This window comes from Alligator mississippiensis, chromosome 6, assembly GCF_030867095.1.
Source record: "Alligator mississippiensis isolate rAllMis1 chromosome 6, rAllMis1, whole genome shotgun sequence".
Lineage (NCBI taxonomy): Eukaryota > Metazoa > Chordata > Crocodylia > Alligatoridae > Alligator > Alligator mississippiensis.
In genome coordinates this window covers 24469982-24530929 of record NC_081829.1, presented here as the reverse complement: position 1 = coordinate 24530929, position 60948 = coordinate 24469982, and the positions used below count along the sequence as shown (strand labels likewise).

Sequence of the window (60948 nt, the reverse complement as noted above, 5' to 3'; positions counted from 1 at the left end):
ACTCTCCCAGCCCCCTTCTAGCTGCCCTACCTGACCCAGCTCTAAAAAACAAAAAAACCCCAACTCACCTCCCTCCCCCCCCGGGTAGGAGTCAGTGAGTGTGGTTTTTTCTTCAAAGAGCCAGGAGCTGGGAGAGCGGGCAGGGCGGCCACTGAGAACCAGCAGAGGATGGGGCTGATTCAGCTGCGGCCAAATCTCTGAATTGGATTCTGCCAAAATCAATTCGGGACAGTGACTTGAATCTCCAAATTGAATCACTGCCCCCGAATTGGTCAAATCTGAAATGCATACTAACCGGTTTGCACAGGCGTAGCAGGCAGGGGTGTTGGGAGCAGACCCTCAACTCGAGTCCTGTGCTGTCACAAGATTCAGGCCCTGGCCCCACCCACAGCCCCATCCCATCCACCCAACTGAGCATGCCCTACCTGTGGAAACCACCAGGTGGTGACAATGCATGACCTACAGCATGACTTTATAAACTTGATGAATGTCTTGCATTCAAAACCTTGTCTAGCTTTATTCAAACCATCCAGTTGGTTCAATAAAGATAAAATAACCCCCCCAAAAACTCTTGCCTCTAAAAATCAGCTTTTTTTGGCTGATGTCACTGATAAATGCCGCATGCATGTGTGCAGCTGCAGCATGCATATAGTCCATCAGTTTTGAGAGCAGTGCCCTATTGGTAAGTCTGGGGGAGGGAAAGGGTGTAGGGGCAGACTGAGGCCCCCACGGTGTGGAAGTAGGGCAGGGGTGTGCCCTCTCCCCCAGATTTGTGCGTGGGGTGAGGGCGGGTTACTCACTGCGGACTCAGAGCTAGGGGCTGTCCCAGCTTCTTCCCAGCTCGGGGGAAGGGAGGGGATGGGTAATTGGGGTGGGTTCAGCTGTGTAGGGGAGGTGGTGGTGGCAGCACTGAAAGGGGTGGCACCTACAAGGAATTTTGGGGTGGCCATAGCCCCCTTAAGCCTCTTCCTAACACTGCCCCTGCTCAAGGCACCAGGGCTGCCAAGGGAAAGGCAGCAGAGCAGAATGCCCTGAGCAGGGGTGATGGCTTGTGAGGCTATGGCCACCCCAAAATTCCCGATAGCCCCCTGTAGCTACCCTTCCCAGTGCCACCTCCTGACTTGTGCAACTGAGCCATGCCAAACCTAGGCCTCCCGCCAGGAGGTTGGTACAGACTGCCCTTGCCCTGCACACAAATCTGGAGGGTGGGGAATATGCCTCCCCTGGGGGTGTGCACAGCAGCAGGGAGCCCCCCACCTGTGCTCCCTGGACGAGCCATTCACAACTCCGTCCCACCCCCTTGGCTGGGCAGCACTTGCACCTGCCCTTGTCCCAACAACCCTTCCCTCCCATAGACTTACCAGCAGGATGCTGCTCTCCAAGCTGCCAGGATGCATTCCTGTAAATCAGCTATTGGATGGGTATCAGCTATTGGTGTCAACCAAGAAAAATCTTTATCCATGCTCCATTAATACGATTAGTCCAAAATATAAATTATATTAATGATTATTTGCCCTAAGTTTCTAGAGTGGGGGTAGTTTAAGGCAGGAAGGCTGTTCAGCCAGGAGAAGAGAAGCCTCAGAGGGGGCCTGGAAGCAGCCTATAAGTATATGAAGGACGTACACATCAGGGCCTGGGGGAGCATCTGTTCACCAAGGCCCCCCAAGGGGAGGACAAGAAATAATGGGCACTAGCTGATTGAGGATCATTTCAGGCTAGACAAGGAAAAACTTCTTTATAAGTCAAGTCCCGAGGGTTTGGAACAGGCTCCTCCCACAGGTGGTACAGTCATCCAACCTGGTGATCTCCAAAAACTGGTCTTGATAACCATCTTGCTGGGGTCATCTAATCCCAGTAGTCTTTCCTGCTATGAAACTACCAAAACATTTTTTTTCCCCTTAAAACAGAACAAAAACACACCACTCAGGAGGACAAAGGGACAATTTTATCAAAAAGATTTATTGAAGTTACACAACTGGTTGTAAACAAATGCACTAAAAATTCTTCCCCTCCCAAATAAAAACCACTGATACTTTGTCTTGTAGAGAACAAAAGGCTTAGCAAGACTTCCACAGGAAGATTTGTACAAATTTGGCAGTGTTTGCCACTGGATCATAAAAAATTGACAGGCTGTAATGTGTTTATTTTGTGAACTGTTCATGTTAGATTAACAAAATTACAAGTATGAGACTACTAGATATGTTACAAATCACATAAAAGCATAACATTTTAAACCAGCTTTAAAAATCAGTGTAATGAATGATGGCCTTGCACGGTCTGACTTCAGCTGCATGTAGCTTAGGAGGCCAGTCACACTTCAAAAAACACATTCTACGCTGGAGTTTTCTGAATCTTCTAAGACTTTGAAGACACCCACTTTTTCTTTTTTAACTGTTTGGGACCTTTTCATTTGGTCTAAGAGAAAAAGATTGACAAAGTTGTCAGTAGTCTCAGATCAGAAGTAAAATGATGTAAAGCAAGAGGCTTAGTCGCATTTTTTTCCTTAAAATAAAAAACTAGGGCTGTCAAATTAAAAAAAATAAACCTGATTGTGATTAGTTGCATGATTAAAAAAATTAGTCACAATTAGTTGTGATTTTAATCGCACAGCTAAAAAACACAAATATGCCAGAAAAACACAAAATTATGCAGGTACTTTGGCTAGTGTGTGTGTGGTTTGGAGACTGGGGAGGGGGGTCCTGGCACACACTGGCAGGATGTGAGGTACTGTAGTTCAGAAGTGAGAGGCAGCAGCAGGGCAGGGGTGGTAGTGAGGGACAGAGGCAGGGCATATCACTGCCCCCCGTCCCCCAATCATATTGCCCCCCGCCCCCCAGGTGTCCTCTTTTTTGAAACTGGAAATATGGTAACCCTATAGGACCCGGCAGCATGTAGAATAGCACCCAACAGTAAGTCTATGGAGGGGAAGTGGGGGGCAGATTTAGGGCCTCCAGGGTGAGGGAGGGAAGAGGGCAGAGGCAAGGGCTGGGGTGAATGGGGCCCTGGGGCTGGGAGTGGGACAGAGCTGTAGGCGGCTTGTCTGAGGCGTGGGGGGAGCATGGCCCTCCACCACTGTGGTGCATCCTGGGGGAAGGGGCATATTTGTGCACAGGGCAGAGGCGGGCTGAGGCTCTGTGCCCTGCTGTCTTTGCCTTGGGAGCCATGCGCTGGCTGTACTGCATGTCCCCTGCCTGCCTGGTGGAGGGAGGCACAACATGGCATTGTGCAGCAACCAGCCTGCCTCTGCCCCACACAAATTTGGGGGGCACATGCCCTGCATGCCTCCCCTGGGGGTGCACGCAGTGGTGGAAAGCCACGTCTCCCTGTGGCTCTGTCCCATGACCTGCCCCAGCCCCATTCACCTCAGTCCCTGCGCCACTCCCTCCTTCACTGGGGGCCTCGATCTATGCCTCCCCCCACCCCGACTTACCTGCTGGGCACTGGTCTACATGACACCGGGTTGCATGCCTAGTCACATGTCCGTTGCGGCTGCTTGACTGTGTCCCCCACCCCCTCCTGCTGCAGCAGCCTGGAGCCCATGCTTAGACTGCAAGGCAGCCTTTTTCACTGCCACTGCTGCTTTGCTAGGCAGCCTGGAGTCTGGGTGCAGGCTCCAAAACCATATGCATAATTAATGCATTCAAAAAATTAATGCAAGAACCTGTTAATGGGTTAATCATGCATGTTAACAGTGTTTAAACAGCATCAAATTTATTGGGATCCAGACAATTTCCGATTTGAACTTCTGGTTTGGTTGTAAGATTCTTTCTATGTTTTAAAGGTCACTGAAAGGTCATAAGTAGAGGTGTACATCGGTCTGATATCAGATTGGTACTGATATGAAGAAAATTGTCTATACCGGAGCAAAACCAGCAGTGTGGATAGCTAACTCCAGCTGGTAAGTTGGAAGGTAAGGGAAGGCAGATCAACGCCCCCTTGTGGGGAGGGAATGGGCAGGGGCAGGTGCTGCCCAGGTGGCGAGGAGGGGCATGGGATGGAGCTGCGACTTGGGCAGGGTTGTGGAGTGTGCCCCCAGATCTATGTGGCGCAAGGCAGGCAGCAGCTGCAGGGTGGAGCTGCAGCCAGTGTTGTGCGGGGCTTTTCTTGCTGGTGGCTGGGCTTAGAGAGGGCTCTAGTGGCGCAGGGTAGAGGCTGCAGCCACCTTAAATTTTGCAGCCGCTCCAATCCTAGCCCTGTGCCACTGCTTGTCGCAGCCCCAGCTGAATGCCCCTCCTCCACCCAAGTGAAGGGAAAAGCCAGGACTGAGCTAGGTGGCAGTGCAGGGCTGGGAGCAGAGGTAAAATCTGTGGTGGCTGCAGCCTCCTCAGCGCTGCTGAAGCTCACTCCAAGCCCAGCCCCCAGGAAAAATAACCCTGGCTCCACCCCACAGCTGCTGCCTGCCCCGCACCACACATATCTAGGGGCACATGCCTCCCTCATGCCCTACTGGGGTGCAAGCAGAGTCAGGAGCCGCCCCCACTCCATAAGCTGCAGCTCCACCTCCACCCCCTCCGGCTGGGCAGTACCTGCCCCTGCCATCACAGGGGGTGCTGATCTGCCCCCCACTTGCACCACATCGGACTTACCAGCTGATGGCAGCTGTATCGGATTGGTAGCGGCCGATATGCCTCCTTAAATATCGGCTATCTGTATCGGCCTCCAAAATCTCTATTGGTCCACCCCAGTCATAAGAATACCAAGACAAAAAACCCCAAAACAAAAACAAAAAAACCCCATCAAAACCTAAACTACCCGAGTGTGCAAGTTAGATGCACGCTGTAATGAAACAATAATGAACCCCCCACAACAGAAGAACCCACCGAACACAATGCATCAGCTAGATCTCAATGAATTACCAGTTGTTTTTAGTCTGAATGAATTAGTTTCCTCCTTTTATATTATTTTTTTTTTAAAGGAAAGGAAATGCAACCTTTAACACCACAGTAAGGCTGAATGAAGAAGCAAGTCCTAACAGAGTTCTCCACCTAAATAAAAAGTTTTAAATCTTTACATATAATTTTCCTCCTAGACACTTGCAGTTAAATTGCAGACTCGTTAGTAAAATCTAGCTCCAACGGCAACGTGCTGTACACCCAGACAAATTCTTCTGGTAATATAACAAAATGTTCTTTTGTGACTTACTCATAGCAAAACATGCAACATCTTAGCCAATCCTATCAGTTTCAGGGCTGCTAATACCAAGGCAAAGCTATGAACTTAATGAGAATTAATGGTTTACATTAAGTTTGGATAAATACATACACTAAATAAGCATATAGCCCATTTTGAGTCCCAAAGCTATACGAGATGAAGTACACTGTACTAGAATCAGGCAAACGTTTTTTTGGACACAGGCTTTGACTTGCATTTGTAAATCCTGTGGCGATTTATCTTTGTCTTAAGTATGGTAAATGGTACCCACGAATATAATGATGCTGAATGAAACGCACAACAGGTCAAAATATTACTAATGAACAAAGCTGGACAGGAAGCATTTTACCCATCACGGGGAAGTTGTTAAAATGCCTACTGAAGTTTAAAAAAAAGTCTCAAAATATTTGCAATTTGAAAAAAAAAAAAATGGTGTGGGTCCACTGAAATGTGTCATCAGTATATGCATTTCACATTTAAAACTAAGTAGTTTATGTAATTTATATTTCAAAATATGGAAGGTAGCTAAAAATGCTGAAATGGAATACAGTAAAAGCTCTGTTATCCGGCATCCCCTGGGAATGGAAGATGCTGGATAACAAAATATGCCGGTTAACTGAGCAGCCCGAACAGGTGTCCTTACCTGTTTGGGCCGCTGCTTCTCCTGCTGCGTCTGGGGCGTCACCACCCCTCCCGCAGCATTGCTAACCCTCCCGTGGGCCCTGCAGGACAGAGAGGCGGGCCCCATGCAGCCTGTTATTCCCTCAGGCCGTGGGGGCTTGGCAGTGCAGGCTGCTTTGCCCCAGGCTATGGGGGCTTGGAGAAACCGGAAGTGCCGTGGTGGGCACTTCCCGTTTCACTTTACCTTACAAGCCAGCATGCTGGTTAGTAGAGCGTGCCGGCTTGTAAGGTGCCGGATAACATGGCTTTTACTGTATTTTGGAAAAATTCTGAAATGGGAAATTTGCTAAAAGAAACCCGTTGTCAAGAGCAGTTTGTTCTGATGAACTGGCATTCTACTCCCCACTGCTCCTCAAAAATGTTCTTAACTAGCTTAAGTTGTCAGTGTAAGAGGCAAGCGTACACATTAGCACCCTCTGTATTTATGCCGAATACTCATTATGGGGATTTAATATGATATTTGTTGAGGGGTGCCCCACAGTTTCTGGCAGTATAGGAACTGAAATATCTACCCATGTCAGATTTTGGATAGATGACAGACCCCAGACAGACTCCAGATGACAGACACAGACATATAGATATATTTTACTGTCAAACAGGAAAGACAGACCAAATAAGCTTTACTTACCGATAAGATCACTTCTGTCTAACAGTAACTCTAAATCTTTGTCACTGATTACTTTCTCTCTGGATCCTTTAACCTCTCTACAGAAATAAGAGAAAATAATACAATGTAAAACCAAGTTACAGTTGGACTAATTCAGCAGTTCAAACTTTTCTATACTGTAACAGGATATAGACCATGGAACAGAGCTACAGAACTTGGTCTCTTTAAGATAAGGACCGTTCAAGGCAAAAAGAGTGAAAATATGCAGCTGGGGACAACATGCATACCCACCCCTCCTTGAGACTGCAGGTTGCGAACAAGAACTTCCTATGTTGGTGTAAGGCAGGGTGGGGTGGTCAGGTGACCAGAAAGGAGGATAGGCCTGGCTGTACAAAAGCTAGTCCCTGCCAGGGGGAGAGAGGAAAGGCCTAGTAGCAGAAGCAGGACTGACTTGCCCTTGAGGGGGAGAGGGGAGACACCCCAGAAGCTGGCTAGCAGAGCCCTGGGGCACACGGGGCATGGACCTGAAGACATGTGGATCTCACCGGCGGTAAACCGTGTAGATTTTTTTTCTGTTGAGCCCAAGAAGTTAACAAGGGGGCCATTATGTCTGCAACTTTGTTGGTAGCTCAAAACGGCAGGACAGTCTATTAAAAATCTCTGTTGATAACAACTGGTGGAACAGACATGGCCGTAAGGGGTGATATAGAGGCCATGTAGCAAAGCACTGTATGGAGACAAGAGACTCTGCAGAAATTGACCCTCAGCAGGTTGTGAATGCTTGCCTTGAGACTGGGACTTATCAGGGCAGCAAAGGCTGAGAACTAAGGGACCTGGCCCAGAGGTTGATTCATTGGCCAATGGAACCAAGGGTTCTAGGTTTGAGACACAGACGGGACAGAATTAGGACTGTTGGCCAGGGCAAGGTGGGAACTTGAAAGGAAGAAGAAAGGTTGAGGCCCTGGAAGAGGGTCTGGACCCAACCATTGTCAGTAATGATACATATAAGGATGAGGTAGTGCCACCTGACTTTAAATCACCACCCTCTCTGGGGTGAGGCAACTTACTGCAATTATTTAACACCAAGGCATGGCAGGTGAGTGAAAGGGGAGTGCGGAGCCAGCTGTGAACAGAAATCCAGGGTAACCCCGCCAATGACACCCTGTAACAATATCAGAGTTCCCCAAGGACCTCCCTTCCTTTCTTCTGGCACAGACCTGAACGCCATTTAACATCATGAAAAGGGCAGAGCCACTGTGGTGATCTGACACTTACTTACATTCCACAGATTGAGAGCTGATGGGTGGGGGTGGGGAATAAAACAAAATGTGGAAACATACCTTTCGTAATCTCTTGATTTCAGTAATTCCATTAATTCCTGAGGATCCAAGCAGCTCTTTGATTGGCTTAACCCAGATTTACCACCTTTAAACTGATCTATGCAGAGAGAAAACCCCCCATATAAGAAAATCTATAAAAGGCAGCCACTAGATTTGTAAATTGACACATCTAACATGTCCTGAAAAAACTGATAATCAACTATTTTGGACATACTGCACATCGATACAACAGCACATAGTGAATATTGTGCTTCACTGTTTTATCCAAATACATACAACATGCCTAAATTATTACTAAGCTGAAGAGTCAAAAAAAAAAAAAAAAAATAATAATCCAGCATTGCACAGAACTCTTACATGCATACCTGTCACTAATTTTGGCATGCAAAGAAATGGTTTGGAAACAGCAGTGACATGCACACGATAGAAAAGGTATTAGTTCTACTTACAGTAAAAACATTGCAATTAAAATTAGATGAAGAAGGTTGAAGTTTGCTCCCATTATAACATTAGCTGATTGAAAAAGTGAGGAAGGTTACAACTACAGAACAGAGAAGCAGTGAAAGATTCTTATGATTTATTAGAGACTAATTTCTCTCAATATACTTAGTAAATAAGATGCAACTGTTCAGACTAACATTTCTTAATATCCAATACATTTGAGTTTAAATAGAAGGGAAGTTTCTAAGCAACTCGTTACTAGACATCTAAGTACTGATGTTATAAAAACAAGAGGTCCAGACTCATCTGAAATACTAGGATACTCGTGGGTAAGAACTGACAGACTCAAAAAAACCAGCCGTCATTTGGATCGGTTATCAAGGTCTGTCAAAAACGTAAGATTACTTCCAACTGGCCAAAGTTAACTGGGGACAAAGACAAGAAAAGCAGACAAATGAAGGGGGACTAACATTGTAGCTTCCTGTTATCACTAGACTTGCCCAACCCTGCCACTTACAGATGCAGCTGCTCAATCTCACCTCCTCCCTTACCCACTTCCTCTGCCCTTGCTCAGGTCTGGTTTGCAAATATCCACTAACACAGCTTTTGCTATTTCTCTGGGTAACATACATACAATATTTAAATGATTCTACTACTTAACTACACACTTCTCACATGAAGTAATGTATTCATATTTAATATGTTACTGTTGTATGAGAAGCAAGGATTTTTTAGGTTTCTTTTTACTGAACTAACTGTATAATTGGAAGAAATGCCTGAAAGCTTATTTCAGCAGCAAGTGCCCTTCCTCTGATCCAAGAGACAGATGCAAACTGAGCTAAATAGCAGAGAAAAGACTCCATATGTAAATGCAAAGGGGCTGTGAATTAGGAGTGAAGAGGTATTATGAAGATAAAATGCAGTAGTATAAGGCAACCTAGGGAGGTGTAGAGAGAGATTATTCAGGAAGGGAGAGAGTAGTTATCACCTGTGAAGTATGAAGAGATTAGTAGCAGTATGGTGTTAGACTGAATGCATCTAGGATGGTAGAAATATGTGAAATGCTGAGAAAATTCTTATAAAGACACCGTCATAATATGTGTTGGTGTGCAGAGAAGTTTGCATATATAATTTAACTCTACTCTGACATTTCCTTACTTCAAGCCTGATCCATGCAACTGTAAAATATCTTAGGGCTTTTTTAATGAAGATTCTTAAGTATCCTCCTTTTAGATAAAGAACAAATAAAATGAAAAGGATCTTGACACTAAGATTTCGCAGCTCTGCTGGTTTGTAACAAATCTGAACTCAAGTTATTTTGGTTTCAGAAGGCTGTGTGGCTAGATACCATTAAAACATGTCTAAAGCATCTTTGCAGGGTCAGAAGAGGATGGAATTAACTTTACGTGATTTTTATATTTATGGCAAGAAGGTACCATCAGATTACTTAGTTAGGTGATCACAGCAGTCCTCCCTAAACCTTTACTAGGGTCCCCAGGCATTGAGGCAAGGGTTCCTAGAGGAAACCACTGAAACCTGTCCTGTGTTATTGCTCTCCCCTTTCATATTTAACTCTGTACTGGATGGTTTCACCATTTCATGGGTTGATTCCTTGATGCATTCAAATAACTCTTCCTGTTTTGGCTCTATGTGCAAACTAGACCAAAAGTTGAATTTCTGGCAAAGACATTCCTGAAAGATGCTTTTCTCATATTTTAACTGACCATGAAATCTTAGTAGCTCACTGGCAGACAGAAGCACCATGATAACAAGTGGAGTATAAAAAGAGACTGGGGTAATAATAAAAAGATACCTAGTTCAACATCTCACTCAAAACTAGCACTAGTTTATTATTATCTAGACCTGGGGTGGGCAAGCTGCAACACAGGTGCCATAGGCAGCCTCTCTGTAGGACACACATTAGATTGGGGAGGGCAGAATATAGGGCAGGGAGAAGAAAAGAGGGATAAAAAGGGGAAAGGGACTGGAATGGAGCTCGGGGAGAACGTGGGACTTAATCTGTGGCACATGTACCAAAAAATTTGATTCCCACTGGTCTAGAGCAGGGGTTTTCAACCATTTTTGGTTGGTGTAACCCCAGCAGCCAGTCCTGAAGCAGGGAGTCCCCAGGCTGGGTGATAAGCCGGGGGGTGGGTGGGAGGCAGCTGACTGACCAGAAGTGCTAGCAGCTAGACTGGAAGTGCTGGGTTTTAATGGAGTAATACAAAAAAAGTGGAGTAAATTTACTAACTTTTGTGGATAATCAGCTTCTCTAGCTTCCTCTTGGCAGCAGCTCTCTCCACAATCTTCTGATCAATAGTATTTGCTGTTACAAGGCGATACACAACAACTGGTTTAGTTTGGCCGATTCTGTGGCACCTGTCCTGGGCCTGAAGGTCAGACTGGGGATTCTAAAGGGATTAAAAAAAAAAAAAAAATCAAATCACTTTGTTGATAAAGATGCACAATGGGCTTTACTTTTATTCACTTGACTCTACAGGCTTTCAAGCTGAAAATGTATCATTTTTCATGCTGCAGAAAGAAGAAGAGATCATTTCAATTTCTGGGGAGAGTGTGCACAATTAATTGCATTAATAAAACTGAAAAAACAAGTTAGTTTTACAGTTGAAATGGATGATGGAACCAACTATTTAGTTATCATGGAAACCAGCCTTTTACTAAAGTACTTTGAGACATGGTATAAATTTGTTTATCTATCTTTTACAAGTGAGTTGGCTCAAAGCTATCATAGTTATGACATTAGGTAGTGAAGAGCATGAAAGCCTGCTGAACTATTATTGCATGCTAAATATAAGCTGTAGTCCAAGTTTACTTCAGGAGGTGGGCAATTATTTCAGGCGGAGGGCCACTTACCAAGTTTTGGCAAGCCATCGAGGGCTGCATGACAGGCAGCCAGGGGCAGAAAACTATTAATTTTCTAAATTTTTTAGGGGCCTCGTGGGCTGGATATAATGGTCTGGAGGGCCACATTTTGCCCACCCCTGGTTTACTCAGTGTTCCGCATTTTCGGTTTTTATTTTTAAATATTCTGGGAATTTTTCAGGGTTTATCTTCCAAACATAAAAACCAGGTTGAAATTGGGATAAAAGGAAGAAAAGAAAAAACCCAACCACATTGGTTTAAAATTGGGGAAAATAATAATACGTTCCTGCAGCAGTGAGGGAGATAGGGACTGGAGTAAGTCTAGGACTAGGGAAGGGGTGGGGGCAAGGGGCACGGTGTAGCATGTTGGCTGCTCCTGGAGCTGCAGCAGGAAGCAAAGTGGGGGGAACTATCAGTGGATGCAGGCGTGGGGATGCGGCTCTTGCTGCTATGTGCACCCCGGGAGGGCTGCGTCGGGCTCTTCCTAGAGGGGCGTGTGCTTCCAGATCTGCATGTGGGACTAGAGCAGGCTGCTGCTGCCGACTGGGGCTGGCAGCAGCACAGGGTTCTTCCTGGTGCTCAGCAGCTTGCTCTTGCTGTAGCCTGCTGCTGTGGCGGACTGGGGCCAGCAGTGGTATCAGGCTCTTCCCAGTGCTGGGACAGGCGGCAGCCTGCTCTTCCTGCAGCCTGGGGCTCTTCCTGGTGCTTAGCAGGCTGCAGCACTGTCGCTGCTGCAGGTACTGGGCTCTTCCCGGTTATCGGTGCAGGCGGGAGTCTGCTCTTGTCCCATGTGCAGATAGGGGGCATGCGCCCCCCTGGGAAGAGCCTGGCACAGCCTCCCAGCCCACTTGGGGTGTGTGGCAGCAAGAGCTGCGCTCCCCTGCCCTACATGCACTGACTTGTCCCTCCGCTTTGCTCCCTGCAGCAGCCCAGCGAGTGGCTGACAGGTTGTATCATGCCTCTCTCCCCATAGCCCTGCCCTTCCCCCCTCCCCCAACTTACCTGCTTGGAGGGCGGGAGGAGGGGGAGCGGGGTGCCTATGCTGATCACATGAGAGTGAACTTACCTTGCATATTTACCTCGCAATTCAGAACTGATTTTGAATTATTACAAAAAGGACAAAGAATAGTAAGGTTAGGCTAAACTTTTTATATACAAACTAATTTTTGTGTCCCATCAAAACTAATAATTTTTCCAGAAATCCTGGTTTGCATAGCTCACATGGTTTTCTTAAGTGTATCCTCACTCATGTTGAGCCTCTTGCATGTAGTCCAGTTTTGAAAATAAACGTTCTGCATCCACTGATTTGGGGGCTACCACTCAAAGCTTGTTGTGCAATTTTACTAAAGTTGGAAAGTAACCAGCACATCCAGTTCCACATCGTCAGGGATAGGCGTGTTGATGTAGGTAGTGTATTCACTTTTAAGATGTGAAATTTCATCTTTGGTGGCAAATGGTTGAAACACTCTGCCATAGCGGTCATAGTCTGCTGAAAAATTCACCTTAAGGAAGGGGTTCAACACCTGGATGACATTCCATAATGAATCGTCGGGGTTCAAATCACGTTATAGTCACCTGCCATTTTCCACAGAGAATAATGTTGAAGTCTTTGAAAGCTTTTTTGGTTCTTTTGTGTTCTGAGGTCAGAAGGATTTAATGAAACTGTTGCGTTTTCTCAACCTATGTTTCTGTTGTAGCTTTTGTGTTCAATTCAGATGATATTTTAGTTGTCAGTATGTGGTGAACATCTGTATTAAAAAATGTTGTGTTGAAGGCAGCAGGGGAGAACTCCACTGCTTTTGGAGTTTCAGACAGTGAATCCAGGTTCTCAGCAATGAACGTGACCTTGGTGTGCAGGATCTGGTGTCCACTGAGATTATTTGCCTCTTTCTTCAGTTTCTGCTTTAGCACTGACAAACTCAGGGTGATCTAAAACATGCATTAGCACAGTCCATGCCTTATTTACAAGACATGCAGCCAGGTAGAAACTCATTCACTGAAGTGGCACAACAGGAGTCAGTAAATCGGCAGTCAAGTTTGCAGTCATCTTGCACTTCATAAAACAAAGCCTTCAGCTTGTTTGCATGCTTAAAAAATCCAATGATGAAAGATTTTATGTCTCTCATTTCTTCAATAGCTGTGGCTGATGATAGTGCAACATTAAATGAGTGGGACAAGTAACTCATAATAGCTCTGGTTTCTGATTGAATTTTTTCTTCCATGAAAGCTTAGCCATATAGGACATACAAAAAACTAGAACGCTTGGTTCCAAAATGATACCTTTTATTAGAACTGGAAAATGGCAAGAAAACTGTCCTTTTCTGCAAGCTTTCGGGATCAAAGTCCCTTCATAAGACTCTGGGAAAAGTGTAGATGGTACAAGATGGTAATAAGTCCCCGCAGGTAGGAAATAAATTTCATTTTTGCACAGAGGGAGATGAAGATGGAAGTCTGTACCTCTGGGTCCATGAGGGTGTCTTTGTGAGCTGTGTTGAGTAGCTCTTTGATGTGTAGATCGGGTAGAATTGCTTCCCTGGAGGTGTCAGATGGCAAGTAGGGAGGCAAAAAAAACTTCCCTGTTGTTCTGCAATGAAGTTTAAAATCCAAAATATAGCCATTTAGGAGGCAGAATCCGTGTTAGTGGTGGCCACATTTTCCCCCAAGTCAGTTGGTACCTCTCTAACACTGCATTTACTGCTGCCTGAATGCTTGGGGTATCAGTAAATGGGATGAATGTCACATCTGCACAAAGGTCCTTGGGTGAGAATGCAGGGTTTTTTGGCTTTGAAATAAAAAAAATGAAGACAAAAAGGCCAAATTCAGGTGGTCCAATGCGTCAGGGAATTCATCAAAAAAACAAACTAGACACCACATTTCCATTAATTCTTTCAATCACTTTAAATACTACAGCTTCGTCATTTTCTCTCAGGTACTTAAGAGTGAGGCTGTCTGCATTAGGAAGAGTTTTTGTGCAACAATACTGTCCAGCAGCAAAGTCACTGATCGATCCTTCTGCGAGAAAGTGGTTGCCCAGCAAAACAAATAGCATGCACAAAATAATTAAACACAGTCGTGTTGGGTTCTCTCTTTCATTAATGCCCTGCTAAAGGCTCCAGATATGGCCTGTTTACCCCTAATCTCACATTCTTCTTTAATTTTAAATGTATCGCTTGCTTTCTACTTGTTTTTTTAACCCTGTCAGCATAAGAACTGACTACAATGCCACAGTACTTGCAGCGCAATGCATCTTCCTCTTCACCTTTCTGTTTACTCTTTTTGAAAACTTCTAAACACTGATTTTTATGGCTATATTCACACAGAGATTTGCACTTTCTACTTATCTTTTACTTTTTTTCCCCACCCGTGTATGTTTTTATTCAGCCCCACATTAAACAGAAGCACTAAGCACCTGTTTGTCATGCGAGTCAATCACGATGCGATATTAAACACAGTTTAATCTGACTGGATCCATTGTGTATCTGGAGTGAGAGTTATACATTTAAGAATTGCTTCAGTGCTGCAACACAAACCATCTATCAGGATGGCATTTCTTAAAAATAAATACAGTAAAATCCCTGTTATCAGGGATTTTACTAACCAGAAAACTTCATTAACTGGAATTTCAACGGCAAGGCGCACATAGTGCCATGCCCCACTGCTTTCTTCCCTGATCACATTCGTGCCCCTTCCCCCTGCTGCAACAGTCTGCTGCCGGGCTGCCCTGGCGTTTGGGGGGGAGGAAGGATTGTCCTGGTGTCCGGGCATGCACAGTCCCCGCCCCATTACCATGACCTGGCCCCTCTAGCCTCGCCTTGGGTCAGAGCTGGGAGCTCTGCGCCCCCCGACATCAGGTCCATCCCCATGGGCCCATTCAGGAGTGGCCAGGTAAAACACCTGCCACAGGGAGCAGGTCCGGGCTCTCCTTCCTGCCCCTTGGTGGGGCTTGCAGCTCCTAGTGCCTGGGGCAGGGCCGCAGCCAGAGTGCAGCTGGGACCCACCCAACCTGGGAGCAATTCCCACAGCTCCTCCTGGGGTCAGAGCCGAGAGCCCCATGTCCCAAGGCAGTGGCTCCAGCCACCCTACCCTGGCCCCAGCATGACCACTGCCACCCCTCCTCCCCCCGCTCCATGAACAGCTGTCACCACCGCGCTCCCTCCCCAGCTGGAAACCTATGCCATAACTGGCACTTCTAGCTTACCGGCACCCTCCATTCCCCACTTGTGCCGGTTAACAGGGACTTGAACTGAAAAATGGATGTAAATCAGTAAAAACCAAATAACTTCAATAAAAAAGTCACATAGTTTATCAGTGAAATTCAGTAAAAACCAAAAACGCGGAACACTAAGTTTATTATATAATTTTTCCTGGTAATCTATAAAAGTAGGATAGCCCATAACCTAGGAAAGTTGCTAAACAAAAATGTAGCAACATACTAAAAAAGTTTGACCACGTAAAACATTTGAAAAAGTGTTTAACTTACCCAGTCACTATCATAAATGATGACAGTGTCTGCTGCAGTTAAGTTGATGCCCAGACCTCCAGCCCGTGTACTCACTAAGAATAGGAAGACTTCGGGTTCAATGTTAAATTTCTGCATCTGGAAAACAGAATAAAAGGCTTTAAAAATAGTTAATTAGATTTCAGTGTAAATGAGAAGTATATGCAGTTGCCTTGTCTCTCTACAGGGGCAGAGTTGTGTTCTAAGACAGTGGTTCTCAACCTTTTTTGTACCTGGACCCATTTGTAAAACATCAGTGACCAGTCCTGACCCAGTACCCCCTGCCCTCCAGTGTGTGGGGCGGGGTGGGGAGGGAGTGGGGGGTGGATGTATGAGATTGGTGGGGTGAGGGGGGAAGGCTGTGGAGCATGGGTGACCCCAAGCAGCCCCTCTCAGGCTGGAACTCTGCCAGCCCGGCAAGGGAAAAGCCATGGTTTCCCCACATTTTTCTCCTTTAACCTTCATACATTCCCACAGGGTAATTTCCTACCCCAGACAAACATGTTGTGCAGTATCTTAAAGTTAATTAATTCTAAAAAATTCTTTTTAGGACATTGTACACTACGGCACCAGTGACAATATCTCCAAAGAACAGCCAGCTTATTTGAATGGTTTGCTCTCTGTGGATGAAAAGCTGCCCAGGGTAACTTGTTACCCCAGGCATGAATGTGTTTTTCCATATGGGGTAACAACTTACCCCAATCCAATTTTTGTATAAATGACAGGTCTAGACCTGTTTGGCCACTTCTGGTGGATGCATCTGAAAAGTCAGCATTCATTCACACCTCATTCGTGTCCACTTCAGGTATCCATGGTAACTAATGGATGGCCATCCTCCACTCTGCTTTTGCAGAAGATGTGATAAATGCTTTTGCTAACCACTTTCTTTGCAGGCTGCAAGGTCATCAAAACACCCTGCCCTTTGCCAAAAAACCAAACCAAACCCTTTGTCACACCCAAATCCACTTCTGCTCTCTCTTCCCATGGCAAAACTCCGCGGCACCTGCCCCTTTCATAACATACAAGCTAGTTTGCCCTGCCTTTGTTGGAAGTGAAGACAAGGAGCAAAGGGACAGCAGAGAAGAAACAGAACAGCATACTGTAATACAGTGTACACTATGCCATCCCCTTCAACAGTAAGAGCCTGACACCCCCCCAATGCCCCTTTTACCTGCTCTCAATAAGCCCCTGCATGTGTGGTTTCCAAACAGCATCCATCTACATTTGGCTTTCCAGAAAAGGGTGGATGCTGGTCTCTGGCTTCTGTGCCTAGAAGAGGGTGCTACCAGCACTGCCATAGGGCAGGGCAGAATTGCTTCTGTGACAGCATAGGAGGACAGGCTTGTCTTTGACTGTTATTTACATGCATTCAGCAGTAATCAATTTTTTCTTTTTTTCCCTGCAGTCCAGGATGAGAAGAAAGCACATCCTCGGTGCTGAAGCTGGTCTTGCACAGGTAGTCAGGGAAGATAGTGACACATCTATTGATTAAATCTTATCCCAAGGCAGTGAGGATGCTGACTTTGTTCCAGATATGTGAGACTGTTCAGAGCAAGAAGACCATGTGTCTATGGAAGCTTCATCTAGTTCAGGTGAGGAGGAGTTGGTGCCACAAGCAGAAGTGCTGCCAACACTTTCAGTGGGAAAGGGAAGAGGACCAGCCCGGGGCTGCCATGGAAGACCAAAGAGAGCTACAGCAGGATGTGGAGCAGAACCACTTCCACCACCCCCAGAAAACACTGCAGATGATGTCACCTTTAGAGGAAGGAATGGCAGAGCGTGGGAAAAAGTCCACAGCTAATACATTACCAGAGAACAGCTAAGAACACAGCCCACTTAAGTGCTGGGCCAACAAGAAAAAGTAATAAAGACACAGTGGTGGAAATGTTCCACCTGTTTCTCTCACAAGAGATCCTATCGTCATAAGAGAAACAAACAGAGGCAGAAAGAAGATTCAGGAAGTGGAATGATAGCCATCCTGAAAATAGAAAGGAGTGGAAAAAGCTAGACGAAACAGAGTTGAAAGCCTACATTGGCCTCCTACTGCTGAGTGGTCTATACCACAGCGGTCACGAGGAACTGGAGCAGTCATGGGAGCAACACACAGGGCGTTCTAGCTTCTGTGTCACTATGTGTTTAAAATGATTTTGTCAAATCGCCAAGTACCTGAGATTTGACAACAAGGTGACACATGAGGAAAGGAAAGCTGTGGACAAGCTTGCTGCTTTCAGAGATATTTGGACACAATTTGTGGAGCAGCTGAGGAAATGGTATATTCCAGGAATACACCTGATGAGCAGCAAATTGCGTTCAAGGGTCACTGTCCCTTCAGGCAATATATGCCCAGCAAGCCTACCAAATATGGCTTGAAAATTTGGTGGTACAGTGATGCAGCAACATTGTTCCCCTGTCTGGAGACATCTACCTGGGCAAACAACCAGAAGCTCCATGCCAAGGTAATCTTGGTACCCAGGCCATTGAAAAACTGGTTCCATCCCTGGTACAAGGCAGGAAGGAATATTGTGCATCACAATGTCTTCACAAGTACTGCCTTGGCAGAAAGACTGCTACAGCAGGACTTGACCTATGCAGGTACGATTCAGAAAAACAAGGCCGATATCCCAAATGAAAAATGCAAGAAAAATCGAAGGGAAACTTTTTCATCCATTTTTCCTTTCAATGGGGAACTCACCCTAGTTTCCTACGTTCCAAAGAAGTCCAAAGTTGTGCTGTTACTGTTAAGCATTGCACCATGACCTGTCAGTGGGTGGAGAGCAAAGAAAGCTGGACATCATCCATGACTATAAAAAAAAAAAAAAAAAGAAGGGTGGGGTAGATAACCTTGACCACTTAGTCCGTATGCCCACCTGCAGATGGAAAACCAATAGGTGGCCAATGACACTATTTTTTAATATGTTGGATGTGGTTGCCATTGCCAGCCTCATCATTTGGCTAGGCCACAACGCATACTGGAAGCAAAGATCACATTTAAGAAGACGGCACTTTTTTTTTCCTTTTTTTTTTTTCCCCCAGGAGCTTGGAGAAGAGTTGATCGACGGATAAATAAAGCGAAGAATGATGGATACATGTAATCTGTCTAAGTTTGTTAAGTCTGGTCTGACTGCCCTAAATTACAAATTGCCATAATGCACCCCAGTAGAACCTTCTGCAAGCATAAGTGGATGTTGTGCTTTTTGTCCAAGGACAGATGACCGCAAAAGCCAGAAACAATGCGAAGTTTATAACCAATTTATGTGCACCACAGTACATCACTGCTGCTTTGTGAGTGATGCAATACTTAGTTAAAACAGTTAGGAAATGTTTTTGGAATCGTTAGTTTGAAAACGGTGTGAACTGCAGACTTAGCAAATTGTTCTAAGAGTTTCAAAACATGAATGTTTTTTTCATAGTTCTAGTTAAATAATATTTTGGGTTCAAATCATCATAAATACTCTTTCAAACAAACTATCTGTATGCTTAATAAGTAGTTTTTGGTACATTTATGCTGTTGTCACCAGTTCCTTTTTGTTCATGCGGGCAGGGTAACAAGTTACCCCATGAGACCAACAACGGTTACGTTTTCATGAGAACTGATGAGGGTTAAAGGAGAATCCATTTTTAAAGTTTGCTCACAACTTTCATGTTCTTCTGACCCACTTTTGGGTTGCGACACGCTATTCTAAGAGACTGGAGGGGGGAAAAAAAAAAAAGGAGAGAAGCATCAGCAAATTAAACATGACATTCTGGTGACAATATTAACTACAGATAATACCTCCATTCTCCCATTTCCCAATCTCTGTGTGATTTAGCATCAGTTGTATAAACAACAAAGGTATGCTATGTTGACACTGATAATTAGCTGCAAGTTTTGGCTCAAGCTCATCATATCTGCACTGAAGATCTATAAATTGATTTCACAGGGGCAAATGCAGCCCTAGTCAGTCCAATCAGCTGTTCCCAGAATGCAACTGACTAAAAAAAGTACTACAGTTGAATCTTTGGTAGTGCTTGGAAGGTGCATGAGGACCAGGATTTCAGCTACAATAGAAGCATCCAACACTACCAGGTCATTTTGAAGTGGCCTGCTCAGCTCGACATGCACTGGACAACAATGCAGTGCTGAGAGCAAATCTAACAAACAGAGATGTGTAAGGCTGCAAAAGATAGGAAGCAGAGGTCCAGTGATACCCCAGCCTTATACCGTTTATACCTGGACTTCAGTGAGGCACTTGAGTGCTTCAAGCACCAAACGGCCACTGACTACAGTCACGCAACTCTAAGGAAGAAGCAGTATGGAGAAGAGAAAACTGAGAGGGGATTTAATGGCAATCTTCAACTGCTTTACAGGTGGTTTCAAAGAGGATTGAGCTAGACTGTTCTCAATGGTGGCAGAAGACAGAACAAGGAGCAATGGTTTCCAGTTGCAGCAATGGAAGTTCAGGTTAGATATTAGAAAAGACTCACTAGGAGGGTAGTAAAGCACAGGAACAGGTTACCCAGAGAGGTTGTGGAATGTCTATCCTTTGAGGTTAAGACCTGGCTAAACAAAACTTTGTCTGCAATGATACAGTTGTGGATGGTCCTGCTTCAAACAGGGGGTTGGCCTAGACAACCTCCTGAGGTTCTTTCCAACCCTAAATCTTGTATGATATATTTTATAAAAATAAAATTATGACTTGGCCTATTAATTATACGGCCCTTTTAGTGGGTAATTTGTTAGTGTTATTTCCACAGAAGTTTGTATCATCCTTGGTAGTGTGCCTTCATGGGAGCTGTATCAGCATGGGAGGCAACTGAGGTTTCATGGCAAAGGTTCTATTGAGCTTCCTGTAGCTTTAAAGTTAAGTTGCTTAATCATTCAGTGGTAAAGTCCAAACCAATTGATTCTTCTTTGGTAAGACCAGCACAGGTGGTGGTAGTTATGGAAGTATCGTTTGCAGATCTCATTCTAGTGGCAGTTACTTCTACAGCTCATCAGCGTTCTTCCCAGTCTTTGTGCACTTTCCAACTCCGTCTGTTGTACCACAAAGACAAATTATTGTCCTTGGAAAGTAAGCATTTTTTAAATGAAGGGAGTTAAAATCCTCACCACTTACCAAGATGTGATCCGTTTCTGCTTTGATAATTTTTTTACTTTCTACCTCTGGACTGCTGGTCTTGCAAATAAGATGGATGACATATGAAAAATGCTAAAAGTTGTAAGCTGTGTCCCTGTAACAGGAGTCATCTGGGGGAATTATGCTGCTTACATTAAAAAAGGGTACTGAATGGACTGGTGGTGGTGGGGAAGAGGGGTGTTCTTCCCATTGCAGGCACTTTAAAATTTAAGAGCAGGTCTTCACAACACAAAACCGGAGCATATAAATGGTATAGTAGGAAAGCATGTTGTAGATGACATTGTGTTGCGTCCAAAATGCACAAGAGGTGTGGAATTCAGGCAGCTACTTCTGGTATTGGAAGACAGGGAACAGAGGAGCTTGGAGAGGCTTTGGAAAGAGAGAGGCCATACAGATGGGACAGACCAGGAACTCTCCAAGTGGCTGCTCACAGTGGTGATTAACAAGTCTCAGAACCTGAAAGTCTCTTGCAGACAAGAGGTCTGAGTAAGGATCAAGCCCCCATGGAGAGTTCTGGTTAGGGAGCACTGAAGTCCATTCGTGTGGAAGGCTAGGCCTCTTCATAGTACCACGTACAGGCACCAATGCAGATAGTCTCTCACCATGTTGGTGCTTCTCCAAGTACCAAATCAGGCATATGTGTCTCTTCAAGCCCCTGTTCCTCCAGTCTCTTTTGTGCATTACAATGGTTGTCTGACAGTATCACATATGGACCAAACTGAGCGGTGTGCTGTGCTTCTGATGGCTGCATTCAAGAATAGGCTAAACTAACTTCTATACTCGGGACTGTTCTGGGAAAAACTGGTTGTTCCACAGGCCAATTCCCAGATGAATTTCACTTGCTATGATATGATACACCCCTACACAAAAGTTCCAAAGAGGACAGCACGGATGCAGGTAAGCTGGGCTTGACACCAATGACAAACATGGATGAAAAAAGTGACACACTCAAGTATGTGGACTGAGCTATATAACATAAGGAAGCTTATAAGGAAATGGAAACTTGGACAAACTAGGGAAAAATAAGAGTATTGCTTGGGCATGCAGGGATGAAGTCAGGAAGGCTAAAGCACAATTGGAGTTGCAGCTAGCAAGGGAAGTGAAGGGCAACAAGAAACATTTCTATAAGTATGTTGGTAGCAAAAGGAGGATCAAGGGAAGTGTGGGGGAGGCAGCCTTGTGACAGAGGATGCAGAAAAGGCTGAAGTGCTCGATGCCTTTTTTGGCTTCAGTCTTCACAGGCAAGGTCAGCTCCCAGACAACTGCACCAGGCAGCTGTTTGGGGAGGAGGTGGGCAGCCTTCAGTGGTGAAGGAACAGGCTAGGAATTACTTAGAAAAGCTGGATGCGTACAAGTCCACTGGGCCAGATGAGATGCACCCGAGGGTGCTGAGGGAGGCAGCTGATGTGATTGCAGAGCCATTGGCCATCATCTTTGAAAGCTCATGGTGATCAGGAGAGGTCCTGGATGATTGGAAAAGGGCAAACATAGTGCTCATATTTAAGAAAGGGAAAAAAAGGAGGATCCGGGGAAATACATACCACTCAGCCTCACCTCAGTCCCTGAAAAAATCATGGTGTAGATCCTCAAGGAATCTATTTCTAAGCACTTGGAGAAGTCGGCGATTAGGAAGAGTCAGCATGGATTCACCAAGGGCAAGTCATGCCTGACCAACCTGATTGCTTTCTATGATGAGACAAGTAGCACTGTGGATGCAGGGAGACTGGTGGATGTGGAATACCCTGGATTTTAGCAAGGCTTTTGATATGGTTTCCCACAACACTCTTGAAGGCAAGCTAAGGAAGTATGGGCTGGATGAATGGACTGTAAGGTGGATAGAAAACTGGCTGGAGCATTGGGCTCAGAGAGCAGTAATCAGTGGTTTGATGTCTAGTTGGCAGCTGGTATCAAGTGGAGTGCCCTGGAGATCGGTCATAGGGCTGGTTTTGTTCAATGTCTTCATCAACAACTTGGAAGATGGCATACAGTGAGTTTGCAGATGACACCAAAGCTGGGGGACTAATAGATATGCTGGGGGGTAGGGCTAGGATTCAGAGTGACTTAGACAAATTGGAGGTTTGGGCCAAAAGGAATCTCATGAGGTTCAACAAGGACAAGTACAAAATCCTGCACTCAGGATGAAACAATCCAATGTACCACTACAGGATGGGGGATGACTGGATGAGCAGCAACTCTGCAGAAGAGGACCTGGGGGTTACCGTGGACAATAAGCTGAATGAGCCAGCAGTGTGTCCTTGTTGGCAAGAAGTCTAACAGCATACTGGGCTGCATTTGTAGGCGTGTTGGCAGTAGGTAAAGGGAAGTGATCATTCCCCTCTATTCAGCACAAGTGAGGCCACATCTGGAGTACTGTGTCCAGTTTTAGGCCTGCCACTACAGAAGGGATATGGACAAGTTGGAGAGTTCAGCAGAGAGCAACAAAGATGGTGAGGGGGTTGGGGGACATGACTTACGTTATGAGGAAAGACAGGTAACTGAGAAGAGGAGACAGAGGGAACTTAATAGCAGCCATCAACTACCTGAAGTGGGGTTCAAAAGAGGATGGAGCTAAACTGTTCTCAGTGGTGGCAGATGATAGAACAAGGAGCAACAATCTCAAGGTGCAGCAAGAGAAGTTTAGGTTAGATATCAGAAAGAGTTCTCTTGCTAGGAGGGTAGTAAAACACTGGAACAGGTTACCCAGAGAAGTGGTGGAAGCTCCATCCTTTGAGGTTTTCAAAACTCAGCTAGACAAAGCTTTGGCTGGGATGATCTAGTTGGGGATGGTCCTGCTTTGAACAGCGGGTTCGAGTGGATGACCTCCTGAGGTCCCTCCCAACCCTAACTATGAGATGCTATGATTTGGGTGGGTACTTGTCAGTGTAGGCATACCCCAGACTTTCTGCACAGTTTTCTGATCCAGTGATACTGCACTCACAACTACCCCATTAAACAGTTTTCTGTCTTTTGGAGCAGTTTGGTTTTATGCTGCCTATTAGTTCTTAGATGAATCGGTACAATTAGCTTAAATGCTTAAGGGTGGATTACTTACATTTTCTTCTCTCTCTGCATAGGACATGGATCCATCCAAACGACTAAATCTGTAATCTCTTAAATAGCAATAATCCATCAAAATGTCCAACATCATTGTCATTTGTGAGAACAACAGCACCTAAAATAGTTAAAAGTCTTCAGTATACTTATCAGAGGGGAAAAATGAAAAGCAACACTTGTTACAATGTAAATACAGAAAACAAAACTACCTTATGTCCCCTTTTTTTCAATTCTGGAAGCATCCGGTCCAAGAGCAGGAATTTGCCTGAATTCTTCACTAGATCTTCATCAACCTTAAAATACAGAAGAGAAAGGGCAATTGTGCATATGTACATTTCGAACCAAGGTTTTGACTTGGGTGCTAGAGATAAGAGCCAATTAGAACCTTTTTTTATTAAAATTTTTTTTAGATGAAATCAAGAATTTATTATACACACACAAATATAAATATATAAATAAAACACTCTGGTGGTCTGGTGAGAAAGATTCTCATTCTGTTTCTCAATGGAAGATGCTTCTAATGAACTTTTCACAAAGCAGAAATAAGATTTCCTACCTCACTGTATAGGGTTGACAGTCAGTACACTGAACTTCAAGTTGCTGAACCTCAGGCTACAAAGCACTGGCTTAAGTTTGCAGCCCCTGACTAGTTACCAACAACACTTTTTAACAACGTGGCACTGGCCTTCAGCAGCAGCAATTAGCTACACAGCACTCCAGCATTTATATATATCTGACTAATCCTATATTCCATTCTTGTCCCATCTAGAGAATGTTGGGTTGTATCAACAATGGATTGCTGATTTGACTATCTTACACTGTGATAATAATGGTTTCAACCCTACAGAAGTCAAGCTTGTGTTTATTTGGAAGACTACTTTTGAATGTACTCTTTTGGTTATTATTGATGGATTAAGTCATGAATGCCGCGTGCTCCCGGAGGCTGAGGGGGCACAGTGACCACTCACAGATGGTGGTAAGCTCCCACAGGCAGCCATGGTGGTGTCGGGCTGGTGGGGGAGGAGGGGTGGTGAGCACTCACAGATGCCGCTGGCAGCATTGGTGGCGGGAAGGGGAGGTGGGGGTGGAGTGGTGGCGAGCAGCGACCGCCCGTAGGTGCCGCCTGCAGCGTTGGTGGTGCTTTTTGCAGGAGATGCATGTGCACCCACGTGCAAGAAAGGGTAAAGTTTATGATTTATTTTTACCCCAAATTCCTTCCAATGTTGCACTATTACAAACTTATTTATTTAGGATAAAACTTTTAAACGTGCCCATAATGCATGTTTGATATATTTATATTTTCTTTGAGCGAGTGTTAGATGCTGACCTGAGATGGTAATTTTGTAACATGTACCAGTTTAGAAGAAAATAAGGTTTGGCTGTATTCTCTGGAACACACAACCCTTATCATACACATTTCATAGCAGGAGTCAATACTTTCAGGTTTGAAAGCAAATGCATGAGAAGTACTTGCTGTTTCAAGGCCAGGTCCTCAGCTGTTCTCCCAGTTCTGTGGGAGTCAAATGGGAAAAGGCCAGTTTTACACCAGCTCACAGCTCTTTAGTTCCAAGGCATACACATCACAAGAAACAACGTCCCTTGCAGCTGGCAGCAAAAACTGAACAGGCATCTACTCCCTCTCACAAGATTGAATCACTGGTAGGATTTGGGGATACTTTGCCATATGAAGACACAGATAAAACCACTTTCTAGTATTTAGTCCAAAGCCAAATCACCAGCACTTAAAAGGCATTTAACTTTTTTCTGCTAACACTACTGTAATTGCTGCACAATATGTACCTTAAATTGTTGTGTGGCAGGGTCCAGTGGGTATTCAATGAGGTATGGATGGTTACAGCATTTTCTTAGTAACATCATAACATTCTGCATCTTAAGGTTAACTTCTGAATCCATGGGAATGCTCATTTCTATCACTGGCCTTGCAAAGACACACAATCTTATTAGTATAGCAAGACGTCAATGCACTACAAGTATAGTACAGTTTACCTGATGACTCAAGATTTTCAGAATTAGTAAAGCAGTGACTAGGGAGGAAAGCTAATGTATCATGGCATATATTTTCCATTTATCTTGATGTTTGTCTTGTTATTTAGTTTCAAATCTACTACAAAGTTCAATTGTAGACATATGGAAGATGTTCAAAAGAACCCTTTTGTTTCTAAATAGGCACCTCTCTTTTTCTACTTCCTCCTGCATTTTGCTGATCAGTTTTTCCATATCATCGGGTGTTATTTCATCTATTTCACGATAATTAATGGATTTTCGACTCTGGCGCTTTGGTCGGCCTGTAGGACTCAACTCAACCACTTCTTTCTGTAGAAAATGATACAAATAGTGATAGGAAGCAAGTGTTGACCACAGGGGAAAAAAGGTGTCTCAGATTTGACCCAGCACCCTCAATATACATGCAGTTAGTTAACTTTTTAGACTGTAAATGCTGCAAAATGGTATGTTGCTTACAGTGTTTTCACTATCTTTAATCCTTGACCTAAAAAGTTATTGTCTGAAATCTTCCTGTTTAAAATCTATTAAGGGTAGTAAACTAGAAAACACCATAAGAATTACAAATTTGTAAAACTGCCCTTTCTTTCTAGGTCCTTAGCTTTAGAGCCATGTTTTTTAGATCTGCCATGTTTTGTACTTTTTAAAGAAATGCACATGTATCCACTGCCCTAACGCTTATGGCACCATTTTTACCAATAGTTGAAGTAAAAGGAGGGGCAGTTAACCATTACATACAAAAATACCATTCTGTTTGTTTTGCGCTACAGCTAGCCAATAAGAACATCTCTTTAAATTTATGTTCACATATATGTTTAATTCTGTTCTCACTAAAGTTAGCAGCCATACATTTTCAATGACAACAGCCACTACCACCACCACCGACTTTTGCTTAATTACAGCTGACTTGGTTAATAACAAGCAACTAGTGTTTTGGGAATTACAACTGCAGGACCAAAGCTATGGTAGCTGCATTCATGAACCATTAACAGGAAGTACAGGTTTTATACATTTAAGTCCTTATTAGTAGGTACCTCATTGTTCCCAAGCAGTTTTCTAATGGTCCGGTTTACTATTGCCTTATAGAAGGTTTCTTGCTTCTTTGTCAATGGTGCATACACCACAACTTCTCGTTTAGGAGGGACCTCAAGAGCTACATCAGATTTCAGTCTTCTCAATAAGAAGGGTGTCAAAATCTAGAATTTAAACAAAAAGATAATCACAATCTCTAAAGAAGTAAGGGTAAAACTTTAAGCTGGCACTGCAGTTTCATGATTTCAATAGAACTGTGCCAATTTGTTTGATGTAGACTTAATTCACCCCTTAAGTCCTACATTATAAGCTACAGAAAGCTGGGAAAGGGAGTGCCTTCCAGTATTTAGAATATATTATGCCAACAGTATTAAAGTCTCTGGAGGCTGAATGTGGTCCCACGCACTGGTGTGGGGGCTAAGCGGTGGCTGGATCCAGCATGTGGAGTCTACACCCACAGACTAACTCTGTGCACTAGCCTCATACTAGAACTGGCCTGAGGACCACCCTGACCTACTTGTTTAGCCTGCAGGGACGGCTGGTGAACACCACCCACAGGATGCAATTAAGGATTTAAAACATACATTTTTACAAGAGGTGAATACATGCCATAGTCACTTTTACAAGCATCTTAAAACAAATTATTCTGCAAGTTTCACTCCCTACATCAAAGCAGTTCCCTGGCCTATGTGGACCTGATCTTAACACAATGACAAAGTAGCATCCTAACTACATTAACATCTTTGTCAGCTAAGAATAAGCATCTGTTCATTTACCACATAACATATCTGGGAGATAAACATTACTCCCTTAGACTTAGAATAGGAAGAGAGCAGCAACTGTTTTCAAGCACTGGGTTGTTTTGCTTTGTTTTGTTGTTTTTGTTTGTTTGTTTTTTTTTAAAGAAATGATACCATTTTAATAGCAGTTTGGTTTTGCCTTTGAAGAAGGAATCAAAACAATGACAATCCTGGGGTAAACAAAGACAGCTAGAATACCAGAACATGACTATAATAGTAGCAAACACATTATTTGTGAAATATCAGAAGCAGCACTCCTATAATCAAGTCATTTACAAAATGAAACAAATCTTATTGCTAGAAACTAAGTCAGCAAAGTAAACTAAAGACTTAATATATTAGAAAAGTATTAAAAGACATGAAAGTTAATTAGTTTTCATTTCCTGAACTCTCTGCTCAATTCAGAACATAAAACAAAAATATTAAAGAGATGCATCACTCATGCGACTTTCTAATACTAAAAAGATTCAACAACAAGTAACGAAAGTACAAGTGTCAAGGTTTTAAAACCAACAAACAAGTCTGGCCTTTATATCAACTGTCAAAAATAAATCTAGTCCAATACTTTGTCAATGGAGTTTAAGCATACTCAGTATTAATGGTGCAGTAAAACTTTAGAACGAGTCCCAAATATCAGTGAGAACAATTTTAAATTAAAGACCTGATGTAGCATATGCAAGATGTTCTGCTCCCTTTCTTTAGCAACAATATCTTCAGCTATTTCTGTAATGCTTGTAATATCAAACCAGGATTCAAAGCTATAGAAACAGAGAGAGAAACAAGCAGTTATTCTAAGGGTGGGCAAAATATGGCCCACAGGATGGACCTGGCCTGCCAAATGATTCTACATGGCATGCAGCTGCTCTTCTGAAGAACTGTACCTAGCCTGCAGCTAAACTGGCTTTCAGCACCTCTTGCCTTTCTCTCTGCCCTGTGACATAACTGGCTGCAGCAGTAGCAGCAGCTGCCACTCCCTTCCCTGCCTGTCCTGTCTCGTGCCTATGTATGCGTCAAAGAAGGGCCAAAAGCGTCATGTAGGAACACAGTGCAGCACCAGCCTAGCCTGGCTGCGTTGCATGCCAGAGACTGGGGCCTGGGGGAATGGGGGGAGAAGAGGAAACAGTTCAGTACCAACTCATCTAGGCCCAGATAAACCATGGCTCCTGGCCCCCCTTCCCCTCCTCTGTGCCACACTGTATTCCCAGTGCCACGCTGTATTTCCGTGTTTGGCGAGCAGTTGTGGGGAGGGGTGGACCCAGCCTGGGACAGCTCACCCAAACGCTAAGCGGCCCTCCAGCTCAAATAACTGCCCCCCGCCCCTCCCTCAAGTTATTCCATACACATTATTCTTTATTACCTAAACCAGTCTCAACATCAAATATAGGGTTATGCTTGAAAAGCACCACAGGTATGAAAGATGCCTTTACAGCAAGTAAAATTAAAAAGAAAAATTATTTTCATCACAGAATTATGAGATATAGTAGATTTGACAACCGTGTACCTTAAATACATGTGTTAATTAAAATACTTGGTGTACTGTATTATTGCTTCTGAACTATTAGACTGTGGCCTACCTTTTCAAATCATCAAACACATCTGGGAGCAGGAAGTTAAGCAGAGACCAAAGCTCTGCCAAGTTGTTTTGCAAGGGAGTACCAGTTAACAGAAGTTTATTGTCAGCATTAAACCGTTTTAATTCCCTGATAAGACGGCAGTTCATGTTTTTAATCCTATGACCTTCATCCACTATCAGGTACTTCCAGAAGCAATGCTACAAAAGAAAATAAAAGAAAAGAAAAGAAAAGGTCACCTACTACCTCATAAAAAGTGATCATCACTATCAAGTAAATGCTGAATAAGTAGTACCACTTAATAAAAGCAGCCAGAGACCACCCTTTGTCAAGTACCTGTCTCAGCTGCTAATACTGCATGACACCCTCATAAAGATTGCATAGCATCTCTGGGTGCCATGGCTGCCTGGTTGAGAACTGTAGTTTAGACTAACCATGTAATTGCTGTCAGTCCTGGGTATGACCATAAACTGCATCTGACCAAAGGGTTAGGTGGCTACATGGTGGGGCTACTCGTGGTGGAGTAACTCCTATAAAATACCACAATGTTGCAACCTCCATAGTAAGGCAAGTAGAGGGAGCCACAGTGATAAAATTATTTCCAGGAATGAAGTTGGGGCAGGGGGAGGGAGAGAGAAAGGTTTTGCCTACATCCAAAGTCTAGAAACTTTTTCTATGTGAAGCTCAGTGCCTCCATACTTTGAAATGGAGATCTGAAATTTGATGTGGGGTGGCCTTTATGGCACGTGTCCTCTGCTATGCACTACAAATTTTCAGCTTAATTCACCGATACTACAAGCAGTCCTCGACTTACAAAGTTTTGACTTGCGTTTATAAATTGATACTGTTTTAATATTATGACGTCAGTTTTGACTTACAACACTTGATCCAATGTGACGCCACACCAGCAAATAAGTTCGCTGTGTCGCTCATTTGCCTGGAGAACATCTGTCCAAACTTGCTTGGACAATTTCTTTAAGAACGCAAACAAGACTCCAGAAAAACTTGCAGCCAAGACTCCTGAGATGACTCCAGCCAAGAACCCTTCAAGAGTCCAACCAAGAGCCCTTCAAAAAGTCCAGTAAAGACACCTCAAAGAACTCCTTCCAAATCAATGATTGCTAGTTACAATATAAATACATTAATTTAGATATATTATTACTCATCTATAGTGGATCGAGTACAAAATTCTGGGGCATTTTTGGTGAAAAGAGCGTATCAGGCCTTGGTTCAGGAACCAATCCCGTTTATAACATTGTTTCTTATGAGAAAATTGGTTCAGAGTTACAATGTTTTGACTTAAGACACGGTTTTCAGGAACCAATTGTGTCGTAAGTCCGAGGACTGCCTGCATCTGCACTGGCCATGCAACGCACGAGAGCTAGGCAGAACTTCCCAGCCACTGCAGTTCCTAGGTGCACTGTTTCATTTCAGATCTGACACTAAAGAATGGGGCTTCTCTCTCCTGTGATCTAATTACCTCAGCTTCCTCTTCATTGTTTGGGCTGGGTAATCAAATTTAGAGGTGACAAGGGCTAGACCCTACAACCAGCATGGGAAATGGAGTGAGGGGAAAGCCTAGATAAAGCTTTGCAGATGGGTCAGGCAGTGGGAAGGGATAAAAACTGGAACAAGAAACTAGGAGGAGAAAACACTTAAGTCTGGACAAGATACCAGGAGAGGATGAAAGCAGACAAAGAACTCTGATGGGGTGAAGGGTTAGGGACTGGCCTGGGAGAGGAGAGAGCTTGGAGGCAGTATAATGAATTCAAAATAGGACTATCTGGAAGTAGAAAATGGGTATAAAACAAAGAGCTACGGGTAAGGAAGAAAAAGGACTGTGACAGATTTGAAAGGAAAGTGCAGAAGAGTATCTACAAGAACATGCAATCTTCCAAAGGTTGGAATGAAACCCAAGGATTCCTGGTCATCCCCTGTAGCACAGCATCTCAACCCCTTTAAGTGTGGTCTGCAGAAGACAACAGCCTGCTATGGCAATAGTTTTCAAACTAGGTCATCACAGGTTCCACAAAGATATTGGGGTTAATGGTAGAGCAGGCTGGGAGGTGGTGTCTTTGTCACTCTGGGTCACGTAGCTCTGTCAGGTTAGACAGGCAGCAGAGCCAAGAATAGGGGTTCCGCAGCAGAAGCAGTAATATGAAAGGTTGTGACTTAACAAAGTTTCAAAACCACTGTGCTATAGCTGTCATTTCTTATGTTAGATCAAGTGACAGAAGGTTCCTATTCTGCTGATGAATACAACAATGCTGGATGATGGAAACTGGTTTTTCCCTCCAAAACCTAGGAAATGATGCACAAAAAATTATGTTGTATATTTGTTTTCTGAATTCAGGTCTTGGGGTCTGTGTTGAAATGGAAGCCACATTTGGAATGTATGAAATGCTTTATGCTGTTACATACTCGGAAACAGTCAGGCCATGAATTGCGTAGCCTGAATTAGTGGATGCTTGTCTCTGTGCTTCTTATTTCTCCATCTGTAAAATGGAGATAGTTCTCTTTTATTTCACATAGATTTGTGAATATAATTTACTAAGTTTGTAAAAGTAGTCCACTGACATAGTCTGGGAGAAAATTAACAATTTTACCTTTAGAGCAGGGATTGAAAAGTCCTAGTTAAATAAGGCCCAAGGCCAATTATCAACCAATAAAGGGGGATAGGGGGGGAAAGGAGAGGGGAAACACTGAATGGCTGCTCAGTAACTGCATAGAGTAGGGAGTATTTTCTATTTTTCCATGTACAAAATTAGCACTGAAGGTTTAAGTATGTGATCACTATGTATACATAAGTGGCCAAATCAAGGTTGCACAAGCTATCCTAATTCTCCAACTCCTGAGCAGCTGATCCTCAAAGCTGTGTTCTTTAAACTTTTTTTGTGCCTTATTTATAAGCTAATCACAAACTGATACTAAATTTAAACTTTATCCAGTTGGCTATACAAGGCTATCCTGCACCAGAAACACATCTAGACTATACCATGAAACCTGCCCAAAAGACGACTGTTATTAAGTGACTACTTTAGAAAGCCTAGGTGTGTTAAGTAAAAAAGCTGGTGTATTAAACACTAAGGGAGAGGTGCAGTTCCAGATGGGTTTACCATACAGGATTCCTTGTCTGTTTCTTTTTTTTTGTCTGTCAATCTTCCTGCCATTTCTCCAAAATCCCTTTCAACAACGCACCCTATTTTAAGAACTTACTTAACTATTCAAGCTAGGGCTCCAGCCACTAAAAAAAACCCATGTAAAAATATACCTATTCCTACTTTGGGACAACTTCTTGGTAGATAGCGTATGTGAAGTTCTCAGTGAAATAGAACACATGGCTTTAAATGATTAGTCATGAGGCCCTCCACCCTGCCAAATATTTGGAAAAAAAGATGAGAGTACCTGCAAAGCATTTCTGTCTCTCATGGCTATTTCAAATGAAGTAATGACCACAGGATGGATCTGCAGCGATCCTTGTTGCCTGTGAATTTTGTGAACCAATTTGCGACGTTCCTGCTGGGCTCCATGGTACAGCATTGTGGGGATCTAATATAAATCAGATTTAAACATTAAATAAGCTCCATTTTACAATTAAGCGTAAGAGAAGGTAGTGCAGACACTGAATACTTTGAAGTTATAAATAAAATACCAAATAAAGCACTTTTAAATTTCTATTAATATGAAACAAATCGAGACATTTTCTACAATCATATTAAGAATTGTCCTCATGCTTTTATAAGACTGGCTAGGAACATGAAATAATTTACTTTTCTGAAACACAAAATAACTTCATTTTTTACCTCTGGAGCGAACCTCTTGAATTCAGACATCCAGTTAGGAAGTGTAGACAGGGGACCACATACTAAGAATGGTCCAGGAACTCCTCTCTCTACCATCAGTGCTATTGTTGCTATGCACTGGATAGTTTTTCCTAATCCCATTTCATCAGCCAAAATGCCATTAATGCCATTTTCCCAAAGCATCTGCATATATAGAAAGAAATATTTTAACATTAGTATATACCTTATAATTAGTATACTTCTATATGTATATAACACTTGTGAATGAATTCACAATTCAGTTTCTGCTAGCAATTTTTCCACATCTACATACCTTGCAAAATTGTAAAAGGTCTTTTCCTTGCCTACATTAAATAGCAACAATACATAGGAATGTACCAATTGCATAATCATGTGCACACACAGTGTCAGCTGTGAGTCCATTCAGCCATGTGAAAGTTTAAAAACCTGGACAAGTTAGATATTTGCTTGCACTTAACTGAAAACCTAGCTCAATTTATCTGGAAGCTTTTTGTTGACATTTCTCAGGCTTGTTCCTAAACTCAGAAGTAAAGCTTTGGTATAATTCTCTTTTGCCACATCTATGCATGCACTTAACTGCAGAGTAGACTAATTAGCTGCACAGTAAAGCATCACCAGCTACACATTCATTGCTATTAGGCCACAGTAATCTAATTAACTCTGTAATAAAATACTGCTGGCAGGGACAGTACTATCTTACAGCAGGGTAATTAACTGTGATTAAACGCAAGTGTAAACTGCACCCCATCAGCCCAGCCAGCCAGGGGCAGACAGGTGCCTAGCCATATAGCTCTGCACTTTCAGCACCCTTGTGCCCCAGCCAGTCGCTCTGCTGCCTGCCACCACCAGCTGGAACCCAGGGCTAGGTGGCCCTGGTGTAAGCTACTCCACCCTGGCTCAAATAGCTGCTGTCCCAAGTGCAGGTGTAGATACGCACCCAAGAGTAGTTTACTCCAGCTCAAACTGCTCTGGGGTTTATTACTTCAAATTAATTGCACATGTAGGTGCATCCTTTGGGTACTTTTGGCCTCACCAAGCAGAACAAGTTTCATGCTCCAACCATTTAGAAATTTTAATATTGAAAAAATAAAATTGCAGTTAGACTTGGTTCAGGAAGACTACTTTAAAGCACACTCAGAAAAAAACAGGAAGGAGTACAGATGTTAAAAAAAAAAAAAAAATATATGCACGCAAGTAGGAGTCTGCTAAGGAAGCAAGAATTTTTACCTGACTAGCTTCAGCTGCCTGCTTTCACCACACTAAAGCCAGTAAGTAGGTTTTGGTTCAAAATTAACTAGCAAAAGAAAACCCATGCTTGAATCCTTTAATTTCCCTTTGATATACAAGAAACAGGTTCAAAGGTTATTAAACAGAGGGCGTGAACAGTTTAAATTTCCCCCTTGTGTTAGGAAGCCAAGTCTCCTCTGTCCCAAAAGAATTTATGGCCACATTATGAGCTCTTTCTTGGTATATTATAACCTAAGCCAGTGATTCACAACCAGGGTGATGGGAATGCTGGGGTGCCACACGATCCTTTGAAGGGTCCTGTAGGAAGTGTGAAGAGACAAACAAGGTATGAGGAGATAACCAGATAAGAAGCAGGCTCATGCTTTAAGTGTGAATAAGTAAGCAGACTGGCTGTGCTTATGCTGACATGACAGTCTACATCAGGGGTACGAAGAGCTGTGTTCTCCAATACCTGACCAGCATTAACTGCCTGCAGAAATCCTTAAGACAGACAGAGTCCCATTACTGGGGACACAGGGAAGTGATATCACCATGAAGGAACAAAGGATGAGCGAGATAAACACAAGGATGTTGTTACTGCTAGTACAGCTTGTAGATCTGGAACTATTTTGGTGCATCTGTATATAGAACAGATATTTTGCTCTGAAAGCCTTTCTACCCACAAAGAACGAACCTTATCTCCTTAATAGTAGCCCATCAGCTTATATTTAGGGATCCTTAAGAGACAATTCCAAGGTAAGTACCCTTAATGTCTCTAGTTCAGTGGTTCTGAAACTTTTGACTCAAAGCACCCCTCTATAACTTGAGAACTGAGTGGCATCCTATTTCAAGAAATGACATTTCTTACAGTGCTTACCTCCCTGCAGATGGGTCAGGCAGCGGGACTGGAGGAACAACTATACCAGGGACAGCCTGAGTCTGTCCTTATCTGCTCATCTATTAACTCTCTGAGGATTTCACATGCCCCAGTGTACCCCCACATCCGATTGAGAATAACTGCTCTAGCTCATTCATGCCATATGTCAAGACCAATGGTTCTCAAACTTTTTAGACTCAAGGTACACCGTGGAAAGTGAAAAATCCCAGCTCTCTTTTTTGCCTGAAGAAAAATACAACGATTCTTCTGTTATAAAGAGCTCAGAACAACCACACCAGGTCAGAATGTTTTTTGATACCATGGCTTCCTATTTGAAATCTCTGGGTTTATCCTGTAAATCTCATGTAGGAGTTGGTATACTTAACAGTGCTAATATTGCATAGCACGTGTAAAAGGAGCTCATAGCACCACAGGGTGCCATGTGATAGTAACAGAGGAAAACGGATTTTAAAACATCTAACACTTAACTCCTATTTTCAATAGAATATTTTTAAAGAAGGCTTTTGACTCACTATCATTAAATACAAATTCGCAGAAAGAGGAAATACAGGTGTTTAAAGCTGAGTTGGGCCTCAAAGGTCATAAGATTTCTGTACTCAGGGAGATAACAGTAGTCGAGTACCACCACAGGAGTTGCATTCAGAACAACCTGAAAGGGGACAGATTAATAGATACTCCCATAATAGTACAGTGACCACCTGACCCCCATTTGGCTGGGATAGTCCCACATTTCAGAGGCTGTTCTGGTGTCCTGGCTGTTCATGAGAATTAAAGAAGTCCCAGATTTGTGCCACCCTGCCCACAAGTGCCTGGCCTGGCTCCTCCTGAGCAGGAGCTGGAGGTCAGGGATGAGCTGGGCTGAGCCTGGCTCCCCATCCTTGGAAGGATTGGCTGGGCTGGGGCACCTGTGGGGGGAGCAGTGCAAAGGCCTGTGGCTAAGCCCCATCCCCTGGGCGCAGACAGTGTGGCGCCACACTGCACTTCTCCCCTGCCAGTAGCCTCACATTCTGCAGCTGTGGTCACGGCCAAGGCCCAGGATACAAATGGCAGCCCAGGGCAGTAGCTACCAGGAGGAGGTGCCATATGGCTGTGTAGCATGGGCTGGGGGCACCCAGTCAGGTACAGCCTCTGCATGTAAAGGATGGAGCCCAGATGTGGGCCTCTGCACTGTCCTGCCCCACCCTTCTCTGCCATCAGGACTCTTGGAAGCCATAGGGTTGGGGCTTTTGTGTGTGCCCATGAGGAGAGTGGGGTGCAAAGGCATAGGGGGGTGCGCCTAACTCTCTGCTGCTGATCTGGGGGGAGATTAAATCGCTGGAGCTGCTGCTGTTGTTTGCTGGGAGCCTCTCCTGCCTTGCTGGAGGTAGGAGGCCACTGACAAGCCAAGATACGCAGTGGAGGGAGGGAGACAGATGGTGGTGGTGGCTGGAAGGAGGCTGTATAGTCTGCTACTGCTCTAGGCAGGCAGGTTGGTGGGCAGCCTGTAGATCCCTGGCCACCAGCAGCATGCTTTTTCCCCAGGCAGGAAGCAAAGAGACAGGGATGGGAGGATGTCCAGTCACAAGATCCTGGTAAGGGAAGGGGGAAGCAGGTGGCACAGTGCAGCTCCAAGATGGCAGAAGTAAGCCTAGTGCAGTTAGGGGTTGGGAGGCAGTGAAAACCTGAATCTAGACCCCATGCTGGCTGCACGGACATGGGCTCCACCTAGTATCACAGCCAGCGCAATGAAGGGCTGGTGGTACTGCAGGGGATGGTGCATGCTGTGCCCGCCCCCCATCCCAGATTTCTTTGTCTCAGATTTCCCTAAAATTATTATTATGGTCACCCTACATAACAGAGACAATCGCAACTAGAAGGGGGAAAATTCTTGGAACAACATATAAAGGAAGTCTTTGTTTACAATCAACACTCCACCTTTCCATTTAGGGGAAGAGTTGATAACACAGATCATCCCTACAGTAAGAGGTAGGAAGACTAGACTTGATGTTAGCACTGTTAAAAAACCCACCCCCCCTCAAAAAAAAATTAAAAAAAAAAAAAAAAATCAAACCCTAGAAGACTTAAAAAACACTACACATCCAGACCATTCCTCATGTGTCACAGCAAAACTAAAGGATGTCTGAGGTTGACAGTTTTTTAGAAATTCTTTACTGCCCTCTCTTTGCCACCAGTTTAAAAATATCAGTTCATACCCTGAGCCATTCCATGCCTTCAACTTGGTACCACCGCATAACACCTCCAGTAAAAAGCTTTGGTTGTTGAAAGGGTACTGGCTGTCCATTGAATTTCCGTACTGGATCAAGGAAATGCTTGGCATTGTGTCGCACAGCTTGAGATAGCCTATCTTTAATGACACTATTAGAGTCTCCATTCTTCTGTAGGTCTTCCGCACACAGTTTATGAGAGGAGGTTTCATCCTAGGGGGATGAGTTCAGAGAATGTTTTAAGTACAGGCATAGCACAGCTTAGTTATCCCAGACCCTCTGTAAGCTGCTGAGATTTCTGGCAAATCTGCAGTCAATGTTAGTGCTGCAGGTAAGCAAATAAGCTTCCAGTCAAAGATAAAAGGAAAGATTTAGTTTGAGTGGAGGTGTTCATTACTTCCATTCTGGAGGGGGGATGGGGGGGGGGGGTATAGCCCTGAGCCAATTTAATATTAATTGTTACATGGCCGATTCCCTTGCAATCTCATACTCTACATATTTGTACTATCAAAAACTCAATTTACTTTTGCCAAAGATAAAAATTTGGGATTTCACTTTTGAAGGCCTAGGTTTAACATTAAGTCAATGTACAACTAAGTGTCACATTTTTAAAACATTTAATAAAACGGGGGCTAACCTTTTTGGCAGGCATGCCACAATTTAAGCCGCACACCCTCTGAGTGTCATACTAATCCCACTGCCTTGCCTGATCTGATGCTCTGCACCATGATCCCTCCCTGACCTTCTGCTCTTTCTGTTCCCTCCCCAATCTGCCACATATGGAGGCTACCCATACCACTGTTGGCATGTGTGCCATAGGTTTGCCACCCTAATCTAACAGATCAGGCAAATCTGTAGCAGGACAAGTTTACAAACTTTATGTCAAGCTTCTCATAACAGCTGTTGCATATGAAAATTGTGAAAGCTTGGACAGTGTCTCTTGCACAAAAATGCAAGACAATGGCTGGGGCAAGACTGGATTGTGGTAACAAGACTGCCACAAGAATGTCAAATTCTGCTAGTGGCTGCAAGCCATTAGGCATCAAGACAGTGGAGTGCTTATGCCACCCAATATCAGACCCATGCCATAAAATAATAAAAGTGATGGTTAAAAGTATTGGCAGAGACCTGGCCCACTCCTCACGTGTGTATCTAAGAGAGCCAGTGAAGGCAAGGAAACTACATATGCATTTCAATTGACCTAGCAGCTACAGAAAACAAAAGACTAAATATGCATCTCAGGAGAAACTCAAGAGTAACCAATGCCTCTAAGCATCCTGTTTAACCACTCAAGGATCATCATATTTAATTGCAGTGGCTGCAGAAAAAAAGTCTTCACACCTAGACATATCCAAAACAGGAGCCAGGCAATTTAACAACTGTAATATGATGGTCACCCTTTTCCTTCCTGTGTGTTCAGACTCTAATCAGCCAACCATTAAGGAAAAATGCTCCAAAGCTATACAGTTAAACAGAATAAAAACTAGACAAAACTGCCAGCAACGTGTGGGCAGTCCAAGAAGCCATTCTGCCACCCAGCCAACAAGTGAAGAAGCCACACTTTGAGGCTGTACAAGAACTGCTTCCTGCCTGCATTGGTAAAGATCACTTTGCAGCCAAAGATAATACAAAGACTAACAGCTTGTTTTATACTGGGAAAGTGTCTTTTTCTGTTATTCAGTTTTGTAGCTTATTAATAGTTATTAAAACAAGCCTTTCTGCTATTCATCAACTGAGTGTTGTGTCAATTCTCAGAGCACTAGGTTTAAAAACCTGCTTCCTAAGTGCAACAGAGCTATAGATTTAAGTGCTTACAGCAACAAATAAAATCAAGTCAGGTAAAAGTTAAGTAACAAAAATATCATAGCACTGTTTGTTCTTTCATTCCTGAAACTATATTTATCCTTTATAAAAGATGCAGATTTTGGTTTTTTTTTTTCAGCTGAAATGAAGAGGTGTAATGTTTAAGGCATTCAAGCTCCAAGTTATTCAATTGTTGCATATATTCTGAAATCACTTAGTGTATGCACTTTTACAATACATGACTGTTATAAATATGTTTTCAGTAGCCAAATAAAAGAGGTCATATGTAGAACTGAATGATGGGAGCAGGGAAATGCAATAAGGAATCTTGAGAAGTTAAAAGCATTTTGGCAGATAATTAAAGATATATATGTAAGCTGGCATATAGTGCATATGTAAGGTGTGATCAGTGCAGACATACCTGATTTTCTACTTTGCTTTTTTTGACCACTGACAAGATTTCCTAGAAATAAAAAGCAAATGGACAGTAAAGCATGCCTTGCTAGCCACCTTGAAGACTAATACTGCAATATCTACTTCTGTAGCATGTTTAATTCAAGGAACTGAAAGAGCTTTAAATGAACTTCAGTACATCATAAAGGTAAATATTTCCATTTGTAGATAAGGGAATGGACACAGAAAATTTAAGTACGTTTAAAGGCCATACAGTCAGTCAATCCAGGGAATTCTTATCCAAAAGCAGCTGGATAGAAAGGAAAAGAGCATCTTTTATTTTAAGGATTGCTCATTTTTAACAAATTATACGTAGTTATGTTAGATAGCATAAAAAGAAAAATCACACACCAAATTCTAGCCTACAGCTTCTCCAAAACTGTACTTGACAATTTACTGTTAATTAAGGAATTCTTTCACAATTATACGGATTATTCATGAATGAGGCAGATTCTGGCCTTTTCTCTCTCAAAACATGAGGGATGAGCATCCCTCATTTGTTCTTTATAGCTCTGCAGTAAAGCATCACCATCTACATGTGCACCAGTATTAGGGCGCAGTAAATTAACTAACTCTGCCATAAGATAGTACTATCAGGGACAGTAATATCAGCAGGGATCCAGGTTCTCTTTTTCCCCCATGAGAGAGAAAAACCATGGATTTCCTGTTTTTAGCAGAGAAAACGCAGATTCTGTCTTTTAGCAGAGAAACCCACACATTTTCCTGCTTCTGCAAGGAGCTCTGCAGGCTGTCTGAGTTCCAGCCTGCAAGAGCTGTTTGCAAAAGGGTCGGGAAAACCCCAATCCTGTCCTGAGGGGCAGAGTCCGAGGCATTTAGTTAGTCCCAATAGTCAGGCTCCATTTCCTTTTAGAGCCTGTGAAGAGGTAAGTGGGGCTTGCAGGGATTGTGGGGGGGGGGGGGGGGGGGGGAAGAAGCAGCAATTTCCCCCTCCTGCGTGCAAACCCCTGATCCCTGCCAGAGTGCTCAGCTTTAAACTGACAAGGACTGGGGGTTTGCATGGGGTGGGGGGGAAAAAAAAAAAAAATCACTGGTATAAAGCCGACCACTCTGGTGGGGATCAGGGGTTTGCAGCTGGCCGGACTGCCCGGCTGCCTGCATGTGGAGCACTAGCAGTCCAGCTGGGCTTGGGTCTTCAGGTTTCATGTGTAGCCGGCCAGGCACTGCTGCCAGCTGCAAACGCCCGAGCCCCGCTGGAGTAGCCAGCTTTATACTGGTGATCCCTCCCTGACCCACCGTGCAAATCTCCGATCCCTGCCAGAGTGCCCGGCAAGGACTGGGGTTTGCATGGGGTGGAAGTTGCCAGTGTAACGTCAGGCACTCGGGCAGGGATCGGGGTTTGCAGCTGGCTAGAATGCCTGGCTGGCTACATGTGAGGCACGGAGGCAACAAGCCCAGTTGGGTTGCCAGTACTCCACGTGCAGGCAGCCGGACACTCCGGTAGGAGTCAGTGGTTTGCAGCTGGCCAGAGTGCCGACTCCCTGCAAGTGGAACATGGAGGCGCTGGGCTGGGCAGGCTCCGCACCTCCATGAGCAGCTTCCTGCATTCCTAGAGGATGCTGCACACGGAGGTACAGAGGCTGCTCAGGTTGATGATAGTGGCTGTCATACCGCCCCCACCCTGCCACTGCACCTGCCTACAAACACCATGCTCAAGCCCACCCCAACAACCCTTCACCCCCCCACAAACCCTACATCCAGTCAAATACTGTTATATTTATTTTAATTTATATTTTTTTTAAGAAAGCAATTAATTTTGCATAATGTTGAGTTTTGCTGCACATTGTTTTGAATTTTCTGTATAGCCGAGGGAATTATGTGCAGAAGAGGTCTCAGCTGTGGCCCCAGCCCCCTCCCACCCTGTGGGACTACCTGCGGATTTTTTCACAGCCTACTACCTCCCAGCCAGGGAGCTTGCTCCAAGTTTTCCACCTGTTCACAACCCCTACAAGCATGCCCTCTGTATCCTGTAAAGCTGGGGGGCCAGGCCCTGTGGGTGGGGGGAACCATCACGGCGGGGGGGGGGGGGGGGGGGGGGGGGGGGGGGGGGGGCGCCGGCATTTGGTTTGTTTTTTTTTAATCACAGAATTTGCAAATTTTTATCAGAGAAAACCAGGATCCCTGAATATCAGAGATAGTACTATCAGGCTACTCTGCCCTGGCTCAAACTGCTGCAGTCCTGAGCGCATGTGCACACAGGAGCAGTTCGAGCTGTGCCAGAGTTTATTTGGCCAGATTCACTGAACGTGTAGATGCATCCAAGATATCATGAACATTCCTGCTCAATACAAATATATTCTGACTATGCTGCATTACTTCCAAATACTGCTGTCCTGTGGTGAACTATATCACAATCTAATGCTAATGTACAGAAAACACTTTTACATTTGCATTAAGCTAAAGAAAGTACTCTAGTAGTCAATCTATTACCTCTTTGGACATGACTTCTGAAATGTTATAGGTTCCATCTTCTCTTCCTCTTTTCTTTTTCACGGCTATAGGATGATATTAGAGATCATAAAAGCTCAAAACTATTTGTAGACAGTTTATATAAAAACTAAGCATGGACAAAAACTCCAAAGTAAAAACAATTACCTGATTTCTCTTCTTTTCCATCAGTTAGATTTTGATCCTGGAAAATAAAAATGGTTAAATCACTTTATGTACTTTCTAATGTCATTTGGATAAATGAGAGCAATAAAACTGTAATCAAAATTAGCCTGCTCACGTTAGTATTTGTAACTACATTTCAAAATAACACTATATGTAAATATGTTGCTAAAAAAAAATACCGCCTTACTGTTTAACAAGCTCAAACTTACCAGCTAAACAGTTTTGAATAAAGTTGCAGCCTACCAAAGGCTTTATAGGAAGCACTATCCAGCAGCAGTACAGAAAACTGTTCTAGTTAAAAACCACTCTATAATAATTTTCAGAGGTCTTTATGAAGGCACCCATGCTAGATGACTAAATCAGCCATTATTGAGCGCTAATGTTTAATTTTCATGGTACAGCATGGGCATATTTGAATATGACGCTAATGGCTGGAGCTGGGGGAGGGGAATCTACATTCTCCTACTAGTTGAATGTTAAATATAACACTTAATAGAAAAGATTCTACTGTGAAACACACTGTACACAACTGATATTGGGATGTTTGTTATTTATGCCAATCATTTCAAGACACACTATTAATGAATAGCTTTGTACAAAACAGCCGATATATCTTACTTTTGTAGGTTTTAGTAACGCTTCTCGCTTTTTTTCTAATTTCTCTTTCCTTTTCTGTTCCTAAAAAAACAAGCAAAAACAAAAACACAAAGTTCTTATCTACACAGAACATCTGTAGTAACTTAAACCATTATAAGAATTCCAAGTTACATGCATCTACATGAACAATACGGTCTAGGACTTGATTTACTTCTGCAGTAGCACACATTTCAAAATGTGCAAAAACAAAATAGCAGAAAGCACTTGGCGAGATAAGAGGAATTGTTCTACACCCGATTTCTGACAGCTTCATAAAATACTATCAGGGAGATCAAGCATTTCTGATATGTAGACTACTATAAAATAATGAAGCATATTAGTCATTAAGCTTATTTTACACAAGAGAAATAGCAGGAGGTTAATGATCTCAAACTAGCTTAACAGGGTGCTCATCCAGCTTCCTCTTGAACACTTTCAACGATGGCAACTGTACCACCTCTGCTGGAAGTGTGTTCCAGGTTCTAGCTACTCTTACGGAGAAGTTCTTCCTTATGTCCAGTCTAAATCTTCCTTCTGTTAATTTGTGACTACTGGTCCTCATCCTCCCAAGAGCTGCCTTCCTGAAGAGTTGGTCCCCCAGATATTGGTGCTCCCCCCTGACATACTTGTAGGTGGCTATCAAGTTACCTCTCAGCCTCCTCTTACTCAGACTGAACAAGCCTAGTTCCTGGAGTCTCTCCTCATAGGGCCTATCCTCCAGACCCCTGATCATGCGAGTGACCCTTCTCTGAACCCTCTCAAACTTATCCGCATCCTTCTTGAAGTGCAGTGCCCAAAATGGGGCACACTGCTCCAGCTGCAGCCTCGCCAATGACAAGTAGAGGGAGAAGCACCTCTCTGAATCTGTTGGCAACACACTGGGTGATGCACATCAGAGTTCTATTTGCCCTGCTGGCGACTTCTTTGCACTGTTGGCTCATATTCATCTTTTGGTCGATAGTGACCACCAGGTCCTATTCAGATACTGTGCCAGCCAGTGGGCTACCGTCCATCTTATAGTTATAGTAAAGGTTCTTCCTACCCAGATGAAGCACCCAGAACTTTTCCCTGTTGAACCTCATCTGATTAGCCCATATAGCTTCTGCTGATTTGCCTTCATCATATCATAGCTCTTCCAATCTTAGACTCTATCCTTTGTGAAGGGCAATTTAATTTAATCTTCACATGACAAAATGTGGTACCCTTGGGTACCTTTAGTTCCTATATTAGAGACTTAAAAAAAAAAAAAAACAAAATCCACAAAAAAGAGCCCTGGAGTAGCACATTTCCCAAAGCCCATTTTTACATGGGTTTAAGCAAGTGTCAGAAGCCACCAAAGCCTTATTTGTCCTAGATTTGCCTTTGAGGGGAAATTTTTTTTTTTAAAATGAAATCAGCAATGCTGATGAGAATTAAACCACTAATCTCTCATTCCACTACCTCACATCTACTCCTTAGCCTGCTCTACATACAAAGAACAAACAAGATTCTTTAATTTATTTTTAAAACACCCACCTCCAGCTGCTGTTGTTCCATTTTGGTTAGCAAAAATTTTGAATAGATATTGCTTTTTTCCAGCAAATGCTGAAGCCTCTTGTAGCGCATTTCACTAGAGTCTCTGTCCCAGGACATTCGGGCCTATAAATACAGAAGGAATGAAAGTATTTAGTCCTTCAGCCTTTACTGTTCTTGAAGTTAATAAATATCATTCTATTCATCCCATAAAATACATCTACCCTTGTACTGTACATGTTTAGAAAGATACCTTCCCCCAATAATCATACACCAAGGATTTAGGAACACAACATATTCCTCCCACAAATAGTCAAATGATCTGCTTCTGTGTTTATTCATTTGCCATGTGAATGACAGTTCTGCAATGGTACATACTGTAATACATTAATATAATGAGTAATATCTAACAGCATGTGAGAGGGTTTGTTGAACGTGAATTAAACCTAAACATTAGTATCTGAAGTCAGATCTATAGCATAAGTTTACTTGAATTAATTTGGTGCTTGCCAACCTGACAGCAAAATCTAAATCTACCAGCAGTTTTCAGCGTTAATTTTGTGATACCTACTAATATAGGGAGGGTTTCTAGAGATAAAAGAGAATCTGTTTTAGCACCTTTTAGAATAACTCCTGTTCAACACTGACAAAACAACTAATCCCTAATGTGGATGAAGCCAAATGATTACTGGACAGGGCAAGTAAAGATTATCATACATGCACTTGAGAGTACTATCTTTAGTACCTTTGATAACAAAAGTTGATACTGGTACTCTGATATCTAAAATTTGAGTAAAAGCTCACTAATAGGAGTTTGTGAATTACTTTCCTAAACCCAAAGAAACAGCAGTGTTTCTCAGCCAGGGTGCCCCAGCTTAGCACAATGTGGCATGCAGGAAGTTTTCTGCTAGAATAGCTATTAAACATTTGAAAGGGGGTGGTTTAGCATCTCTAAAGCAGCATGTTCCCCAGGGCAAGAAATGCAAAGGCTTGCGATCCCAGTGCCTTACCTGAACATTGGGTGAGGAAGGTAATGCAGACAGAAAAGTGCTAGAGCTAGATGGCAGGGCAGTGTAACTGGATAGAACAATAATTATTAGAAGAGAAAGAGAAGCTTGCTCATTTCTTTCAGACACAGTACCAGATCCTGCTAATATGTGGCAATCCTAATGTGACTGTCCCTTGACGTGACAGTGAGCTGTGGAGGTGAACTAGATGAATTACTTAGAAAATGCAGTCAATAAATGAGAGAGAGGTTCTGAAACAAAGATGGAAGCAGTTCTATCACGCCAGGCAGCAAGTTAGCAGAGAGGATTGATTTCAAGAGCAGAAGTTTCTTTTAACTTAACTCTTTGATGCTTCACCCATTTTCAAAGGTTCAGCTACACACGTGTACAAGTCTTGTTTTTGATATTTTACTGTTACATTCTTGCTGCCCTTGATCAATTTCACACAAAATGCACTTAAACAATGACAACCCCTTAAGTTGAGAGGTAACAATGGATAAAGCAGTTTCTGGAGTCTCAACCCTAGGCAATGTTGTGGTAAAAAGGGTATAGGCAAAACGGTCTCCTATCAAAGTATGCTACAAACAACTCTGGGCTAATTCTAAAGAAAAAGAATAAATAACAGGGCAGACAGAAGGGGGCAGGAGTGCAGGCAACCTCTTCCCCACCCAAATTGCCTGCGTTTCATTTTCGCCAGGCAGGGGAGACTAACTATGCAACCTATAGGAAGTACTGTCTAACCAAACCAAGAACGCACTTTTTTTTTGGTACTGTACCCCATTCTCACACAATCTCCATTAGTTTCTGCTCTCCTTGTTTCAGTTTTCTTTCCTTAGCTAAATAGTACCTGAGCTCCTGAAGGCTTTGCATTTGTAAGGCTAACAGTACCAAGACTCCAGTTAGAATTAAGCTACTTTTTCAGCTAACTGCTATTGCTGACTTGCTGCTGGGCTAGAACAGTTTCACTCCAAACAATTAGTGAATCTGAAGGATTTTCCCCTTGACTAATCAAGAAAACTGCAAGAAAGGGGAACAGGATGCTTAGATCCACAAAGAATTTAAAACCTTTGTTTCACTCAGTTTGTCCAGAACAGACCTTTATTCTGTCCATCTATTTGCTCCTGTACCCCAAGCAAGATTTTCCTAACACTCTGCTAGAAAGATTTTGCTGTTCTTTTCATCAAATTTGCTGCCATACCAAAGAATTGACAAGCAAATCTTCTGTTAAGCTGCTGTACAAATCACTTGGCAGGGGGTGCGCAGTTGTGACAAGCATTAAAGAAATAAGGCCTCATGAACATGTAGGTTCTTGCAGGTTGCTAATGGCCTGAATGTAAGGACATGAGTAGGCCCCTCCCTTGCCCGCAAGGTACCAGTAAGCATGTAGGATAGAACAATGACTGTGAGAGAAATGAATGCCAAAGAAACTGTATAGACAGTTAAAATGAAATTAATAAGTCTAGATTTATGGTTCTGGTATAAATTGGGAAAGCATTTAAAGCCTCTCTTTTCAATATTAGACTTCAGAGTGAAATACTGTATTTGCTCCACAACAGAAGTTGCGCTTCTTTTAAAGGTCTAAAAAAGCCACTCAATTCTGACCAACCATAGCAACAGATAAATGTATTTTTGCAACGTTGAAAGTTATATCCATACTCACACTGTGTGTTCACATAAACTAGGTTTGACTTTAAAATGTCAAAACTAATGTGCTCTATTGACAAGTATGCTTTCCTGTTTAAAAAAAGGTAAGAATAAAAAAAACCTAGCAAGTGAAATGGGTTTTCTTCAGATTAATGCATAAATGAGCATACATAAACACAAGTTCAGAACCTCCTACCCTCCATCATTTTCCCTTGCTCCAAAGGTGGAATGAGAAAGGAGGCCAGTTCCACTTTACCCTGTTTCTATTATCAAAGCTTCAATATATGCCACAAGAAGCAATAAAACGGAAGGGTGTATAGCTCTGGAAATCCGCTTTGAATTGATCCTGCATTATTACATGAGCAACTTTTTCTGGTACTTGAACAGATTACATTTAAAACATTTTCTCCAAATCTAAGTGATGAATACAGAAAACTGCATTTCCTCACAATTTAAAAAAAAGTTAATGTTTACAAACAATGTAATATAGATCCTGAATCAGATTGTCAGACCAGTGTTAAACAGAGCAGTTAACCTTCCTAAACCATGTCAAGCTGTCAGCTTGACACGTCTAAGTCAAAAATTGCATTACTAGTATAGAGCCTCATTTCACCCTCACCTTGCCCACACAAGTTGTAGAGCAGGTGAATTCTACAAGAGTCAGAAGCTCCTTGGAACTCTGCCCTGGGAGCTGTGGAAGGTGACCGATTCAAAAAGGGATTGGACACATTCTTGGAGGAAAGGGACATCAACAGGGATTGAGCATGGGACCGAGAGGTCCATCACAGAGGACATTCTGGTTTTCTACTACTCTGTCCTCTATTGATACGAGACCTGACACCTTTATGCCCTTTATTTCTCTTCAAGAGAAAAACAGAGGACATAAAGGCACTGGCATCTAATTTCGTACCAAGAGGATAACTGGACTGTCCACTATGATGGCCACCCTAGGAAGAGCCTCAGCCCTGGTTATACCCAGTTCACTGTCTTTAAGCAGCCACTCTCTGCCACAGTGCAATGCCGTGTGCGCCATTTCCTCCTCCTCCATGCTACCTAGGAAAGGGAAAGTGATGTCCACCAAGGAGCAGTTCGGACAGACCCTCCTGAGGACATCCACAGCGTCCTTGCTTCATTCCCTGCTGGCACCAGGTTGAGGACCAGGACTCAGAAGGATTGTGGGTACCAGGTAGGCAGCTGGGGCCAGCCACCTGCGACAAAGGACGCTAGGCGAGATGGACCTGGGCATGACCCACTCATTGGTAGCTCCTTTATTAAGGGTTACTCTGAAGTGATGCCGGCTCCTAACTAGCTGGAGTCATGGCTCCTGGGTCCCAGTGGTGCCCTCCCCGCTCACCTTCTCCAGCATCTGCCGCTCCTCCTCCGCACCAGCAACTGCCAGCTGCTCCTCCTCCTGCAGCATAGCTGGTGTGATCACTGCCGCCGCCTCCTGTGCGCCCATCTCCGCTGCTAGCAGCTCTGCCGAAGAAAGCGTGGAGCTGAGCGGTGGTGGCCCCCCTCGGCAACATCCTTCCCCCCCCAGCTTGCCCCCCCAGCGACAAGCCGCGCCCCCTGCGACATCCTTCCCCCAGCTCGCCCCCCCCTCCAGCGACAAACCACCGCCCCTCCCCCCCCCGCAACATCCTCTCCCCCCCAGCGACAAGCCTCCCCCCGGCAACATCCTCCAGCGACAAGCCGCTCCCCCCCGGTGACATCCTCCCCGCCACCTCGCTCGCCCCCCCAGCGACAATTCCCCCCGCGTGGCCAGGCGACGCTCACCGCCGCTGCTCGGGCTGTTGTGGGCCGGCATTGCGCCGCGCCGCGCCGCGCCGAGGCCGTGAGGGGAGGGGAGCGGACCCGTCCGGCGCTGCTGGGCTTCCCGCGCCGCTTTCCTACCACGCGCCGCGAAATCCTGGGCTCTCACGAGAACCCGCCCCCAGCCTCCGCCCCCCAAAAAAACGCGCGCTGCCCCAAACCCCGCGAAAACGGGCGCTCTCGCGAGAGCCTCCGAGGGAGACCGGCCGGGGAGACGCACCGTCACCCCCCCCCCCCACCTGCTGGGTGAAGTTGCCCGTCTGGTGCCTTGTCGCGCGCCATGCGCTTAACCCCTTGTGGACCACGGGGGCCCGAGCGCCCCTGTCCGAGTTGTATGCAGGGTCGCGGGGCAGGCCTGGGGCGGCGCTGGCAGCCTCCTTGCTCGGAAACCTGACTCTGGGGCAGCTGCAGTGGGGCTTGAGGTAGAGTTGCGCACCCCCCTCCCCCCAGGCAGGTGCAATTGCACGCCTGTGGTTCCCGCTCCACCCAAACTTCAAACCCAACCTTTCTAAGCAGGCAGCATTGAGGCCATGGCTCTTTATAATTGATGGGATCCCTGGCTACCCTCTCTTCGTTCCACATGTGTTCATGACACACTCTCCTTTTTAACGTAGGAAGAAGACAAATTCAACACCCTGCCTGACATCAAACACCTTTAAGTAACCAGACTGCTTCAGCCATTATCTGCTCCTAATTTACATTCTCACAGAACAGCTTTTTACAAATGCACTTTTCCACTCAGGAGAAACCCCAACATTTCAGGTTTCTCCTCTGCAAGATGAAGTTTCCTTTCTACCTGGGAGAACTCTTAACATCTTGGATTGCTCCTTTGCCTGATGAAGGGTGTCTGAACCCAAAAGGTTGCAAAGAAAAACATGTTATTTTGCAACTATTTAGTTGGTCTAATAAAAGATATCACCTCTGCCCCAAGAGTTTTGTCTGCCTATGCCCTCAGACTAACAGGGCTACAACCAATCTCCTTTTAAAGGGTCTTGATTTTCCACTATTCAAAATATCTGCAGTGTGACTGTCTGTTAGCCACATCCTTCTCCAGTTTCACAACCCTGCAGCCTATTTTTGGCTTTAGCTACAAACTTTCTCTCAGGTGTGGTGACATTAATTCAGCTGAAAGCTAATTCAGGTGTGGAAATAACTAACAGTGAAGTGTTGCATGCACTGTTGAGATGCTCAAGAAGGCTAGATCTTGTTTTACAAATCCAAAGAGACGTGCATTTACCTGTAATGAGAACAAGACTAATACAATAATTTCTATTTTTGCCTAAATTGTTGAGTTGCTTAAACTTCATATATTATCTACCAAATCAGTGCACAGTCCTATGAAGTTATATGTGTTTTCATTTTGATCTTAAACTGAATTATGTTGTGCTAGGGCCTTAGTATACTGGTAAAGCTTCTAGTTTCTCTTTAACTGGAGAACATGTGTTGTGTTATATATCATGGTGCACTACACTGGCTATACCCCCCCTTTCTCAAAACCCTGGCTGTGCCCATGCACATGCGCGCACACACAGCCCTCAGGCTGAATGTGTCCATTCACACAGGACTTCCCGTTCAGCACTGCTGCGTGCTGTGTCTTGCTCTCTGTAGGCACAGATGCTTCCTGGCTATGGGATGAGCAGTTGAAACAAAGGAATGCAGTAAAGCACAGTGATCTCTCTGGACCTTCATTCCTGTCACTGCATTGTATCTTGCACCCAGCCTGAGTCCCACAGTGACAGTGGGAGAGATGCCTGCTCCAAAATGTGTTGATTAAATAACTTTTCTGTGCTACACACTGCTGTGTAGTGTAGAAATACCAGAGCTATCTTAGGTACCAGGAGCAGTCTAGTGGTAGCATGGAGTTCCAATGGACAAATTTAATCAGCTTCTGTATAGTGCAAAGTCCTGCACTTTAGATGGAATAATTCCATGCACTGCTACAGCCTGGGGTCTGACTGGCTAAGCAGCAGCCATTGGTGACATGTGGTGGGGTAGGTGCCCCCCCTGCGATTGGCCCTTGCCGGCTGGGGAGTGGGGGCGCTGAGTAAAGTGCCGGCTGGTGTCCCCCCTGAGATTGGTGCCCGGCAGCACTGAGAGAAGTGCCGGCAGCACTTCCGTTTTTTTCCACCAGTGCAGTGATCAGCCACTGGGAGGACCCCCACATCAGTGATCAGCCGCTGGGGGATCCCTCCCTCCCCCGCAGTTGGCGATCAGCTGCTGGTGCCCCCCCAAACTCTAGAGGCACCAATCGCCCATGGCAGCAGCTTTGCAGAAAAGGACCTGGGGGTTACAGAGTACAATAAGATGGATAACTGTCAGCAGTGTGCTGCTGTTGCCAAGAAAGCTAACAGCATATTGGGCTGTATTAGTAGAAGCATTGCCAGCAAATTGAGGGAAGTAATTATTCTGTTCTATTCTGCACTGATGAGGCCACATTTGGAGTACTGTGTCCAGTTTTGGGCCCCCCATTACAGAAAGGATATGGACAAGTTGGAGAGAGTGTAGCAGAGAGCACTGAAAATGGCTAGGGAGCTAGACTACATGACCTATGAGGAGATGCTGAGGGAATTAGGCTTATTTAGTCTGCAGAAGAGGAGCCTGGCAGGGTATTTGATAGCAGCCTTTACCTACCTGAAGGGTGGTTCCAAAGAGGATGGAGCTAGACTGTTCTCAGTGGTGGCAGATGACGGAACAAGGAGCAGTGTTGCAACTGGGGAAGTGTATGTTGGATATTAGGAAAAATTTTCTCACTAGGAGGGTGGTGAAGCACTGGAACGGGTTACCTAGAGAGGTAGTGAAATCTCCTTCCTTGGAGTTTTTTAAGGCCTAGCTTGACAAAGCCCTGGCTGGAATGTTCTAGTTGGGGATGGTCCTGCTTTTGAGCAGGAGGTTGGACTACATGACCTCCAGAGGTCCCTTCCAACCCTAATTTTCTATGATTGTATGGTACCACAGCTAGATGCTCCTAGTACTCTTGGCAATTTATGTATCTACACCTGTAGTTCTCAACCTCTTCAGACTCCAGACACCCCTTGCTAGACTAGACTCAAGGTACCCCTTCAAAAATGCCAGGTCTTAGCTCTCACTCATTTCTTGGGTACAGAAAAATAAGAGAGCAATTCTTTTGTTGCAAATAACTCAGATCACAGTGGGATGTTTTTATTACTGTGGAATCCTATTTGAAATCTCTGCATTTATTTTGTGAACCATGCATTCACACACCTATCAGTGCTGATATTGAGCTGCACCATGCAGCACTCTTAACAAGATCTCCTGGCACTCCAGGGTAAGAATCATTGCTGTACACTGTACCCTAGTGCACAGAGCAAATGAACCCATAATTAGTCCTGCCAGTGTCAGGTTCTAATATATAGCAGAGCTGTTCTGATTCACTCCAGTAGAGGGCAGTGGAGCACTGATCATGCTAGCCGGATCATTGTTAGGGTGGCTGACATTCTGTTTACCAGGAGTATGGCCTCTAGAAGAGTCCATATTTCAAGTTTTCAAAATAGAAATCCTTTACCTTGCGTTCATTAGCACAAGCACCCCAAAATAACTCTTACCTTATCATACCCCTGAAAACAGGTGAGCTAGAAATAGTTACACTGGGCTAAAAATTTCTAGCACCTGATTGTCAAATAATGGGTATTGCCAAGCATTACTACTATTTAAACTTTTCTCATGCAGAAACCACTGGGGTGGCTAATTATAGAAAGAGATGTTCAAAAGAAAGAGGAACGACCAGTTAGGTCATAACTAAGGTGTCCTATTCAGATGGATGGCATGGTTACCATTCCTTGAGGCCTGAAGGGCTGATTCTGGTTGTTGGAATATAGCTATGGAATGGTGGTAATGTTGCTTTGTCAGACACAGTTCAGAGGTTAGCATGAGAGATATTTGTCAGATATTTCCCTATCTCAGTATGCTATAGAAAAAAAGATTTACAGGAATGACCATTAATGATCAACAAAGACATTTTGGTTGACTTGGATGCAACTGAATAGTTATTTTGGAGGCTGAGACCAATGTTTATATTTTCCCTATGTAGTTACTCATATTAACATGAATTGTTCATACACAATAACATTTACATCATGCCAGATCACATCTGCAGTCCCACCCCATGCACCAACCCCACTCTTGATCGGCCCATGGTTCATCTCTGTATCACTCATCTAGCCCGTAGGTTTGGAAGGTGGAGCACCACTGATCTATTGATTAAGGGATCCATGCATTAAATTCTTACTGGTAACTTGTCCCATTGGCTTAACTAAGATTATGAATCTAAAGTGTATTTCTGCAAGTAGCGATTTGCAGGTTTAGGCCTTCCAGCTGTAGGGACTGGGCTACTGCGTAGTTTTCCGTAAAATACTGCACAGAAATAAAAAGTTAAAATATATAATAATAACAATCATATTGCAACACATACCATCATAAGTACTTAACATTGTAGAGGTGGACACTAACAGGGGGAGCATGTGTCAATCTCATGTTCAATCCTTCAGGCAAGTGCACTTAATATAGTGTCTTAGTACATGGGTAAAGCCTCCCTTTTGTGTCTGGCTCCAGGGACTAGTCTTCTATTAGGACTGCCTGCAATGTACAGTTAAAGGAGCTTTTCTTTATCTCAGTAGACAGGGATTTATCATCTGTCAGATTTTCAAGCAGGCTATGAAAGTCCTAAGTTCAATTCATGCAAACAATTGTGGTTGCTATATACATGAAATCACAGTGTTTTTTGTGTTATGGCAAAGCACCAAAGGAGACCTGGGTGGGAGGGGATGGTTTGGTCATTAGAGATCCTATCAAGTATAATATCCCACCTCTTGTGACCATTGCCACATATTTCAGACGAAGATAAAGGCCTGTCATAACACACCTGGCTAATTAGCAGTCAAAAGTTTCAGGGAGGGGTGAGCTTATTGGCAAGGATAAGAGCGGGACAGCAAAAGAGACACAGATAAAAGTCAGTACAAGGGGAATATTGCAAACAAAGACAGTTCTGTTCTCAGGTCAGGCAAATGGGTGCTGCTAAAGTACAGAAACCTTGGATCATTGTCTTTGAAGTTCACCTGTCAATCTCGTAAGCGACACAATGAGACTGCATGTCATTTCACCATGCTCATTAGAAGCTATTGCCCAGTCTAGAACTGTTTTTTTTTTCTATTTATTCTACCCATAACCATAAAAGTTATGCATTGGACTAATTGTCCTGTCTACTGAGTGGCCAAAGAGACAGCTGAAACATTGCTGCAGTATAGTTTTCTTGTCATCAGAAAAAGTAATACACAGAGTCAGCATCTTACTTTACATTGCTCATTCATCATAAGTGCACAGGGCTTTCAGCATCTTGAACAAAGAGGATCAAAGCAAAAAAGATTACAAGATGATTTAGAACCCCTAGGTTAAATTCATCGCTGGTGGAATTCCATTGACATTCATGAAGTTTACTCCACTTACTCCCAAGTCTGAATGTGGCCTTCTTTATATCAGAAGCTGTTAGCAGTAACTAAAGTGCAGCCACCTCTGCAACAGTAATTTTCTCCTCAGCTATATATGTCTACTTTTTCTGTAGCTGGGTGTAGAACAAAGGAAGGATCATGCCCTCTCAGTCTGTGCAGTCACTATATATCCCCAAGGATATCAAACTCAATGGGCTAGCAGGTTTCACTAAATCGTCCATAACTCAGAAGTAAGTATCCATAGAACCAGACAGATCAGTATGAAAGAATCCAAATGGTTGGTGGTCTCACAAGTTGACCTTGATTTGTAGCAGCACATTAAATTTAAAGGAGATTCATAGATCCAAAGATTCATAAATGTTAGGGGCTGGAAGGGACCTTACAAGATCAGTGGGTCCAGCCTCCTGCACTTGGGCAGGAAAGACTGCTGGGATCAGATGACCCCAATAAGATGGGTGTCACAATGCTTTTTGAAGATTGCCAGGGTGGGTGACTGTACCACCTGTGGGGGAAGCCTGTTCCAAACCTTCAGTACTCGACTTGTAAAGAAGTTTTTCCTTATGTCTAGCCTGAAACAACCCTCAATCAGCTTGTGCCCATTATTTCTTGTCCTCCCCTGGGGGGCCTTGGTGAACAGGTGCTCCCTCAGGCCCTGATGTACACCCTTGATCTACTTATAGACTACCACCAAGTCCCCTCTGAGTCTTCTCTTCTCCAGGCTGAACAGTCCCAAGTCTTTCAGTCTCTTCTCATATGACATGGTGTGTAGGCCTCTAATCATGTGCATTGTCCTCCCCTGGACTCTCTTGAGCTTCTCCACATCCTTCCTGAAGTTCAGCGCCCAGAACTGGATGCAAAACTCCAGCTACATGCACACAAGAATACTAACTAACTGTGCAGTCCTGCATGGTGTTTTGGATAACAGCATGTAGCCTCCAGGCCTGAAATATTCAAGACAGATGCTGTTATTACTTGCTAAACAGTGAAGCTGGAATGTGTTTTATTTGAGTCTGTCTCATTTCATCAGCAAATGTAGAAAGTCCCTTTGCAGTGTTTCAGCTAGTGAAGTCAGAGCTGCCGTGCATTGGGAAATGCTGGAAATGACTTAAAAGGTCTTTGCTTGTGGTTGAATTGAGGCATCTTCCAAATGACACAAGTATCACTGCTGTGTAAAGTTTGCTACAGGCAGTCCTCAGACTTATGACATAATTGGATCCTGAAAACTGTGTCTTAAGTTGAAACATAACTGGAAACTAATTTTCCCATAGAAACAATGTTATAAATGAGGGATTAGCTCCTTTACCAGGATGGACACAGCTGCCTCCAGCGGGTCAGTCTGTTGTAGTGGGGGGGCAGATCGACATCCCCGTAGCAAGGGAGGGATTGGGGCTGGGGCTAGGACAGGGGCTGGGGCAAATGGCGCCCAGCTGGGGTGTGGGGACATGGGGAGGGGGTGGGCATCTCCCATTGCTGCAGGCCACCAGTCTGGGAGCTGCTCATCTGGCAGCTCATCCAGCGGCTCTCGCTGCTGCTTCTGCCGCTGGTCTGGGAGGGCATGGAGGGGGAGACACGTGCCCCTGGATCTGCATGGGGCAGGCAGGGGCAGGGCTGTGCCAAGCTGCACTCAGAATGGAAGGTAGAAGGTGCTGAGAGTGGGGGCTATGCCCTCCTGCCGCTCGCCCAGCTAGGGCGGGGTGGAGCCACTGCGTTGCCTATAAACAAGCGGCGCACAGCAGCCAGAGCCGCCCCGGCCTCCCCATGCCTCCTGGACGAGCCGTGGCTTTGCCCCGCCCCGCCCTGCCCCACTGGGGCGGGGTAAGCAGCAGTGGCTACAGTGGCAAAGCATGGGGCCGGGGGGAGTGTGCCTCCAGATAGGGGTGGGGTGGGCGGCGAAGCAGGGTCTGTTGGGGGGGGGGGGAGGCTGCAGCCACCCTAAAATTCCCCATAGCCCACACAGCCCGCCTGTAGTGCAGCCTGATACAGCCCTAGCCCCGGCTGCCCCATGCAGATTCAGGGGCGCACGCCTCACCCATGCCCTGATGCTGCTCCACTTGGCTGGGTGAGCAGCAGGAGGGCATAGCCCCCACTCTCAGCGCCTTCTGCCGCCAGCTCAGAGTGCAGCCTGACACAGCCCTGGCCCCGCCCGCCCTGCGCAGATCTGGGGGCACATGCTCCCCCCATTCCCTCCCAGACCAGCGGTGCGGAGTGGCGGAAGCCTCCCTACCCCCTCCCCGCGCCCCCCTTTTCCCTGGGCAGTCCCTGTTTCAGCCACAGCCCCAATCCCTCACTTGCTGCAGGGGCATTGATCTGCACCCCCCACGCCCCACCACAACACACTTACCAGCTGGAGGCGGCTGTGTCCAGTGTCATAAAGTTGAAACCCTCTCTAAACCTCGAAACAGTGTCGTCATTCACAAAGGTCGTAAGTGTTGTTTGTCGTTAAGTCAAAGAGTTGTGCTGAGGACTGCTTGTATTTGTCTTTTCCTGATCAATGTGTTGCCAGCTAATGACACAGTCTCACACCAGTGCACAGAAAAGGACAATCCCATTCAATCCCATTCAAACCTACTCTTACCTGATTCCTTTGAGCATCTCATGTATCAGTGTCCTGGTGCTTAAAAATGGCGATGGGGGTGCTTTAATGAAATTTGTCAAACAAGCTTTAATTAGAGTGCCCCTGCTGCCATTTTTAAGTGCCAGGATGCTGATACATGAGACACTGGATTCTACTGGAGCATGGTAATTACCATGGTCCAGCTAACTCAGTTAAGCAAGCCTGCTTCAACATGCTGTAATTACATCATGTTGGAGCAGCCTCACTGCTTGTGTATAGGTGCCCTTAGAGACTAACTGGTTGTTACTCTACAGTCACTGCTCTGCCTGCAGTATAGTGCAGACATACGGAGCTAACTTTAAACCAGCTAGCTTGTATACAAGAAACATCCTAGCTGCAGCAGTACAAAGTTCAGGGTAGGCTGCAAAACCTGCCTGAGAAGCTGGTTAAATACACTGTCCTCTCCTGTCCTGTCCTGCAGTCAACGCAGGCAATACTGGAGGGGTGGTTTGAGGGGTGGGAGGGAGGGTGCGAGGGACTGTGCGCCTCACAGTGCTGGCCAAAGCCAGGAGCCAGGCACCAGCACTGAGCAGAGGGCTCCCTGCTTCTCCTGCTGCTGCTGCCACCCCCCGCTGCCTGCCAGGGCTGTGTGCCAATGGGGGGGTGGGGGTTGTGGGAGGGTCCCCATATCCCTCCTTCCTCACACCCACGCCCTGCCCACCTGAGCTCCACACTGCTGCCACCCCCCTGGGCAAGGCTCCATCCTGCAGCCAGCCCCAGCCCCACGCTCTGCACTCCCACCCAGCTGCAGCCCTGCCCCCTCCCACAACTTCCCTACCTGCTGCTCAGAGGGAGCATGATGCCGGGGAAGCCTGAAGCAGCAGCCCTCCCCTGTGCTAGCAGGGTCCACCCTTCTGCCCATGAGGGCAGAAACAAGGAATAATAGGATATGTTGGGGTCAGGTGTAGGTGCCTCGCTCCCACCCTTGTGGGTGGAAAGATTGAGCAGGACACAATTTGTTGGGGGTTGCTGAGGGCTGGATGAAAGTGCCTGGTGGGCCGAATCTGGCCTGCGGGCTGTAATTTGCCCGTCCCTGCTCTAAACTCACTTCTTCTGTAGAGCATTCACCATGACCAACAATACTTGAGGCCATAACTTCTTATCTGCTGCAGTTTCCCAAGGTAGATTTGTATAAGAGTGTGGTTGGGGCGGGGTGGGGGGGTTAGGTGGAAGAAACTATCTCTTTACATATTTTGTACAGCTTGTGACAAAAGAGGAGAGGCTTGTAGCTAAAGCACAGGGCTAGCAGTCAGAAGAAATGGGTGCTCCTCTCAACTTTGTCATAGACTTTGACTTGGGGCAGATGATGTAATTAACATTTCTAAAGTGGCTTATGGAAAGTGCTATCTAAGTGGACATGGCAATTTATAGCCACATCTCAATAGCTGTAACTGGTAGGCAACACAAGGCTGCCTGAGTGTTCCTGATATACGGATCAATTTGTCAGTTCTTCAGCTCTTGCTGAATTTCCCTGCCTAAGTGGCCAGAAAGAGATTAAAGTTGTCAAGGGATAGGATTGATGGTATGGTGTTGTCTTCCAGCAGGTAAGCTGTTATCTCACAGACCTTGTGGAGTGTAAGCCTGCAGTCTGGGGGTCCCTTCATTCTTCTTTCAAAATGTGCTAATGAAAATGGCAAACAAAACTGATCAGCAGGTATAGGTAGATTTCAGCGTATTACTAGAATACTACACAAGCTGGACTTAAGCACCCTATTTACTTAAACTGAGTTAATTGCTCCAATGACCATTTTTCTCACTCTGTTTAGATGTGGGCATTACTGTATTTGCTCATATACCAGAGAATGCGACCACCACATAACAAAAATTTTGTCCAAACCCTTTTGATTGTCAAAGAATTATATCAGAGATGAATTTAGTATGTTACATTCAAGTACCATGGTAACAAAATCACTTCCTGTCTCCTCTGACCATATTTATCTCTGCAATGATTTGCGACTGCATTTTCATTTACACAGACACCAGAATCTACTCTGCGGTTTGGGGAACAGAACACATCCTGATAACCTTCTGCTCCAGAACCGCTGACTTCTATCACTTGAGATGAATAAGAACCATCAGCAGTTTCAGAGGTTATAGCTCCTTTTTTGGCCATCCCAACAGGGCAAGATAGTTACAGACTTTGGAGCAGGTCTGATTTTATAGGGCAGAAGAGTGCATTGTGCCTGCACATGAACCACTACTCCTCAGTAGCAGTCGTAATACACAACCAATGGAGGACTAATTTGTTCTTAAGCAGGGAAAGTGGGTCACACATTAAATTCAATAATCAGGTGTCAATTTCTAATAAATCATTGGCTTTGTACAAGCAGATACCCAAGTTCTAATAAAAAACAAACACATGCATCAGGAGCAATAAAATGAGTTACTTTTGGGTTCAAAACCAAGACTAACTCCAACCTTATTATCCAAGCTAAAGGAGACTACTTGTAAATTCTCACATTGGCAGTAACACTTGTAGTCATTCTTAGGCCAACCACCAGTGCATGGGCAAACGATGCACTGATAACAGCTTGATCCTTTCTAGATTGGCCAAGGGCCTAGTTATGTCTGTGCGTTAGTTATACACCGAATGTGTATATAATCTAGTGGACAGAGCATTATGATCTAACCCCAGCTCTCAGATGCTTGGGACCTGATCCAAAACTAGGGTTGTGCGAAACAGCACTGTTTTGTTTTGATGGGACAGTGTTTCATTTTGTGTTTCATTTAGTTTTGAAGCGCTGTTCTGTTTCATTTCATCAAAACTGTTTCACTGTCTTGATGCTGTTTTGATGTTTTGCCCATAGGCTATAATGGGGAAGCATGAAACTTCCTATAACTTTGTCATTTCTTGGCAGATTTGGATGAAAACAGTGGGGATGGTAGCCCTTTCTGAGGGCATGAAGCTTGCCAAATTTCAAGGAGATAGGTGCAGGGGTGTCTGGGAAACTGCACCTCAAAGTCTTGGAAGCAAAACTTGTGTTACTTGTAAGTGTGAAGGCACAGGGGGGCAAAAACTACAGGGATGGCAGCCTCTGCTGAGGCCACAAAGCATGCCAGGCTTCAAGAAGATAGGTGAAAAGGTTTCTGGGAAACCGCACCTCAAGCTGCTGACAAGCAAAACTCATGATGTGACTATGTGTGTATGTTAAGGTGCAGTTGTTTTCTGTCCCTCCCCCAGAGCACTGGGATTGGAAGGAACCTCAGGGAAGGATCACAGTCACTGGCCAGCTGCAGATGTCAATATCAGAATAGTCCTTCCCTCCTCCCTCTCCTTAGTTTCTGTTTCCCTGTAAGCAAGCCCAGCTTTGAAGCTTGAAATGTCTTGAAACTTTTGAAACGTTTTGACTGCCCTCATTTTGTTTCAAGTCTGTTTTGAAGCCTTTTGTTTTGTTTCGATTTCATTGTTTCAAGCTTGAAACAAGTTGAAACAGCATCAAAACGAAACACCTGGTGAAATTTCGTACAGCAGCCTTATCCAAAACTCACTGAAGTAATTGAAACTTTCCCCATGAGCTTCAGATTCATCTTATATTTTGCACTGTGGGCAATACATCTTTTTTAAGCAGTCACCCTGCTGGTCCATGCAGCTGTTCATTTACATCAGATGCTCGTAAAGTCTTCTTGATGCCGCTTCAAAATGGGGTTCAGGGGAAGGGACACAGTTGAGAAACTCTGTAATAGAAAGCAGATCTACATATCCATTTATCCTATCTTTCATTGAGAACATGGTGTTAGATATGTTGGTAGATTTGGGGGCCCAGAGGATCAGTTTTAATCTCAATAAACACCTGTTCCTCATTTGCATTTGCACTCACTTTTAGGCCAATTTATACTACCCACAGCAATACAAAGAGGCTTTAGAGTACATGTCCCCTCAGGATATAACCTCATTCTCTTACATAATTCATCTGTCCACAGACGGAAGGATAAACCTTTGTAATAGGATTTGACCACAACCATATTTCTAAATGTGATTTTGTAGGGTAGTTAGGTTCACACAAATAAGCAGACCATAAAGGTG

General features: G+C 44.4%; 1 protein-coding gene and 1 long non-coding RNA gene across 3 annotated transcripts; one reads left to right on the top strand and one right to left on the bottom strand.

Moving 5' to 3' along the window:
- Positions 1–1940: 1940 nt before the first annotated feature.
- Positions 1941–49156, bottom strand: HELLS (helicase, lymphoid specific). Of its 2 annotated transcripts, none has more exons than XM_059729705.1 (22): positions 49088–49156; positions 48391–48512; positions 44389–44511; positions 42856–42915; positions 42220–42256; positions 42055–42119; positions 39575–39616; positions 37339–37563; positions 33001–33183; positions 32603–32746; positions 29201–29397; positions 28288–28384; positions 26829–26990; positions 25964–26106; positions 25573–25711; positions 23982–24065; positions 23771–23890; positions 15584–15700; positions 10472–10631; positions 7780–7876; positions 6461–6537; positions 1941–2415 (listed from the first exon to the last, which is right to left on the bottom strand). In XM_059729705.1, exons 1-22 carry the CDS (start codon positions 49128–49130, stop codon positions 2318–2320), a joined length of 2535 nt encoding a protein of 844 aa, XP_059585688.1. In that variant the 5' UTR covers positions 49131–49156; the 3' UTR covers positions 1941–2317. The 2 variants fall into 2 exon arrangements, with proteins under 2 accessions (XP_059585688.1, XP_006264023.2); XM_006263961.4 differs by lacking the exon at positions 49088–49156 and adding an exon at positions 48813–48967.
- A 25-nt stretch (positions 49157–49181) lies between these two features.
- Positions 49182–49778, top strand: LOC132251138 (uncharacterized). The gene is made up of 2 exons (XR_009462991.1): positions 49182–49270; positions 49463–49778. It is a non-coding gene; the product is annotated as an uncharacterized LOC132251138 (long non-coding RNA).
- The last annotated feature ends 11170 nt before the right edge of the window (positions 49779–60948 follow it).

Bases quoted from the DNA above. Each gene is read 5' to 3' on its own strand.
- HELLS (XM_059729705.1), bottom strand. From the start codon at position 49,130: ATGGCGCGCGACAAGGCACCAGACGGGCAACTTCACCCAGCAG. The intron at 25,712-25,963 runs GTGCCTATTTAG...TGTCTTTGCAAG, and splicing joins GAGGAAGTAGAAAAAGAGAG to GCCAGTGATAGAAATGAGCA. The intron at 6,538-7,779 runs GTATGTTTCCAC...TTATTTCTGTAG, and splicing joins AAATCAAGAGATTACGAAAG to AGAGGTTAAAGGATCCAGAG.